Raw genomic sequence first — 72,089 nt, 5'->3', positions numbered from 1 at the left:
TGTCGTCTTGAAAGGCTTCCACCCCTTTCATTTTTCCAAACAAGACATCCATGAGTTTTTGGAAAACTCCTGAAGAGGACGCTAGGCCAAAAGGAAGTCTCACATACCTAAATGCTCCAAATGGCGTGATGAAGGTTGTTAATGGTTTAGACCTTTCAGACAAACACACCTGGTGATAAGCGGCTTTTAAGTCTATGAGCGAAAAATATTTTGACCCTGATGTAGACTGCAGTATGTCTTGAATCTTTGGCAAAGGATGACAGTTTACTATAATGTTATTATTGAGTGACCTCAGGTCTACACACAACCTAATGTCCCCTGTCTTTTTCTTCTTTGATACTACTATAGCAGAAACCCATTCAGATTCTTCCGCTTCTTCAATCACACCTTCCTCCTTTAATTTTTCGAGCACTTCCCTTAACTCATTTTTTACAGATAAGGGCACTGACCTTACTTTGTGCTTACATGGACTTGCACCCTCTTTTAGTTTGATGTCATGGCTGAACCCCTTTACGCATCCAATTACATTTTTAAACACATCTTTATGTTTCTCAAAAACATCATTCAAATCACTGTCTTCTCTCTCCACACAAATGCTATTCATCCATTCCTCTCTTAATATTACCGGTTCTTTTGCCCCTGGCACTAATACCACCCCCAGTTGGGCTAAATCTCTCCATCCTACTAGTATTCTCCCTTTCTCAGCTACATAGACCTTTGTCTCGATCACTCTCCCCTTAAAGGTCACAGTGTCAACAAAAAACCCCCACATATTTATATCTTTCTCTCCAAAAGCCTTAGGGTTTATGTCAGACTCTGTTAATTGCACACCTTTCCATTTTTCTTCGAAAAGAGTATCAGATATAGTTGTTATCGGGGCACCTGAATCAGCAGTAAATTTCAGATCAACCTCACCAATTTTTACATCACTAATCGGACCTTTTATCTTTCCATCTTCCATTTCAATGTACAATACAATATTGGCGCACATTTCCTCATAGAAATTTCCTACTGAATTTATACTAGTGCTACTACCAATTCTTTTGGTTTTACATAAGGTGGAATAATGTCCATATCTCTTACATTTAATACATTTCTTTCCTGCTGCTGGACAATTTTTAAAATCTGCTAGGTGTTCATTTGAACCACATCTAAAACAGCATAACTGCTTACCTCCCACCTTTCTTTCATTCACATTTCTTTGATACGTATTACCATCACCCTTCTTCTTCTCCTGTAAATAAAATACATTAGTATTATTTCCTGTCAAAGATAATTCTCTAGTGGACATTAGAGACCTCTCAATACCTCTAGCAATGTCTATAACCTCCTGCAAGGTTGGTCTTTTGCATGCCAACAGTCTTTCCTGTACCTTCTTAGTATAACAGTAGAATACAATCTGATCCCTTATGTATACATCTGTCATTTCCTCATACTCGCACTCTACCGCTAAAACTCTTAGACATGCAACATAGTCTTCTACAGATTCTCCTTCCTGCTGCTTCCTTTGTGCAAATTTATGCCTAGCAACCATGATATTGTTCTCCTCATCAAACTGCCTTTCCAATCTTTTCAATGCTTCTTGGTACTCATTCATAGGAATAAATGTTCCAGGCGGGTTCTCGTATTCAGGCAGGCTGTCAAAGATATCCTGACCTGCTTTACCTAATAGTCCAAATAATAAAGAACATTTCCTTTCCGCCTCAAAAGCCTTCCCATCTATGGAAACAATGTAATTTTCGAAAGCCCTCACCCACTTTTTCCATCTCATGGTGGGTTTACCGGGCTCATCCAAGAAACGAGGAGGAGCACATATATTATTACATTCCGCCATGCTCAATCTTATGCTTTTCTTTCACTGCCGGTTACTTCCACAGAAATATTCACTTTAAATTACTATTCCTTATTTCCGATTTATTTTCCTGTGGCTTACTTGTGTTATTTCTTTCTCAGTTCGTCTCCTCGTTACCATTTACCTCAGCGCGTGTGTATTCCTCAGCTTTGCATTAACATAGCCGGTGCTCAGAACTACCCTAAAAATGGCCGCACGCTCTTTACGTCGATGAAGTTCTCTCTATGCACCAATCAGTGCGCTCCCGGCATGCTTCACGCGTCTCAGCTGAGGTAACTGACTGACGCCTCAGCTGAGCGCTGTCACCGGAGCGCGCGAATATCTTTCTAGTCAGCTTCCACACAGCGTTGCTGCCTTGCAAGTATTCCTTAAACTATTTCATACGCTGCTTTTCACCTCTCGAGTCAGGTTTCATACAACGTTGCCGCCCGGCAAGATTCCTGCTGTACATACGCCGCACTTCCTTTCTTCACACGTCATGTATCTTTCAAGTTCAAATTTACGCGCTGCTGCTCCTTAATGCCATAAAATTTCCTCAGTCAGCGCTCGTTTCTCAACACATTGTACTCACTCCGTGCAGCTTCATTTTCTTTTTTTTTTTTCTTCCACCCCGCAATTTTATTTCACTGATCGAACACAATCATCAATCATCGGCCGATCCTTATCACCTCCGCCGGCCCTTGTTGTGGAAAGACCCTCGTCGCCAATTGTAGTAGACAGCACCCGGACAATAAGTGGTGTTGGAAGATTATATTTATTAGTACAACAAGGGCCCGCAGTAGCGGGATAACAACTAGCGTGGAAGATCAGCTGTCATCTGCCAAACAGAGCAGGTGACGTCATTTAAATACATTCCTAACATTCTATGGTGATGCGTCATGACGCTGACAACAGAAATAGAAAACATACTGTCATGAATGTCCCATAACAGCATAACATACAACAGCCAGGTCTGTCGCTTGCAAGCAGCCCCCTCCTTCTCCTCTAAAGAATCTGTCGCGCTCGCGCTGCTTCCGTTAAACCCTCCACGTCAGGGATCCGTGTACGGCTCGCGGGCGGCGCCCGCCTGTCACTGCGTCAGGAATGTGCTCCTCGTTACTCTATCCGTTTGTTGACATGCACGTGTTTTCGGAATAAATTGCCCTCGTCCCAGGAATACCCGTGTACCTTATTAGAGAAAAAATGTACAAAGCACCACACACACAAAAATGCGCACTAGGGGAGGCTGTTGCCTCGAGCTTTTTCCACCCGTCTCTGTTTATTGTCGTCCTTTAAAGAATTCACGTTTTCACTCATGTTATTCACTGAAGGATGGTTTTAGCCTATCCCTGGAGGCTCCAGGTTACATAGTCCACTCCTGGCTTTACCTGATTTACTGTGTCATCATAGAAAAGTCAATCTGAAGTATACTTTTGAATGTTGTATATGTGGTATCTCAAATACTGTCCATATCTATTCTAATAGACCATAGTTTCATGCGCCGCAGTATGTTGGAGGTGTCTACAATCTTTTGATGCTTGGCACATCTCTCAGAAGCACTTCAGCAAAGTTATTACCCTAAACCCAAAGTATTTACAATATTTTGGGCAGGTCTTTTTATAGTGGGTTTAAGTATATGTGTATTTTTTTTATAGTAATATGTATATGCTAAACATTTTAGCAGGTATTGTTTTTTAATTTAAGATGTATTTTAAATTTGCTCCACAGCAGATTTCAGACGACAAATGTGGTCAGGTTACAGAAGTGCAGCGTGAGCACAGTGGACAATTGTGTCCCCTTTTCATGCTCCATGGGCACTTCTTAACTAAAGAAGATGCCACAGTTCCTTGCGCAGTCCATTCTATACTATGCATGGTACATGTCCATATTTTGCACCAGGCAATGTGAAAGATGCGTTTCCTCATTTACATGTGGACATGGACCTAGGCAGATGAAGGAATTCCTTTGCCCATTCTCCAGCGCCCAATGCTTAATATTTCCAAAAGAATAAGTGCTGGTGGGAAGCCCAAAGTTGTGCTCACAAGCCTGCAGCCGGCCCTATCAAAGGCCAGGGTGCTGTATAGCAAGGTTGTGCAGTCTCGATTCCACCTGACGCTTCTTACATCCAGCACCAGACATTCCCTGCCCCTTTATCTCTCTCATACAGATTCTTTTTCCACCTCGCTTTTCTTCTTTGTCACTGGTTTTAAGTTTTTTTCTTCCACTTAGTCAATCAGAACCCAGATTTACTAATATTTGACCCTAGGCAGTGCAACAAACGCTGTTGCTCCACTGCCTTGTGCCAAAGGGAGAATAAATGTGCCATATCTAATAAGATATTATTATTATTATTATTATTATTCAAGAATTTTGTACCGCGCACGGTTACCCAGGGGCATCCCAGCGCTAATAGAGAATCAGAGCAAGCAGCCTGTATGGAGCGGAACAGAAGCTGAAATTATTCTGGGAATAGGTGAGTTTTGAGAAGTTTCCGGAACCTAAGCAAATTTGGTTCAGATCGTAATGAGAGTGGGAGAGAGTTCCAGGCGTAAGCAGTATGGATAGAAAAACTCCTGCCACCTGAACGGGCTCTCCTGATTCTCTTTATCTGAAGGAGGTGTTTGTTGTCGGAGCGTAAAGCTCTAGTGGACTTATAGGGCCGAATCATGTCCTTCAGAATAGCTGGTCCTTTCCCCTGTATGCTCTTATGAGCAATACAGAGGGCCTTAAAGGTCACTCTCTCTTTGACAGGAAGCCAATGGAGTGCCTTTAAAGCAGGTCTAGCTGACTGCCTGGCCGGAACGTTCCGCAACAGCCTCGCTGCTGCGTTCTGCACTTGTTGCAGGATCTTGAACGTTGACTCCGGTGCTCCGAAAAAGAGTGCATTACTGTAGTCCAAGCGTGAGATGATTAGACCTTGGACTAACAGCTTCCGGGAGGGTTCAGGTAAGACCAACGCAAGATATAGCACATTTATTCTCTACCTCAGCTCTGGTGTAGGTTTGGCTGCCATGCGCTATAGTATAAGGCAGTAGCGGCATAGAGTTGTGGGGCAGGGGAACGGGGGGGGACAGACGGATGGATGAGACAAATTTAAAAAAACGTACCTGCCTCATCGCCGCATCCCACCCCTCTCTTCTGCAGGCACAGGCTCCCAGAGTGCACTGTGGCCAATCCTGACACTACTTTCATGCTGCTGAAAGCAAGGTCAGGATTGGCCTGAGTGCCAATGATTTGCCCTCCCAGTTAGCCTGTGCCGGCTCTCGCCAACCCATCCACCAGCTCCGGTTGGAGAGAGTTTCAGTGTGCATGACATTTTGGTTGGCCTGAGACGGCCAGCCAGACCAACATGCTCACTGAATAGCAGTGCAACCACTCCTCCACCAGCCTGTCATCACCCAGTCCCCACCTCAAAGCCTCGGCTGTGAGAGACAAAATATAACAATAATAAACAAGGGTTTATTATCGTTTTAGTTTTCATTATTTTGGCTGCTGGCAGGTGGGGCGATGCTCCTCCGCCATAGCAGCAGAGCCGCTGCTGGTACAAGGGTGTGTGTGTTCTCTAAAGCCTAGGTTTTGTACTGTAAAAAACTATCCTGCAAAACGTTAACACTTTGCTTGCAAAGTTGGAAAAATAGGGAGAAATGAACACATTTTCCTCGTTACACCTGCCTTAAGAAGGTGTAAGATTTTGGTGCTAATAGCTGTCAAGAAATGCTATTACAAAGGAACTTGCTTCAACCAATGAGTGGTTGCATGGGAACACCTATGTACCTCCAATGGAATAACCCAACCCGCTCATGCAAAGTTGCAAAGAGAACAACTTTGTTTTACTGTGATATGAATAGTTGGGGAGAGGGGTTGGCCTAATGGCTAGGGCGCTCGACCTCGGACCTGGGGATCTGGGTTCGAGTCTCGGTAATGACGCCAAAAACCTCCTGTGATTCTGGGCAAATCACTTAATCTCCCCGTGCCTAAAATGAATGCTGTCCTCATGTAACGTAACTGGTGCTATGTAAAGCGCTCTGATACCTGATTCAGTTCGGGTCTAGTTCGCGCTATATAAAACTCTGCAAAAAAAAAATAGTTTTGATATGCAAATCCTGGTTTGCGTCGGATATAAATCCCACCCCAACAGTTTCTGATAGGTGTGCAACACAAAAAGTGATGCAAATGCAGCACAAAGCATTAGTATAGCTAGGCCCAGGTCTCCTGCTTCCAGAATCTGTAATGTGTCATGCTTAATTTGTAAAAAAAAAAAATAAGTACCAGGGCCCTTGTCAGGAGGTCACCACAGCTTGCAATACCCATTGCCGCTGCCAATGACAGTATCTACACAACTACTAACTATCACACTGCTACAAGTGTGACATTTCAGCCTGTTTAAGGCACCCAATGCTATAAGAAGGGCTTGGGCAGCAGGTATTACTTGTTTTAACCCCTTGCCCGCGGCCGGAATTCCGCTGCGGTGCTGGACATTCCGATCGCGGGCGTGGTCATGACGGCTCCCAGCCGTCATCAGCACACAAGCACAGTGATGCATGACGGACGGGAGCCATCGTCAGCACGGAAGGGGTTAATGTATATTGAATCAATAAACAACTGTTGTTCTGCTCATCTTTTAATTGTACAAACACCACCACCATGTGGCAGATTGTTATAAGTGCGTGCATTGAAAATTAAGTGCCGGCGTGACCACCGGAAACCACTGGCTCAAATTAAGCACTGGTAATGTGTGCAGCAGATGTCACCTCCCCAGATGCCTCAGAACAACTTCTTAGAACATATGGTTTCTTAGTTGTTTTTAAGCCCCTGGAACCTCTTACAATTCATTGCAATAAACCTTCTTAAAAAAAAACTTCAACCTCTCACAAAGTTTCACAAAACCTCTCTAAATATATTCTGGTGCAAAATGTAATATACCTTCCAATCCATCTTCCTGCATTGCACTTACGTAGTTCTCCAAAATCAATTTTTCAAAAAGATTATCGATTATCGATAATGATGACAGACCAAACTATGACAGATGGATTACTTTCTCTGAACTCTGTCAGCATCTCTGAAGGAGAATCAATACACATGGCGGTCAAAATAGCTAACACATTATTTAGATGAAGGGAATGTTGCATTAAAGAAATATATGAAAATATTCTTCATACTTGGTAGAAGCAGTTTCACTTTGTTCAATACATTATATTGTGTTAAGTTTTCTGGTGATAAAACAATTGGCACAACAAGTCAACCGCTCTGGCTGTTACTGGAGGGATAACTAGCCTGAGGAACAAGTGCTTGCTTTGTCTCTATGCACAAGTAATTGGTGCTCTAGGATGCTCTCATGGCCTCTGCTTTTCCGAAAAGGCTTCCACCTATTAGAAACTATAGGCCCAATACACAAAACTATTTGTGCATGTATATTGAATTCACAGGTGCAAATGGCTAATTTTATGAGCGCAGGTGCTATACCTGTGTTGCATGTGCTGTATGTACATCTTTATATTATCCTTGGGCATGGGTGGGGTGTTTTGGTCTGGCCATGTTGACTTTTCTAAAATGATGATGTGGTGGGGTGAATGTGACAGCCCAGAGTCTGTTGCTCCTGAGCTGGCACGGGCATCTCCAAAGCACTGAGAGGACTCTATCCCTGACAATGAGTAAAACGTTTTAGATCCACTTTTGTCTGCTCTGCCAGGCATTCTAACAAGGTATTTAGAAAAAGTGACCTTGTACTTGTAAATCCATTTACTTATGTTGCGCATTACCCCATGATGGAGTAATGCACATTAAGTAATTACCGCTTCAGGGGCAGAAAGTGTGTGTTACAAAAATTTGGAAATATCCGCATAGATGAGAAGTTGGGGTATTCACAGACTCTTCTCGAATACATTAAAGCCATGGAGATGATTGAAAATTGATTCCTAAAAGAGTAAATCCCTTTCCACTGTAGGGAGTGGAGGCGACACTTACAAAATAATCGGGGTGCGGGTGAAGGAATTTGTTCGGGAGACCCCCAAATTGTTGTGGTGTAGATGCAGCACCCACTCCTTCTTGCCTACAGCCTTTCTATTATCTCTTTGCCTATGATAGAGCATTGTGAGAGGTCTAAGAAATACAGGGTCTTACTACCGTGGCATCCAATTAACAGAGGCATTTATAGGTAGAATAAGTAGTCCCCCTGTAGTGCTGGTTCATGTACCCATAAATTGTGAATTGGTCCCATAATCTTTACGCTAACCCTAAATTATTGTTTTGGATGTTGGTGTTATTCCTTTTAAATAATCACACTTCTGGCCCACATGAAAACTTTTTTCATACTCATCTATATTCAAAGTATGGGGCCAATTCACAAAGTCATTTATGACTCCCTGGTAACTGGCTTGTTGCAGAAAGTCATTAGCCACACACACTCAGCTAGCCATATTCTGGACCCTATTTTCAGTAACATCAGTAGCTTTGCGGTCAACATCCAACTCCCCATCACCTGAACAGACCACCATCTCATCAATTTCAGTATCCCTTACAATCTTCTGCAAACCAATTTTCCATCTTTACAGAATACCATTAAACCTAGATCAAGGAGAACCTAGAACATTTTAAACCCTCTCGCCCTGCAAGAATGTGTCCAACATCATCAGAGCTGTCATTAGTTTTGAGAACCCTAAAGCTGTAGATTCCATTACTTCACCTTGAGTATATAACTTCTAGCGTAAAACCTCCTTGGCAAAATGGTACACCCAAGGACTCAGGGAACTCAGATGATATTGAAAATGCGTAGAACTTTCTTCGAGCTGCTCTAGTCTGGAATCTGATCAAATCACCAATAAGTCTGTGTAAACTATTTACCATAAACAAATTCATTTGAACCGGCAACAATGTTTAATTCTTATTAACTCCAATCCCAACTGGCCTACATGAAATATTCAAAATAGTTAAAGATTTATAAAACCCTGGCACATGTTCACAAACCATCCCTGCTTTGCAGGCAAGTTGATCCACTCTGGTCATATTCTTCCAGGACAAGACCAACTCCATCTATGCTGACTTCGCCCCTCACCCGCCCAGGATTCCTTGGAGTTTCTCAACAACCCAGCTATGTCAGTGACGGAGTAATCCTTAAACAAATTTGCCCAGTAAGAGTCCCCTGCAATTGCTAAAGCCTTGAGGTCAGTTTGATCAGGGTCTTCTGGTAATACCTGCCCTCATTTTATCTTCTCTTCACATATCGAACACTTCAGTATGACCGTTACTCTGTCTATTGGGGAACTTCCAACTGTGTGGAAGCATGCTAACGTCCTCCCACGCTTAAAAAAACCTTTAGCAGAATCCCTTAAACCAGCTTATTACAGGCACATTTCCCTCCTCACCTATCCAGCCAGGGTGTTTCAAACGTTGATCCATAATAACTGATCAGCTATCTCGAATCTAACCTTCTGGTAGACCCATCTCAGTCAGACCCCAGAGTGGCTCATAGCATAGAGACGGCTTTACTGAGAGCGACTGATGGCGTCTTGCACATAGTGTGCATAGTGGATAAAGGGTGGCCAGTTGGCCTGATCCAACTTGACCTCTCCAAAGCATTTGATTTTGTGTTGCATGCTATTATCCTCAAGCACCTACTGGACTCAGGTATACGCCTAGTGGCCTTGAAGTTGCTCCAATCCTTTCACCCCAGCAGATCTCAAAGGGATCAGATCCCACCATTTATCTAGAAGCCCTCTAAATTGACCTGCAGTGTCCATAAGGACTTTTCTGGGAGCCCAACTCTTTTCAATACATACATGACCCCTTTAGCAAAATTAATCAGATCCTTTGACTTTGGTATCATTTCACGTGCCAGCAATAATCAGCGGATTACGTCTATCGCTGAAAACATCAATGAAGCACACTAACTTGGGGAATTGCACAATTTAGGCTGCCCATTGGACGATGAAGATCTGCTTGAAGCTGAATGAGAACAAAACTGGGGTCAACCTAATCGGAAAAGCTGCAACTCTATGGTCTAAAAAATGGCGGCCTAGAGAGCCAGGAACACCCACCCCCCATCCATGGATCCAGCTAGAATACTGGACACATGTTTCACCATGAGAGACCAAGAGACCTGAAAATCTGCATCCTGTTATGGCATCCTTTCGATGCATTGCAAGATTTTTAAAATGGCTCTCCATATCTATCCACAAAATGGTATTGCCGGTACTTATAAGCCATTTAGATTACAGTAGCGTACATTGTGTGTGTGTTCTGGGTTATCTTCAGAAGAGATTTGACACTCCTCAAAATATCACAACACGACTAGTACTCAATCTCCTTGTTCACACATCCATGAAACCACAACTTAAAGCCTATCACTGGCTCCCTGTTTACAAACTGGCGTTTCAAACTTGTGTGCCATACTCACAAGTTATTATATAGCACTGACCTAGGCTACCTAAAGAACTGAATTTCCCCCAGAAAATCAACTCACACTGCTCGTTATGTAAATTTGTAGAGTGTGGCTAATCACTCATGAGAGGTTGTATAACGGAGCCACGCATGCCATTACCATGCATGCCTTAACAACTCAGGGGCATATCATCAAGACAATTATCGCTGCTTTAGCGACCGTTCTCGGCCGGAAAGCAGCGATAATTGTATCGCCCTATTAGCAAGGTCACACTATTGCGTGAATCCTTGCCTCAGCGCCCTTTTCCTTAACTTCCAGCTTTGCATCTCTAATGAGATGCAAAGTGGGCGTTCTTCCCCAGAATAACAGGAGAAATGTCGCTAACCGACATTTCTCCTATTATCTAGCCTCACGCTAACCTGCAGAGCAATAAGAATAGTAGCGCTAACCTTGGTTATCGCTACTTTCCGTACGCCTGCTTTTCATCTGACTTAGCCATGATATCCTATGGAAGGTGGATATCATGGCTAAGTCTGCCCTGCCCTATCAGCATGCATTCGCCAAACGCTGTGCGATTATCAATGGATTTCCAGCGATAATCGAACATTTGGAAGCTTGCGCCTTGATTTTTATCGGTGTTGAGATGAGTGTTGCTGATAGCACACTATCTCAGTGATAAAAACCAGCGTTAGCAGGTGATAATTATCCTCACACTAAGCGCGCTGAGTGATAATTATCTCCCGTCCTTGCTGATATGCCCCTCAATCTTTACCACACATGTCTTTACCACGGAAAGTTTTACCAAGCATGCCTTTACAACATAAATGTAAGTATTTTGCAGGTAAGTATAACGCCTTTCTAGGTTTTGCCTGCACATTACTTGCACTGTGCTTGTGAAATCTATTGTATTGAATATATCTTAAAAGGGGCTTACATTCCGCCTTCACTTCTTATTCACTTCTTATTTGTCTGTGGGCTTGTCCCTTTAGTTTTCCTTCGCTTTTATTGGTTGAGCGTTGTATTTCTTTTTTTTGGTTGTGTTTCTCTTATTGGTATTCCGAGGGCTAATTATTCATTCTCATCCGCTTCTCATCTGCTTTGATGGCTGGATCTACTCTCCCGATGCATTTGAAGAATGCTTTTCAAAGCAGCATACAAGGCTACATCGTTTGATTCTCGAACATTTTCTTTATTTTATTGTGCCTTTACTCAAATTTCCCAGGCTGCACACTAAACTTTCTCTAGCTGCACAGATTTCTTAGTGTACTTTAACTGATGTCGGCCCAGTGTTGAAGCTCTGATGCCCAGGATTCCTTTCAGCACAATGTATTGCCTTTCTTAAAAAACAAATCAAAACACTTGAATAGACTTTCAGTAACTTATATTGCACAACTATTCACTCAGCTGCAGCTTACAACAAAAACAGCTTATTACTAATCACATAGGTGAAACCTAATGCATTTACTGACATTAGGTTGTGAAAAAGACCTATTGGTGGAAATGCTTAGCCGACTAATACATTTGTGATCTTTGCATACTAGATTGCGAGCTTTGTTGACTCTGACGTAGTGCTGATTTTTGGTGTACATAGCGGGTCCTGCACCAACTGCTTCACACCCAGCCCATGAGATGGACGTGACAGGAGGAACCACAAGCTTGTCTATATATATATATATATATATATATATATATACATGTATATATATATTTTGCACACAATTCTTCCTGACGTGGCGCGTTGTAATTTGGGGGATTAAGTTCCCTTGAATACTGAGGGTCCCTGGGGGCCAACTAGCCCACCAGGTACCTCCAGTATGCGCCACACAGCTCAATTACAGAGAGGTGGTCCGAGGCCACGCCCCTTTTTACACCACTCTGCAAACGCGACTTATGGCGCACTGCTGGTGGGGCGATAAGGTCCACTTGTGTCCTGAGGACCTCAGGACACAAGTGGACTTCATCCCCCGAGCAGCAGTGTGCCAGGAGCTGCGTTTGCAGAGTGGTGTAAAGAGGGAGTGTGGCCTCAGGCTACCTCTCTGCAAACCAGCTATGTGGCGGTTACTGGAAGTACCTGGTGGGCTAGTTGGCCCCAAGGGACCCTCAGTATTCACGGGGACTTAATTTCCCAACTTACAATGCGCCAGGGGCGCGTTTGTAGAGTGGTGGGGAAAGGGGGCGAGGCCATTATACACCTCTCAGCAGTCCCATTGTATGGGGCTTACTGGAGGTAAGAGGTAGGCTAATTGGCACCTAAAAGACCCCAAGCAGCAAAGGGGACTTCAATCCCCATCCAAGAGCAAGCCAGGGAGAGTGTTTGCTGAGTGGTGGGCAAAGGGGGTGTGGCCTGCTATGAGAACTTAGCAGTCCTGCTGTGTGGGACTTACTGGAGGTAATAAGAGGGGTATTTGGACACCAAGGTTGTCCTTGGGGGTCAACTACCCCTCTTGATACCTCCAGTAAGTCCCACACAGTGGGATTGCTAAGACATCTTCGAAGGACATGCCCCTCTTTCTCCACCACTCTGCAAACCAGCCTCCTGGCAGACTACGGGATGGGGGGAAAAGTCCAATTTACTCCTGAGGGACTTTGGGTACCAATTAGCCCTTCTAGTACCTCCTCTAAGTCCTATGCAGCGGAATCCCTGAGCACTGATCGGAGGACCAGCACCCTTTCTCCACCACTCTGCAAAAGTGACTACTACGTAAAGAAGCATCTTTCTGCAACTCTGACTTAGAGGTAGTTTTAATCCCCCTGCCCTATTATGTACTAGGGCCTTACAAGGGAGGTCATGCCAATCACAGGGGTACTCCAATGCATAGTTTTCCCTAGTGTATGTAGGGGTTTTCACTGTATTCTAAGTGTCTTTTAGCATTGCACTGGTTCTAGGCCTGGTTAGTCAGAGTCAGTTACCACCAGTACCCGTCAACAAAATGTTGGGAGCACAGGATGACTTTGCAACAAGGCCTCTTTCTGCTCCTCTGTTGGCTCTTTGTGCACATCTTTTACTTCTTTCAGCACCTTTCTTCGTCTTTATGGACTTCTGTTGCCTCTTTCTGCATTTCTCTTGCTACTTTCTGCGCATTTCTTCCTCTTTCTGCACATGTCCTAGCTCTGTAGGCATAGTTATAAATTAGCATTTAAGAAACCTTTGAAATTCACTGAAAAAGCCATAGGTTCCTGGGACGTTATAATTAGAAATTAGTATTTAAAAAACTTTTGAAATTCACTGAAAAAACCATAGGTTTCCGGGACGGTATAGTTAGAAATAAACATTTAAAAAACCTTAGAAATTAACTGAAAAAAACCACTGGTTTCAAGGACGTTGTAGTTAGTTGGACATTTCACTTCCAGAAAACTAGAGAAATGTGTCCGTTATAGTTAGCTGAGCTAACTATAACTCGCGCCCCCACAATGCACTGCTGGTGACTTCACATATTACATCATTCATGACATGGTCAGTGACATCACTGATGACATCTCAAATGACATCACTGATGACATCATCCAGTGACTATGTGTTTCTGTAAAGTTTAAATATGTTATAAATATATATATATATATACTAAAAAAAACATAGGTTTCAGGGACGTTACAGTTAGTTGGACATTTGACTCATATAAAACCAGAGAAATTCGCCTGTTATAGTTAGTTGAGCTAACTATAACTCGCGCGCCCGCAATGCACTGCTGATGATGTCACATATTACATCACTCATGACATGGTCAGTGACATCACTGATGACATCACTCATGACATCATCCACGTGGCAATCTGACGCACATACTGATGTTCTAATATAAACTTTGATACACCCATTCTAAAATGCAGACTACTATTTTTGAAACCATACACACAAGAATGCCATATACTATATACCACTCACTATTTCCTAGGTCTACACACACATCCAGTCACTTATATATGTAGTTACTCATCAATACAGGACTATAATATGGACTCATATATCTATGCATGCAGTCACAATGCGCCACTCATCCATAATTACTCACATAATCAACGCTACGAACATAGCTAAATTCAAGGAACCACTTTATCAGCACTTGTCATACATGACTCTGACCGAGTTACAAGAGATTTCATTGAATTAACTTTCTTTTATGTATCATAATATCACATTTTTTTTATCTCTTTTTGATGTAGATTGTGTATGATTTTTAATGCAAGTGAATTTTTGGGGGAATTACTAGATGTGTAATGTGTAATTATAAAAAGTTTTTAATGTTTTTAACCCTCTGATCCAGAATAAATTTATATTTTCTTGTAAAAAACCTTTTGGGGTCTTTCAGAATTATGGTGTGTTTTGCATTGATAACTATGGGATTTGCACCTTTGTGGCACCGATTATGGATGTAGTGTGAAGTGTGAATCATTGAGTGTGACTGTAGCTTGGAATATTCCAAGGGAATTGTGATTTTTGACATTCAATTTGTTGGTACCCAGTCCCTTGGATAGTTGGGCCATTCCCTTTTCTTTTTGACATATGTGACATCATCTGCAGTGCATTGCGGGGGCGCGAGTTATAGTTAGCTCAACTAGCTATAACAGGCAAATTTCTCTAGTTTTATAGGAGTCAAATGTCCAACTAACTATAACGTCCCTGAAATCTATGTTTTTTTGGTGAATTTCAAAGGTTTTTTAAAATGCTAATTCCTAACTATAACATCTGTAAAACCTATGGTTTTTTCAGTGAATATATATATAACATCTAATATCCCTCGGTGGCCCTTATTCTTTACTGTCCTCCCAGTTTTCTTTCTCGATATTGAGTCAGGATTAAAGAGCAGCCAGAGTCTCAAAGGACTGACTGTGCCCTGTTTTTTCAATGGATGATACCTCGAATCATTTTACCCATTCAAAAATAGGGGACAGTTTAAACAGTTTTCTTTTTTATTTTAATTTGGAACATGTAAATGAACTATGCTCACCGCCTATACCCTTCCAAACTACCTTCCATGGAAGAGGCTCAAACACTGTGATTGACTTTACCCTTTATTCTAAATCACATGCCTCCCTACTTTCCTTATGGAACACCTTGGACGGTGTTTACGGAGACCATTACACCTTAACGTTTAGTATAAGAAAGCAGTTAGAGAGGTCACAAACTATGCCGAAGACTATTAATTATCAACCACAGATCTCCATGGGAAGGACAAATGGCTACACCAACAAATGGGACAAGTTGATCCCTGAAACATTCTTTAAAAATGTTCTATCTAAAAGACGAGCGGAGATTGACATCTGTCTATCTCCATCAGAAGACCCTCTAAAAATACTAGGCTCTTTTACTAAAATTCAGGAGACATTAAAATCCTTATTGACTCGTCAACCCAAAGTTGGTCTCAATAAAAATAGAGGTTGGTTTGATAGATATTGTACCTCTGCTCTTAAAACCTTGAAAAAGGCTTTACATACAACTCCGCGATCTATAGAGGCTATTAGACAGGCAAGATCTCAATATCGCGGGGCAATGAAGAATAGACAGAAAGCCTTGAAACAAAAGGCCTGGGAAGCCTTAATTTCAGCTTCAAAAAACAAAGATGCCACGGCCTTTTGGAAGGCTGTAAACGCCCCTTTCTTACGAGGTAATCAACCGGAAATGTTAGACATTGCTATCAATGGGGACACTTGGGTTGCTCATTTTAAAAATCTGTATGATTGCCCAGAGCCAGACTGTATTTCTTGTGAGGGCAGTATTGTACCATTTGTCAATCCCGGATCCTCCACTAAAAATCTCCCGTTGGATATTGTTTTTTCATGTGAAGAGGTAAGTCTGGCTATTAGAGAAAGCCCGTCCGGAAAGGCACCGGGCCCGGACTCAATACCAATAGATGTTTTTAAAGCTAAGTTAGACTTCTGGGCACCATTGTTAGCCCTAGTGATGAACTGTGCTAATTCCCATGGTTTAATACATACATGGTCAGAAGCTATAGTAGTCCCCATTTTTAAAAAAAGGGGACAGGCGTGACCCTTCCTGCTACCGTCCAATCTCTCTTATTGACGCCTTAATGAAGGTAGCGGGGCGTATTATACTAAAACGAATGCAAAATTGGATTGAGGAAGCTAATATTCTTTCGTTTCTTCAGTATGGTTTTCGGCAAGGTATGGGGACGGTTGAGCAGAGTCTTAATTTACACCTTTTAATTTCAAAATATACTGTAGCAAAAAAAGGGAACCTTTTTATTACTTTTATAGATTTAAGTTCAGCTTTTGATTGTGTTGAACACAAACAACTGTGGGCTGCCCTAGAGAGTCTTGGTCTGGATCCTCCAATTTTAAATTTTATTAGAGAATTATACAAAGATGCTGGAGCGAGGGTTCGCTTTGGACAACGGGGAGAATGTTCTTCTAGATTTTCGATCAGGAGGGGAGTAAGGCAGGGGTGCATTTTGGCACCCCTGCTTTTCTCCCTCTATATAAACAAAATTGGTGAACACCTGAACAACTTTTGCTATGATTACCCCGTGGTACAAGGCCGCCCTGTTCCCATCCTCTTATATGCGGATGACGCCGCAATTTTATCTCGGACCATCCTGGGCTTTCAAAGGGCAGTCTCTAAGTTCACTTTCTTTATGAGGGAAAAGGGACTGAAGGTTAACATCACAAAAACTTTCTCTATGTCCTGCCGCCAGGGAATTAAAAAAATACCCTGTCCTATTTTTTATAGAGAATAAAAAAATAGAGACAATTGATCAATTTCCGTATTTAGGGATTTGTTTTTATAGGAAAGCCACTTGGAAAAATGCTATTTTAGCTAGAAAATTTGCCTTTTCCAAGGCTATTGGAGCATTGCAGAACTTTGCAATTAAAATTGGTGGCAGACCTGTCAAAGAGCTGATCGTCATTTATAGAGCCAAATGTGTGACTACGGCCATCTATGGTTCAGGGGTGTGGGGGATCGATTCCGCACTCTGCATACAACAAACTGAGAATCGTTTCCTCCGATATCTCCTAGGGGTCCCGAAATCCACTCCTAATTATTTTATCCATATAGAACTTGGCCTATCATATATATCGGATCTTATAACGACGGAACCCATCCTCCTATGGCATAAGCTCTGGTTGACCCCTGAAACAACGTTTAATCGCAACACCATATCTGACTGTCTACTACTGGATGGTGTAAAGCGTATTAAATGGTTGGCTGCAGTAGAAAAAATGATGAGTGATATTGGTCACCCGGAGTTTTTTAAAAAACCCCTTACCATGGAATCAATTTCAAGGAAAGGGTTACGCAAAATGGTTATGGACCATCTAGAGATTAAAAGATGGAACACTGAGAAACTGAAAAACTCTGTGCAAGCCTACCAACATTTAACTCCCGAACGGGGTCCTCAATTATATCTTATTAGCGATACCAATTGCTTTGCTAGATTGCTTCTATCTAGATTTAGAATGGGTTCCTTTTTTCGGTTGATCACATTTCCATCTTGTAATGATTGGTCGAGGGACATTTTGCCTTGTCCCTGTGATGATGTTGCCCCCCAATAAAATTTGGACTGCACTTTATTCTGTAAATTTTATTATGTTCCCAGAAAAATCTTGCTCAGACCTATTCTTAAGGAGTGGGGTCTCCGTTCTTGTAGAGAGGCGTTTTTTAAATTACAAAGGATGGAAACCCCGAAATTAATTTATACTCTTATCAAATTTTTGAAATTATTGGTGAAATTTAGAAACTCGATGTAAAAATACAATGATTGTACATGTTCTAGAAATTGTTTTAATTTTTAGGGTTTGGAGATTCGTATAATCTTAAAATGTTAAAGTATTTATTGTATTCTTTATGTATGAACATGACTAATATCCCCTTTTGTTTTTTCATCCAAACTGAAATGGTACTGGTTTCTTGTGATTTACTGTTATATGTGTATTGTATTGTATTGTTTTTATTTTTTTATTTTAAAAGTACGCTTTTATGATATGAAAAATGTATATCGAAATAAAGCTCAATTTGAATTTGACTGTGCCCTGTTTTTGGAGTCATTGTGGGTGTCAATTTGTCTGGGGTACCAATATGACCTGAGCGATCTAGCATCCTTTTCCAATAGGACAGTTTCTTGTAAGAAGGCTACATCAATTTCGTTTTTATGCAGCCACTTCAGTATTGCTCACCTCTTTACGGGGGAGTTGAAACTCTACATTTAAAGAAACCAGGAAGAAACTAGCCTTTGCAGGAACATACAGAGTGTCCACTGGGGGACATGAGTGTATTGGACCTGGCTCCATATCAAACTTCAATCGCAGAGGGGCTCCACGAAGCAACTCGGAGTCGCCCATCACCTCCCTTAGTATAGAAGTCTTTGCTCCAAGCGACCACTGTAAAGTTTGAGCTGGGTTTGTATCGCAAAATTTGCAAATATCTCAAACAAGTGTACAACCATAACACAAAGTAGGGTAGCAGCCAGACCTTACCCGAAGACCAAACCCCTCTACCAGTAAATGAACAAGGGCACACATGGCTAACTAGAGCAAATAATATCTATATGTGACAGCCTTAAGTAAACATCTCTTTGACACCAGGAGCGTATCATCTAGTATTCATAATTAGACTGTAGATATAAATCTTGTTCAGTTCTTTTCCCGGTCACGCCCTCCAGGGCCCAATTTTCAATTTCTGATTCTGCAGCCGGCATGGCTATCTCCAGCAGCACTTGGCAGCAAGATGCATTGGAGGGTGAGCCTTTTATGAGGGAAATCGGCAGAATCTCAAGAAGTGTTGTCAGGATGCCAACACTTAGGGATCATAGTTTGGGGGGGATCAGAGGATACGTCTGATAGCCTCAGGCGTTTACTCCACTTCCAGGCCCCCAGTTGGCTGCTCTTCTCAGTTCCCTTGGTTGATTTCACCCGCGGATGCCACAGATGTGTTTCATAAATTCTCATGTGTCTCTGCCCATCACAAGATCTTTCTTTCTTCTGAGCCTGATTATATTACCTACAGTACATCTGCCCCTCAGACTAGCAGGTATCAGAGGAGCACCAGAGCTCTGAATGAAAGGGATAACAAATCCCACCTTGGTGGCTTCTGCTTCTGGCGCAGTGGTCGGGACATCCCCCGTTTCTCTGCACCAGCAATGCTTCTCAGCTCCTGTGTCTTCCATTGTATGACTTGGCTCTTCAATGGTTGTCTCAGTCATATAAAGTTTTCAATTGTAGTGCCATCTTTCAGCTGCCAACCTCAGTACGATATTTTACAGAGACGGCTCTTCAAGTGGCTTCCTCTGCTCATAATTTCAATCTCTATTCCATCCATGTTGAGCTCATGGTTAAGATAATCAGCTTCTGCCCTCAGATCTTCTCACCTTCCTGATGGGGGTGCTCCAGTGATTGTGATGCTATTGCCCAGTGTCACCCCCTCTCCTTGCTCCCATGAAGGAGTGCTCAAGTGCCCCTTGTCCTAATAAATATCTCTCAACCCAAAATGCACACAAGCATCATGGGTATCTGAGTTTCCAAAGGCTGAATCAACACATTCTTCTGCCCTCGCACTGTTTCACTCACTCAGTCAGTTAGTATGCTGCATTTACCTCAATAGGGTATTCTAGTGTCCAGATTGCACCTGTTCCGCATTTATCGCTGGAGCTGCAGGGCGGCTAAGGCTCCCTGTGTCCAGTATGGCAAGCAGGAAGATGAGAGTATCGACTTTGTTCACAGATTTAAGGCTCCATATGAAACCCATTGTCCCACTGAGAGTGAGGGTTAAAATCCTCATTGCTCACCGACTGCAAAGAGTTAGCCCTCTGAAAATTTTAAAGGACCTTCTTGTCCACAGCTCAGCTGCAAATGCAGAGATATATCAGCTGCTTGCTACAGTTTGGCCTAAACACTGGAGAACTTAAAATTGCCCACATCAAACCTATTCTACAGGCTACAACCCAACACTCCCATCTGCATATGGACTAATGTGTGATGATCCTCTCCTTGTAAAGTAGACTGAAAGAGATATGTATGAACAAAAATATGGCTACACTTAGGAGAATAATTACTTGACAACACCCAAACAGGCCTTCCCCAGGCAGAAGCACAGGATCTGCACTCATCGTTACATGGGGCACATCAAAACTACAGTGGACCGTAATTGTGTAGTGGGACTTTGCTGCAGAGACACAAATCAATTGGGATCCTTTCTTCACTGTGCTGGTGCCATTTTAACAGTCTCTCCATCTTTTCTGTCCAACTATTTTCCCTTGGCAGCTGAAGAATCCCAAGGATTCACCATCTCCCCCAATGACATATACCACAGACCACTAAATAAGCTGATCACCTCTTTCAAACTCAACTTCTACAACCAGGTGAATGACACAGGATTACACTAAAGTTGAAAGCCCATCCAACTTCTTGTCATGTGCCATTGGCCAATGCCTTTCAGCCAAAGAATTGTGGATGCGAAGAAATTACCTCAAACCAAAACATCAAAAACGGAAATACTAGCTTGTGTAAACACCCGCCTAGCCACTGCCCACTCCCTCCCCCACACACTATCTGGTCTACTGAGCCCAATTCCTAGCCTGACACTCCAAGTAAGGATTTTAGGTGTGAAATAAATATCAGCCTCCTGCTGGCACTTCAATTTCACCAGGTTACATGGGCATCAATTTACAGCTTGAGATGTCTATGCTGAATGGTCTCTTATTTAAAATTCCATCAAAAAGTGCCAATCACCACCAACCCGAGGCTCTCCCAATTGGGAAACATCCTAAACAAGCATTGGAAATGCAATAGGTCTCGCATTAGGAAAGTTTGAGCTATTGGTCTTATAAATGACATTTTTTTTATTTATGTGTTGTTTTTTAAAATAGCTAAATTAATAGTTTTGTCATTTACAATGCCAATAGTTATAACCTTCGCAAATGTGACACCTATAGCATTTGTAATGCAACATGTTTTGTATTTACGTGACTTAGATGTATTGATATTACAAATAACAATGGCTTTTAACTTTTTTAAATAATTAATACTTAAATAAAAGTGATTGTCATTTATAATGGCAATAGCTTAAACGTTTGTAAATAACTTTAGTGAAGGTTATGTTCAGTGTATTTTATTGTGACGAAAATCCAAGAACAGAAGTGAAATATTAACATCTTTTTTGACATTTGTAATAAAGCTTGAAACATTGAGAGAACATATTTGAACCAGTGATGCTGTGGTGATGCTGAGTGATGCTGTGGTTGCGCTGAGTGATGCTGTGGTTGAGCTGAGTGATGCTGTGAGAGAGTTGAGGGATGGAGACAACATAGCAGAGCGTTTAGAGGGGCCATAAAAAGAAAGGGTACAGAGAGAGAGAGGGGGTAGGGAGAAGGTAAGAGAGACGGCAGTGACGACACGAGGGAAAAGAGAGATGTCGCCATAGCACCCATCAGCCTGTGCCACCTATAGAGACCCACACACCCATATGTAAAACTGCGCCGCATTACTTAGGAACCTGCAGTAATAAACATGTATGTCTATAATGCTTGCACATATAGAGAGAGCGTTTCATACGAGACCTGGTGTTTTAAAGCACCTTAATAATTTATCAATAAAATAAGCATTGTAAAATAACAGATGTTGCTTTTACCACTCACTTTACCAACCTCAGAAGGATGACAGGCTCGGTCGGCATTGCCAGGATTTCAAATGGCGACTTTCAGATCACTATATCTGCCAGCAGGGAGTATTCAACTCGCTGTGCTATCTTGCAGACAGCAAGCCAATAAAGCGATGAGCTATACCCAGCCCAGTGGGAAAATGTGACTTTCAGCATTTTCTATGAAAAGTTTATTTCCGTCAGTCATCACCCAATCCATAATTCCGTTATTTAATTGACAGTTATTAAAAGTGCTGCACCCAGACACTTTAGGAATGTTAACCAGTCATCTTCAGTCGTTTATTGCTGTAGTCCGGCATATAAAGAAGCGACAATGTTGCCCAAGATGAATAAACCTCCCCCAGTGGAAAGATCTTTGTCCTGAGCAGGAAACAAAAAACGCACGGCCTGATGCACATAAGAGTTTTGCAGTCGTAAAATCTGTAATTTGGAAAATTACAGGCTTTATAGAGACACAGCCCTAAATCGCAATGTACGTAAGGTTCATTACAAGACGTAAATAAATGTCTTTGTGACTCACAATGCGATCTTTGACACATAATATGGATTGATAGGGAAAGGCGGCATAAACTGGGCGTCCCTACTGATTCGAAAATCTTTAATGGGTGTTGGTTCCCCCCCACCAAAACTGGGGGTGACCATTCACAAAGTGGTCCCTGTCTGCGAGCGCCACTTGCATTTTTTAATGTGAGGGTGTGGGGACAGGGGGAAGCATGCAGGGGACCCCCAAATGCGCTTCACTTCACTCCCAGGGGCAGAGCCTGAAATCCATAAAATAAAAGAGCATTTTGCGACTGTGACTGCAGGGACGGGGTATGCTCTCCCTCGCAGGCCTCCGTCCCGCCCAGCCCTTTCAGTAGGGTTCAGACTCAATCTGCTGGTGTTGCTGCTTGAGGATTCCGCTTTGCAAACCTGTTGGCAGCTGTGCAAGGCCTTATTGCACGTAGTCTTGGGCGGGGGGCCCACTCGCTGAAGTTTAAACCACCGCCGAGTGAGGCACATGAAATGAGATCTGCTGTTTTACACTGATTTTAAACTAAAAGAGGTGCCACATAATTATAGCATAATTTTTCTTTCTTTGCTGCATAAACAAGTCAACTCTGCCACATAGAAAGAAAGACAGAAAGAGAGAAAGGGGGAGGGAGAAAAAGGGGGAGGGAGAAAAAGGGGGAGGGAGAGAGAGGGGGGGAAGAGAAAGAGTTAGAGCGAGAGAGAGGGGGAAAGAGAAAGAGAAGGAGAGAGAGAGAAAGGAGAGAGGGGAGAGAAAGGCGAGAGAGAGGAGAGAGGGAGAGAGAGGGGGGAAAGAGAAAGAGCGAGAGAGAGGGAGATAGAGAGAGGGGGAAAGAGATGGAGAGAGAGAGAGAGAGGGGGAGAGAGATGGAGAGAGCGAGAGTGGAGAGAGAGAGAGAAAGGAGAGAGAGAGAGAGTGGAGAGAGAGAGAGAGGGAGAGAGAAAGGAGAGAGAGAGAGAAAGGAGAGAGAGCGAGAGTGGAGAGAGAGAGAGAGTGGAGAGAGAGAGAGAAAGGAGAGAGAGAGAGAGAGAGAGAGAGAAAGGAGAGAGAGAGAGAGGGGAGAGAGAGAGAGAGAGGGGGGGGAGAGAGAGATATGGAGAGAGAGAAAGGAGAGACAGAGAGAGCGAATGCGCCCTGGTGGGAGCTGCAGCCTTCGCACTATTTCTAAAGAATCTCGTAATGTCATTTTAATTTTCTTCCCTATCTATAGAGTTATTTTGAGTATTTCCCTCGTTTTTTCTATTCCGGTATTTTTTGCTGGGAATATCTTTCTATTCGTGGACGAAGAAAGAGCTGGCGGGGATGGGTGGGGGGAGGGCGGTGAGGAGAGATGGGGAGGGAAGTGGAGAGACCGGGAGGAAGAGGATGAGAGAGAAGCAGATAGACAGACGGAGCGGAGATGGGAGAGAGGAGGGGTGAACACGAGAGGAGACAGAGGGGTGGACGCGGGTTCAAAGGGGGGGGGGCGAGTGGACAGGCCCAGGAGGTGGACACTGGAGAGAGCGGGAAAGAAAAGGGGAGAAAGGACAGAGCGCGAGAGAAAAGATGGAACGGATAGGGGGGGGGGCTAGACCCCATAACTGAGGGTAGAGAGTGCGTAGTTACAAGCAGAGGGACGAGAAGTAGGTTAAAGGTGGGGAGAGTAAGTGGGCACAGCCATTTATAACAAAATAATAAACATTGATTAAAATAGGAGACGCGGCAGAGTATCAGCAGCCACGCCCCCATTTCACTCCTTTAGGATATCATCATCATCCTCGCAAGTAGCACTGTGGGGAGCTATGAGAGAAGGCGCTGAAGACCACTTGAACAGAATGGAGCCACTTAATCAGACAAAAAAGGATCACCCACGGAGCAAGAAATAAGAACAAAGAGGTTTTGACGACACTCCCCCATGTGGACATCACCCTGTATCAAGCAGGGTCAGGTATTAAAGATATTACGACCCTATGGGCTGGTAGCGGATCCCCACTTGCTGCCCTGGATGCATTGAACATACAAACCAAATGGTTTCCTTTTCAAAACCACAAACGCACATTTTAAATGAAACTCTTTTCACACGTCTATTAGGTTTCACTGTTATTTATTCACACTCTTCGTTTGTCTTACTTTTGCTGATCAAAATTCTGTGTTTACTCTAGTGATGTTACTGAATATTCTATCAATATATCAAATAATTGCTAATTGCGTATGCCTGTACCCAATGCATTCCGGGTCGGATGACCCTATTTCAAGGGTCTCTACCATAAAATAAAGTAATATAATAGGTAAATATTAGCACCTAAGAATTCCAATGAGTAGCATAATCCAATACAAGTGTGTCGGGTGAGCCTGAACAAAGTTAATATTAGCTAAATCTGGGCATAAAAATACAGCTGATGTTTTTGAAATGACATGCACTCCCTATGCTGAGCGCGCTCGGACGTACATACATAACTACCCAGATGGTCTCGCCACCATGATACTGCGTGAGTTTAAAACCTTACAATCTTAATCCCAATGTAAGAACGGTGAACACGTCATGGTCGGCATAGTTAGCTAGTTAGGGCTAGTTCAGCTATCTGAGGCCTAAACATCTGTTCTGAGTAGGTAGAGGCCTTGCTCTGCTACCTACTGCACAATACACTGGGCTCTGTGTTCATCGAGGGGTAGCTCTGCTGTGGGACACCCTGTAGCAGACACAAAAGCGTAACATTATTACCAATGTAGCGCGACAGTAAAACATAACATTACAAAAGCGCAAAATTAACAAAACAAGGAAGAAAGCAACAAAGGGAAAGAGTAACACAAGAACGAAGGATAGGACAAAGGATAGGATAAATGGCAGATTTAAACAAATGCCGAAGAAATGCGAGAAAAAATTAAAACCAGAATCAACAAAAAAAAAAAAGGAGAAACACGAGAGACGGCCTGCGGCCGTCAAAGTGAAAGTGGGGGAGGAGAAATGCGATAAATGGCAGATTTAAACAAATGCCGAAGAAATGCGAGAAAAAATAAAAACCAGAATCAACAAAACAAAAAAAAGGAGAAACATGAGAGACGGCCTGCGGCCGTCAAAGTGAAAGTGGGGGAGGAGAAATGCGACACGGCGGGAGGGGGCGGAGCGGGGAGAGCGGCATGAGGGTGTGAAGCAGCAGGGGCCTTTGAAGTGAAGCAAAGCTTCACTTCAAAGGTGTGGGAGGAGTGCGGCTGAGGGAACAGATGGCGATTTGATGATGTGCACGCGCATTTTAGGTCAATGCGCAAGCGCACGGGCACAGCACCAAATCGCCACAGTTAGTTAAACTTTGTCTAAAGCCCTATAGTCTCGCTTCTCTCAATGCGCATGTGCATTGATAGGTCACGAGACCTAAAAACGAAGTTCAAACAACGGCTTACCTTAAAAACGAAGTCTTAACAATGAAGATTCACATTCCACGAAGTCCTGAACCACGACTTTTCAATGAAGTCCTTTACAACGAAGAATAATACTTCCGGGAAGTATGTGAAGTACGTCACTTCTCTCCGCCCCCTACCCCTCATCTACACTTTGATTGGGGAGTGTTGGAGTGTTACGTCACTCATCTCCAAAGGAAGTAATCTCTGTGTTTTAAAGATCCTGACATGCAGACAGTTGCGTTTAAGAGTTAACAGCCCTCGAGCAATAAGCAATTACTACTAGTATAAGGCTGACTCAGTCGCTCTGTGCAGCTGGCCTGTTTACCAGAAAAGACAACAAAGGCAAGTCTTCAAGTGCGAGAAATCCGTTGTGAAGGGACAGAAATGTTTACTTCAAACGGACTCTCATCTTCAATTTTTAAACCTCGCAATAATTTGCTCTAAAACCATCAGGCAGACGTGATTAAAAGGCTCTGCATGAGGAAATCCGTCTTGAAGAATTTTGGGCTGTCACCATTGAAGTTTTTTGGAATGAAGGGCAGAAGCCGTGACCACGGGCTCTGCGGTTTAATCAGCAGCCAGCTCAGCTTTAACACGTTGTCAACAAGGATGAAATAAGCAGAGGTGTCACAAATCTTATGTGAAGGACTACAGGTGAGACTAATTTGGAGCTCGTTAGGTTTAAAAAAATATGACTATATATATTAAAATATACGAAAAATAAATTATCAAAGAAATGGATAATCGGCAATTAAAAAATATTTCGTGGAAGAATTGTTATTAAAATACTGCCATCTATTGGCCAGTCACGAGGTGATTCTTTTCGTGGTTTAGAAAGTCGTTGAAAAAAAAGTAGTGGTTTAGGATAGCTCGTTGAAAACTTGTGGTTCAGGAAGTCGTGGTTTAGGCAGTAGTTGTTTAGACATATAACCCTCCCAATAAGATGACATGAACGATATAAAGTTTAGAGCAGCTCACCTAGTAAATAGGAAGACACATAATTAAGAATGCAGCTGCAAAACCATTCTAGGTCATACTTTTCACCGCCCTCTAAGCTCTATAATGGTTACCAGAGGCCAGAAGCTTCACCTTCCATAGAAGTCTATAGCTTTTCTTGCTGTTCAAGGCTCAGGACCCACCTCCTTTAACAAAACTCCATATTACAATCCACCTACAGCGCATTATTCCAGGCTAGTTCTACTTGTTGGTGTTTCACCCGGCAACAAATCTCAAACCAGAGGACACATCCGGCTGCGCAAACGGCTCCGTGATTGAACTCACTTACTACAGGAAATAAGAGTAGGTATACAGCTCTCAACTCATGCTGTGGCTTTTCAGTTCATCAATCCATCTCCTATGAAGCTGCTCTAATGCAGTGCACAAGAGACTGTTTTATAGCAAAAAGCAGACCCAATAATCACAATTTATTAAATAAGGGGAAAAATAAAATACATTTCAAGGAATAACAAAGGAGTCGTTACTTGTGTTGTTTCCATTAAAAGAACCAACCTTTGATTTATAGCAACCAAGTTACAACACATCTGGCTTCTCTACTGCGGCTGGAGCCCTGCTAAAATATAAATGCAGTGCAATTGATTACTTTTGAAAACACAGTATTTCTTGCTTATAAAATACATCCCAGACATATTAGCTTTGGCAATGCTTGTTTATATAGCATTTTATACTGCAGTTTTTCGCTGTGTAGAACTACTAATACAAGTAATATTAGTGCACAATTTATAAATCAGATGGATGCAGGGTTAAGGCTATCATGCCAGAGTACGACACTGTAATGTGCAGCTCACATACAGATCTTGGTAATTTGACATAGTTCATTTCCTGTGTGTCACCTGGTGTATATGCAATGACGCTGGTCTACTAAAACTCTTGTCACACTCAGTACAATTATATGGTTTTTCACCAGTATGCCTCCATTGGTGTAACTGCAATGATTCTTTCAATCTGAAAGCCTTTCCACATTCTGAACAGGTGAACGGTTTCTCCCCTGTATGAATCTGTTGGTGTTTCTGAAAAGAGCCTTTTAATCTGAATGCCTTCCCACATTCTGAACATTTGTACAGTTTCTCGCTTGTGTGCATTTGTTGGTGTTTCCGGAAAGAGTCCTTTAACCTGAAAGACTTCCCACAGTCTGAACATGCAAACAGTTTTACACCTTTGTGAATTTTCAGGTGTTGCTGGAATGATCTTTGAAATCTGAACATGTTTCCACACTCAATACATGTAAATGCAGTTTCACCAGTGTGTCTCCACTGGTGATGCTGCAATGATACTTTCAATCTGAACGCTTTGCCACATTCTGAACATACATAAGGTTTTTCACCTGTGTGTATTTGTTGGTGTTGCATAAAACATGCTTTCAATCTAAAACCTTTCCCACAATCGGAACAAGAGTATGGTTTTTCACCTGTGTGAATTTGTTTATGTTGCTGAAAAGAAGTCTTTAATCTGAAAGCCTTCCCACACTCACTGCAGTGAAATGGCTTTTCACCTGTGTGTATTAATTGGTGATTATACAGTGATGACAGGTCACTCAAACCTTTCCCACACTCTGTACATTTATATGGTTTTTCTCCAGTATGTTTCCACTGGTGACGCTGCAATGTTGCTTTTAATCGGAAAGCCTGCCCACACTCTGTACAGGCAAATGGGGTCTCACCTGTGTGTATACTCTGGTGCGTGTACAAAGATGACAGTTCCCTAAAGCCTTTCCAGCACACGGTGCACTCGTATGGTCTCTCACCAGAGTGTTTCCGCTGGTGACGGCCCAATGATGTTAAGGAATTGAAACTCTTACCACATTCACTACATTTGTAGGGCTTCTCACCAGTGTGTCTTCGTTCATGTTGAGTTAGTCCTGAAAGGTGAGTGAAGCACCTGTCACACACTTTACATGAGTATGGCTTCTCTCCAGTGTGTATTCGTTGATGTGTATCAAATGACCATCGGGTCCTAAAACTCTTCCCACACTCAGAACATGTATATGGTTTCTCTCCAGTGTGAATTCGAAAGTGTTGAATCAATGCTTCTGGGAACCTAAAAGTCTTTCCACATTCTGAGCAAAGCTGTGCTTTTTCACCCACGTGTTTTTGGGTGTGTCGGGTTAGTTTGATTTTTTGACTAAATTGCATTTCGCATTCATCACATGAATATGATTTCTTACCTTTGTGTATTTGCTGATGCCTATACAGTAACGATGGGAAACAAAAACTTTTCTCACACTCAGAACATGTGTGTGGTTTATCACCTGTGTGTTTTTGCTGGTGCCTATACATTAATGATGGGTACCTGAAACATTTCCCACATTCAATGCATGCAAAAGGCTTCTCATCAGTGTGTTTTTTCTGGGCCGTACTCATTGCTGATAGGTCACTGTAACCATTTCCATACTTGGGCGCATAGTTTCTCAATAGTGTGTGCCCTTTGACTCATTTCCAGTCGATATGAAAAAAGAAACATTTGTGTACACTTTTAGTTCATTCTTGATTTGTGTTATTTGCCGATAGATTCTGCTGGCTGCCAACTGATTTGGTGAATTGGTGTCAAAGTCATTTGAGAGCACCTCAGATGGTCCCAGTGGACTCTGAATGTCAGTTTCCTTACTTGAAGTCATTGCCCTGTAGAATAGAGATAACACATATTACTTCAGGATTGTATGCTGCATACATTCTCTTTTCAGAGTAATGGTAACCATGTAGGCTCGGAAGGGACAAGTCCCAGGCAGATTCTCCGGATAACCACTGATTTGACATTTAAGTTTCATTTAGATTAAGTGCATGCAAATGCATTTGATGTGGAAATCCTGAAAATCTGGGTCTACTTTGGCTCCCTCTGCTTTAGAAAACATCATCAAACTAGAAGGACGTCATCCAGGTACCCCACTAATAGTGAAAGGAGACTTCAACGTGAAGCTGCTAGGACACTGCATCAGTAACGAAGTCACTGAGGCTCAGGAACCAGAGTGGAGTATCCCCAAACAAATCCAAATCAGCACAGGGAGAAAGGATCAAATGGGTCTAACCCTGGTCAGAATTTGGGGCAGCGTGTTCTAAATGGCCGCAACAGAGACATTCCCCCAGCCCTCTTGTTTCACTCTCAATCTGGAAGCTCACTAATAGACTACACCTTGGTATCTCTTCCCCTACTACACTCAGTTCTGTCCTTTAAAATAGGCCCAAGGCCCAAAAGAGAGAAAGACAGAGAGACACACACACACTCACGCCCCAACTACTTGAACAGCCTACACGCACACACCCATGCACGCACACACGCACACACACAAGGCACTCCACAACTCAGGCCCCACCTACCTGAACAGTTGCATCTTCTTCCACCAACCATCCTGACACTTCAGCTCTGCAGGAATCCCTACTTGCAACCATACCCACACACAGAAAGAAGCAGATCACTTTTAACTTACATTGCTCCTAATGCTTGGAACAACCTCCCTCTCCACGTCAGAGCCTCCTCCTCTCTTCTTGATTTACCCAGCATACCATGGGTAGGGCTAGGCACACACACCTATTCAGTGCCAGGATCCCTCGCAGGTGATGATGCACTTTATGAATACACTCGCCATAACATGTGACCAGAAACCAGCACTACTTGCAAACCCTGCTCATTCTTTAAAGTCGATTTTAGGAGATTATTAGACTAAATACTGAAAGATCCACAGTGCCAGAAACATCATATAGTGTACATTTTTGACTGACAAAATTGTGAATTTTAACACATACAAATAAGCATTTGATATTGAGCAGTGGGTCAAACACATAAAAAGTCAATTCCGGTGTCCACTCAACAAAATCTGATCTAATATACAAACCCCGACCTGGTTAACACAGTTGACATTCCCAGTTCAGTTTCAAGGTCACAGGTAGCTTGCTTGAAAACATATTTTGGATGTTTTAGAGTTCACATTTATCAACAGGCGGGATAGAAGAATGTTATCAGTAAGTGGTTTAATGACAACTTAAGACTCTGCTCGTGGAATATCCTTGGTCTGAAGGACAAGATCAGTGACACCGAAACACAGAGTTATTCCCACACATTCTCCATCATAGCACTCCAGGAAAATTGGGCACAAGAACCATATCAATTCTGGTATTTATTAATGCCAGGATTTACTCATGCCTCGATCCCGGCCACCTAAGACCCAAAATGTGGCGGATGGAAAGGTGGCTTAGGAGTATATTTATCAACAGCTCATAAAATGTGGAGCAACAACACAACAGAACAAGACAAACTTCAGATATTGCATCTAACTCTTGTAACTAAGGGAAAGGAACAGGGCCTCAGGCTGATAAACATCAACGTGCCACCAGCACAGAAAGATCATGGGGAGCTATACAAAAGCTGATAGAACACATCATCAAACTGGAAGGACATCATCCAGGCACCCCACTAATAGTGACAGAGGACTTCAATATGAAGCTGCTAGGACACTCCATCAGCAACTAAGTCATTGAGGCTCAGGAACCGGAGTGGAGTATCCCCTAACAAACCCAAATCAGCAGGGCGAGAGAGGATCAAATGGGCCTAACCTGGTCAGGATTTGGGGCTGAGTGTTCTAAATGACCGCACCAACAGAGACATTACCCCAGTCCTCTTGTTTCACTCTCATTCTGGAAGCTCACTAACAGACTACACCTTGGTATCTATTCCCTTACTACACTCAGTTCTCTCCTTTAAAATGGGCTCGAAGCCCGAAAGTGATAATCTACCCCAGGAGCTGGAATTTGCCATTACTTCCACGGAGAATAGGTGCACGGTAGAAATAGTAGCGTCCGTATTTTCACTCAATTTAAAAAGAATGAAATGGTCCTGTGAAACAATTAGGAGCCTGGTACAGGAGGCAGTACGCCATCTGCAAAATTTTCAACAACTCCACGCACAGCCAAAGATAAATGGGAGGCATTTGCAGACACCTACACAAATCAGTTCTCCACAAAAGTAAATCCAGCAAAGGAGCAGTACGAACACATCCTATTGAATAGTCAAAAACTATACAAGACGTGAACACAAACAACTGAAATGGAAAGTTTATAGAGCCCAAGAGCAGTCAGACGCTTCCCACTCAACGAACCATATGCGCCAGCTTGAAGGCAGCCAAACGGGACTTTAGGAAAGCAATATGGGCCATCAAGAGGCAAAATACAGAGACCTTCTGGGCAAAGCTCATCTGGGACCTTAAGCACAGCAACTCGAGTAAGTTCTGGCACACAGTGAACGCTTTGAAAAAACCCACTCACGGGAAGCTAGGTTCAGACATCCCGGAAGTCATGTACAACTCGGAGTCCGATCACCCGGGACCTGACCTCAGAGCGGATTCGAGGTGGGGCCGGACACGTGCGGCATCTTCACAATCATGCCCGATGAGGTGCAGCAGCAGATAATGAAGGGGTGGAACACTGTGGCCCCTTGTCCAAACAGCCCCCCCCAGGCAATATATAAAACAGACCCGACAAAATAGGCTGCAGCTATGGTATCACTTTTCAATCACACCTTAGCAGGAGGATCAATCCCAGCCTCCTGGAGAGGATCCACAGTTTCACCCATCTTTAAAGGAGGAAATAAACTCGAACCAGGAACCAAAGGCTGATAGCCCTGATTGATAACAAGGCAAAATACTACGCCGGGGTCCCACTTGAGCACCTAAGCGACTGGGCCAGTTAAAATCCCATCCTCCTTTTCTATCAAACAGGTTCACCAGGAAATCAGGTACCACAATAAACATGATGCCCACCCTGTCACTTATATTTGACTCCTCCAAAATCTCAACGCTCCCCCTTTATTTCTCCTACATTGATTACCAAACCGCCTTCGATAGAGTGGACTGTAACAAGCTCTGGGAAAAACTGAAAAATCTCCTCACACATCCTGAAAGCAATAGAAAACCTATACCCTAACACCTAGGTCAGAATCAGATAGGGGAACAGAGGCAACGTTTAAAGGGACACCAACAACAAGCAGTTTAAAACAGGGGTGCGTGCTGGCACCGATGCTAATCAATTTATTTCTTGCAGACCTCCTACCCAACACTCTCCTCCATCAATTGGCATGTCCCCAAACTAGGGTCGACACAGCTGTGCAATTGTCTGTATGCCAATGACCTGGTGTTACTAAGCAAAACTTGGGTTAGGATGCAGAGCCTCCTGGGAGGGTACCGAGGCCTACGCCGAAGCAAATGGGCTGAAAATAAACAGTAAAAAAACAAAATTATTATCTGTATTGCGATGTCTCTGAAGGGGTAAGGCCAGCTGGTGCCTTGGACGGAGCAGGATTGACGAAGCAACTTGCTACAAGTATCTCAGTCTCCTATTCGACAAAAACGGCTCCTTCAAATCACATAAGGAGGAAATCAAAAAAGGGATCGCTCTTGCGGCTGGCCTGGCGGCAATATTTAAGAATCTGAACGGGCACTCATTCAGCACGATTCTTGAAATCACAAGAGCAAAAGTGGCCCGAACCATGGCCTATGGCAGCAAGATACTTCGAGGCAGAGACATACCGGTCTTGGAGAAGACAACAGTCCGTATATATAGGTACATCTTCCAGCTACCCCAAAACCCCTCACCAGCCCAGATAAGGCTTGAGTTCGGGCTAACAAAGCAGCTCCATGCCAGACGTGCAGCCTTTGCCATCTTTTGCCACAAACTCAAAACCTGAGAGGAAAACTCCATCAGCCATTACATCTGGGAGGAGATCACAAAGTAACCACGCTCAACTGCTCATGAATATCTCAACAAAACTATTGACTTGCTAGGACTGGCTGAACTTTGCACGGCTGCAGTAAGCCACCATCAATCAAAAAACAGTATCAAAATCCAAGAACATATCAGCCTTGCTAGAAGACAGGGCAGCACTAGCAAACTGCTCTCACGCCTGGGTCATACTAAACAGCTACAAGACCTTGAGAACCCAGCAGTACCTGGGCGAAGCTTTAAACCCTAGGATCAAAAGCTAATTTCTGTCTTGCTGCTTGGGCAATTTACTGTCGCAAACCCACAAAGGACCCGGGTTGAGGTCAGAAGGGGACACAACCGGTCGGCTACGAAGCCTCACAAATGGAAACATGATCCACACTATCTGCCTATGAGAGACCACCCTAGACATACGGCGCAAATTACTGCACCCGCAATAGAACCTGCCGGTCTTCTCTCCTCATCCATCCAAGCCAAATTCCTGGGTACCTTGCACTACAGCACCCTTCAAAGACTCAAGATCTCTCACCCTCGGCAGGGACTGACATACTCAAAGTGCATAACACTGTCCGATGATGCAGGAGCAGGGCTCCAATGGTAGCCAGTGCACAAGGAGGCCTGGTTCAGCTGTGCTATTTTCGGGTCACAACCGGACCTGGTAATAGTATCAGATGCAAGCGGATAGGGCTGCAGGGCATGATGTGGGCAATTAATCACCGAAGGAATATGGTAAGAACTAGAGAGTTCCCTTCACATCAATTGTTTAGAGCGGTTGCAGTCAAGTCGAAGGATCGGTTCCAGTGCAACACCCTCTTAAAAATGGACAATGTGGCAGCAGTCGGGTACATCAACCAGCTTGGGGGGGGGCTCGATCCAAGCCCTTGTCAGACCTAGTAAGGAGCTTCTGGGAGTACTGCCTGGAGAATCAGATCTCAGTCACGGCAGAGGACATTCCAGGCGGTGGGCTGGCAGTCCCGGTTTCTGAGGGACCTCAGTTTCTGGAGGGTGGACCCCTTAATATTTATGCAACTGAATCTCAGTTGGAGCCACTTTTCAGTAGATCTATTCTCATCCAGGCTGAATCACCTAGTCAGAATGTTCTTCATCTGAAGACCAGATCCCTCGGCTCAAGCAACGGAAGCATTCACACAAGATTAGGGAGCAGAGAAGGATTATACATTCTCCCCCAGTTTTCAATGATAATGAGGTTGTCCGCTCATGTTCAGCGACAGCGAGCAGAGGTAGTGGTGATTACACCCCTGTGGAGATCTCAAGCATGGTCTCTATTTCAGATGGAACTTTTAGCAGGGGTGTGGAATTTTCTAAATAATCTACTTGTCCAAGGGACAAAATGCCACTGAGATCTACATGTCCTGTAAAATTCACTTGTCCCACCTACTCCCGTCCATGCATCAAACATAAGGGCTGACAGAAAAACGTTTAATATATTTTGTTTTATTGGTAAACCATTAAATGATTTGCAATAATAATGCTAAGAAAACGTTGACAAGCAATATTATCCTTTTTATCCAAACATATTGAAATTGTATAGAAATGCAAGTTACAACAATAAATGATCTTGCATAGCAGGCTGCTCTAAGACTCATATATTAGCAATACTTCAGTAATTATGATAGATGTGGCCTTATATGTCCACACACATGCTTTGTGCCTCCTGTTGTAAGCCAGAGATCAATAGCTCTGCTGGGGTCATTCTCCTCAAAGTTGGGTCCTTCTACCTTAAGAAGCATTAAGTCTTGGAAACATCTTGATTTAACCGTGTTCTTAGTGGGTTCTTAATGATATTCATTGCAGAAAACACACGTTCAGCTTCTGCTGTAGATACGCTGAATGTGAACATCATTTCCACAAGCTTTAATATATTAGTCAACGAGGAAGGTTTTGTTGCTAGCAGGGTGGAGTATGCAGGCAATACAGGAATGCCTTTGGTCTGAAAGCTTTTCATATGGGTTTTAAGTCCACAAAACTCCTCCACAATTGCCAACCTTTCGTCTGTGGTGAAAAGTACCTCAAAATGTTGTACAATTCCCTCAATATCAGAGAGTCCATATGTATAGAGTTCCTCTCTACTTTCTGGCCACAGTGTATAATCAAATGCCTGAAAACCTTGAACCGGCATGCAATTAAAATTTTCAAACCGCTTATCAATGTACTCAACCATACTGTCAATGATTTCACTGTCACTTTGGATTGTTGCTGCTGGTGGGCAGTGTCCAGATAACTTTATTTCCCAGCCATCAGTAGAAATGTCTCCAAACTTCTTTTCTTCCGGGTGGTACAGTTTTTTAAACTGCTGCATGTATTCACCCATCTCACTTTTTAGGCCTACTAGGGTCAACGCACACCTCTCTACAGCAGGTCGAACATGCAATAAAAGCAGTTCATTAGACTGAAAGAATTCTGAAAGCTGAGACACTGGCTTCAGAACATCTCTCAGACTGTAAAGGTTTTTTATAAATTTAAAACTAGTTACAACTGAGAGGTACTTTTTTGCCTTCGCAGCAGAATCATCACTACCAGCTGCAACCTGTCCCAAGTGTAGAACTACTATCTGCAGGTTTTGTTGCATGGCTGCCAAAGCCCTGGTTTTGCTTGATACCCATCTAACCTGTTTAATATCTGTGAAATGTGCAAAGTTTTCATCAATTATTCTTGACATTTCTTTGGCATTTCTTCGCCTCTTAGGACTATACCAATAAAATTTGAAAATCCATTTCAAAGTTTGCTCAAACTGACAAATAGAGGGATGAAATTTTACAGCATCCAGAATCCCAAGCTGAAGCTTGTGGGCTACACAGTGGAACGGCAGAAGAAAAGGAATGTCTTTCTTTATGAGTGCTGCAACCCCTCCCTTAGATCCCATCATAACTGCAGCACCATCGAAATTAACAGCTATTAGTGATGGGCCTGGATGTTCTGTAGACCTCATATCTACTAAATCCAAAGATAACCTTTTGATTCCTTTAACTATACCGTCCAGAACTCCTTGAGCATGTGCATGTTCAAATGGAACAAGATCTGCAAATAGAGTGTAGGGTTTCCCACCATTGACTACTCTCACTAGCACAGTTTCCTGTTCAGTGATGGCACTATCTGTGCTTCCGTCAGCAATAATGCAGATGAAGCGAGAATTTGAAACTATTTTTTGATGTCCTGTCGCAGTATATCCGCCTCTTATGAACTCTGCGGCTTTTTCGCAGTTTGCATTATTTTCTCCTATATCGACACCTGCTTTCTTCATAGCCCTACATAAGATGTCCATGTCTGAGAGTGGCTTACCTTGTTTTGCAATTAGATAAGCATTGTTATACGAGATAGTCAGTTTCTTTCTTTCTGTCTCCTTCAGTTTTTGCAGTGCTTGCACGATGAGGGGCTGCTCTGTAGAGACACTGGAATTTGAGGTACCAGCTAAGTCTAAAACTGCAAGGCGGTTTCTTTCATTTCCTGGCGGTGCCATGAAACACATGTCATATGTGCCTTACTAGTTTCATGAGCTCTGATTGGTTCAATGCGCAATTGGTCACATCCACTTAAGAATACATTTCTACCTAAACCCGAATAGCTGACTGCTATAGAAGGATATTTCTGGCAAATAGTGCAGTACATTTTTGGTCCTTCTCCCTCTGGACTTTCCTTCAGGGCTAGCCATGGCCAGGATTCCAACCAGTGTGACTGAAAAACTCTTTTTCTTTTTTCAGCATCATACTTTTTGTTCTTAGTTGTGTTAGGATTCTGTGTAGTGGTACTAGGCCCAACCTCAGTTGTTTTTTTTGAGTTTCCTTCTCCTGGGTTTTCTATATCACTGTCTTTACTTTTTTTGAATCCAAAGCTGAATAAACTTTGTTGGGACATATTTGCCTATCGACTGGACAAAGTGATGGAGTCTGAGACGATACTTAATTCAGTTTTAAACTCACTGTCCAAAAATGTTGAGCTATTTATGGCAACAGACTTTTCACATAAGAGATTGCCTTAAATATTGAATGATGCAGGTTTCCTCCTACACTTTTCCAAACTCTTTGAGAACCAAGGGTTGAAGCGGTCTTGTCTGCTGCACTGAACCTCTATGCTGCTGGTACGGTTCGTAGTGATTCTGTTTCCTGACAAGTTGTGAACGCACTGAATTCTACTCTGGTGCTACACTGGCTGCACTCTAGACCTAGAAGCCAAGAAAAGATTTACACTAAGTGAGAACAAGGATTTGAGCTCTGGAGAAGTACAAAAGGTTATTTAACTCTACCATCCATGTTACCATAAAAAGAATGAAAAACATTTATAACGTGTAAAATTGACAGCTTAAGAAAGATATGGATAAAATAAAGAAAAGAATGAACAGAAAAAAAGGAAAGGTAAAAGGAACCAAGGCAAATAGAAAAGAAAGAAAAATTATAAAAAAGGAAGGAAAGACAAAAAAAGGGAAGAAAACCAGGAAATGCAAAAAAATAAGGAAGGCAAAATGGAAAGAAAGAAAATGGAAAGAAAGAGAGTACATAGAAGTACTTGCTTCGCAAGGAAAGTATCCATGCTCCGAGCAGATGGCCTCTGCCCACAGCAACTTGCACTGTAGGTAGTGCGCATGCACGCGCTTTAAAGTGGCATTTGGTGCTTTGGTGCTTACGTGAATGATGCAGGACATTCTTTTCCTTCACCGTAAGATCAATGTGAATTTTAATATGGCCTGAATACGCTAGCATAAGATCTTGAGTGCTTTCTAATGAAAGAATGGCATGGTTTTTTTGTGCAGTTTTCTAGCGCGAACTCAACCCGAAGGTATTGGGAGGAGCGCTTTACATGAGTGCCAGTTCACATTACACAAGGACATATTTATTTGTAAAGTAGGCTAGCACTAATAAATTGGCAGCTGCACGAGAAATCAAAGGAGGTGTTATGCAGAGGGGACATGTAGGTTGTAGAGTCAGTGTAGAACTTAAAGCAACTCAAAAACATCAATTTACAGCTTCCTTTAAATGTTAACAACAGACGTGCCCGTGACATCTATTTTTCATTAGTTGGACCCAGGGATGGCTTTAGCGCTGGCGGCGTCCTGTGTGACAATGTCTGTTGGCACCCCCACTCCCCCAACGACCACCTTTGCCACGGATTCCCTCACTAACATCCTTTCACAGTGCCTCTCAACTCTTCATAATTAACATTGTCTCTCAGATTCAGTTATAGGTTTATAGAACCACTGACTCATACCAGTGTCAGAGCACTTTATACCACGCACACATTGCACAGAGACAATCATAGGTGTGTAAATCATTGTATAGAAATGTTACATCAGACAGTACTACAAGGTGTAGTGTAGGAGTGACAGGTCATTGACCCTGGTATAGGCAATATAGTTAATAGGTCTTATTAAGGAAAGGCCCAAATTCAGAATTTAAAACGCACATCATTGTTAAGGGTTCTTTTTCATGATAAGAATTGTTTTCTACCCAAATTAACCCTTTACACAAGATTAGGATAATGAAAGACAGGGCAAAAAAACATGCAGCGCTAACATATACCTTGCAGTTTGCAGCAGCTCTGGGGTGACAGTTAATAGCTCAATGTTCTATATTAGGATTTTGAATTATAAACGACAAATAACAAAAGGAGCTCTTACAGAAGCAGTAACCCACTGACATATTTACATCATATGCTGCACTTCTTATCTGCATGGTACACTTTCTTAGCAGCAGGCAGTTGAACCCTCTGCGCTGCCATAGGATGAGTCAAACTTTCCACCAGAGAAACCTCGGTCTCTTTCCAGGAAGCCCATTAATCACGAGACTTCTCTTGACGTTTAAATTGATGTCTGGAAGTTGCTGGAGACCAGGAACGAGGCAGCAAGTGCTAAAATGATCTGAAGGAACTAAATGAAGTGGCGCTCAACTGTGTCACTGCACTCTCATAAACAAGAGTCTAGCAGTTGGGCGGGACTTTATGTGTATTTAACTATTTTAATGATACAGGCTGGCCTATCTTAACTCCGCAACGCTCACAGACTATGCCAAAAGCCACGCTAATACAAGACAACGACTATCCCATCAAACTTCTAACCTACAGCAACGGAAAACCACCCAGTCAGCAATCCTTAACTTGCTCGCACGCAGTCTCCACAAGCTGCAGCTTCTTTTGTGCATTCTTTTACCTAACATTAATAAAAGGGAACATGCTTAATTCGATAGGGTAGCGCTGTTCTGCTTTCTAATTTTGGTACTATATTTTTATCCTCCCAACATCCTCCTGAAAGGGTGCTTGGCAGTGGCTTACTAACGGATTTTGTCAGAGCAATCATTAATTCACATTAAGGCTTGAGACCATTTGCAGCCTGTTAAATACTGTCTCCAGGCCGATCGATCGTCAGTCCCTGTCTAAGGCCCTTTGTCAGGCTCGGGGTCGAGTTTCATTTTATGTCGGACCCCCGTCCTGCAGCTTCTAATAAGAACTGGTGCGCCTGCTGCTGTGACAGACGGTGTAATGTTACGAGGCTTATGGCTGCAGAAAGCGCGTTTTATGCTGTCTCTGTCACGCTCCAAAGCAGCGATGAGAGCCCGCGCTTTACTGGGCTCTCTGCTTCAGCGCTATTAGAACGTGACTGAGACCGCATAAAACGCGGGGGCACAGTGCTGAAGCAGATTTCAAATTTCAGAGCGATCCTCCAGCTTAGCTGTGTCAAATATAACACTTTGGAACACTCTATGGCAGGCACACTATGGCAGTGCTTATTTTTATTCATTTTATCTTGATGTGTTTCCTTGCCGTGGCCACGAACTACAGCTTGCTGAGGCAGAGTGACGTTTCACTTCCTCAGCCAATCACTGCACAGAGCCCAGCTGCTAGCGAATCAGAGGCCTCCAAAGGCTCCCGTCAAGCTGTTCTGATTGGCTGTGAGCCCCAGGGTGCACGCAGCCAGTTTTATTAATGTGATTTAATGTCTACTAGTCCGTTGGACAAAATAGACATTAAATCTTCTTGCCCTTAGATAAAAACAGCCTGGCTCGGGCGTCGGGCGATATGATTCCCCCACCCCTGCTTTTAGTATTCTCCAATCTGTCTACTCTTGTATCCGACTCTCCTCCAAGATCCCTAAGGCAATCCCCACCTAGTCCTGGAGGGTTCTCTTTGTCTCATGTTGTGGAGGATTACCAAGGATGATGGCATGTCCCTGGTCTTTTGAGAGACGCTGCGGATCTCCTCTCCAAGGCATGTGCAAGTAATACCACTAAGAGCTATAGAATAGCTCGGTCCAGATGGTTGGATTGATGTCGTCAATGACACCTGGATCCTGTGGGGACCTGCGTTGTCCATGTCCTACAGTTTTTGGCTTCTCTAGCTTCAGAAGGCCTGGCCTACAGAACAAACACCACCTTCCACTCTACAATTTTAGCAGGTCACACTCCTAGTGACAGGTTTCCAGGGGGTGAACAACTGCTGACACGGGAACTACTAAAGGGGATAAGACTCTCTAACCGCCCATGAAGCCAAGTACTCTGTCCTTTGGGACGTGAACGTGCTGCTTAACCTGTTTATCTCTTGGCCGAGTAAGAAGTAATTGTCTAGGAAGCAATTGTCGGTGAAACTCGCTTCCCTCCTTTGTCTGATATCCTGCAGGCGGGTTAACGATGTCGGGGATTAGCACATCTTCTGTAGGGTGTTCACCCCAGAAGGGGTCACCTTTCATGTTTCCAGAAAGACTGAGACTAATTCCAGTGTGATCTCAGAAGCGGCGTTCCCGCATGTTCCCAAGTTATGCGCACTCAAATGCATTAAAACATACATGGAAGTGACGAAAGACTCTGACCACATCGAGACCGGTAAATTATGATTACCCTCACTAGGCCGCATAGAGAAGTCTTGGTACCTAAGGTACCATATACTAGGGACTCATAAGGGTGACCCAGTAACCAATCTGGTATGTACCTAAAGTACATGCAATCAATTTAGTGTGAGAACAGCTAGGCTGTGGTCCTGATTAGCAGGGCCACAGCCCGACTACAGCCGAAAAACCAGTGAACCACAGCAAAAAGTGGGGGTAACCATATGAAGCAGATACTACTCTCCCATCAATACTCGACATTTCGAGCTCACTCCTCCAGAGACGCTGCGGCCTCTAAGGGAGCTCGATCAGAGGGCATCATGCAGGCGGTATCTTGGTCCTCGGAATCTCTCTTTAAGAGCTTTTACACAACATGGCATCCTTGGTGGTGGATAAGCTTTAAAGAAAGCATAATCCTCGCCTCTGGGACCTGACATAGAATATAAAATGCCCCAGCTATTGTAAAGGAAAGTTTCAATCCCACTAAGGACACGGAGGGGCAAGGATTACCCCCCGCCCCATCCCCGGAGTCCTTGAGGGACTATCCCCCCCCCAACCCTGTCTCCAGGCTCTCAGTAAGAAGCAGCAAGAATGTGAGTAACTCAGCTTCAATTCTCAATGTGACAATGCCAATAAAGTTCATATCTAATGTCTGCTAGTGTTAGCCACACAGTTCATGTGGTTATGAATGATGCCAATAGTTTCAGGAAAATGTAATCAACATTGCTCTGTGTTTCAGGAAATGATTCAGGAGAGCAGGATTAATGGTTAATTCCAGATGCTTGAAGAAAGAGGAAGATAGGACTCCGTTGAGGGACTATGATGGCCTTGTGATATCCCGATTGGTTGACCTTGACTGAACTTCAATGAACATTTCCCTAATAATGAGGGGAATTGTAGTTTTCGGATGTTTTACATGACTGCTGTAATGCGAAGAAAAGATACTATAATACCTGCCTCCGTCTGCTTAATAGAATTGCAACTTTCTTTACAACAGTTATGACATTTTATATTATGTGAGGAGGGTTCTCACCCACCTCAACTTATACTCATATTTCTTACACCCCAATAGCAGAGAACATTGACTAGAAATTAATACCCCACTAGCAAGCACCTTCTCATTTAGCAGGGAGCAGCATACAAGCCAGCAGTAATGGAGCGGCAGGCGTATGCCCCCTCGCAGGCTGTAGTCACTAACAGGCAGCACCACAGTAGTAGGCATGACCCCTACCGAGGTAGGTACTAATGTTGCTTGCCCCTGAAATGACCTTCCATGAGAGACGTCATAACACCATTACAAGTTCAATGTCGGGACGTGTCCTCAATGGCGGCGTTAATCTGATACTTCATACAATTGAAGGTATCAATTTAAAGCCCAACTGCAAGTTCAGCAGATTCTGGGTTTTACCCTGAAAGAAAGGGACGCACCGTGTCACTATTTGTTCTCCAGTAACCAAGATTAATCTTGAACCTGAGACATTCACCTGATGATCCGTTTCTTAAGTCGCTGATTTTGCTTTTCTTGCAGAACGGACTCTTCTCATTCGAAGAGATGGCAACATCTTCTCCTGTGAGGAGCACCTGAAATAAAAAATGGACACAATGAGCTCAAAGAACATCTGTTGAATTTAATCAGCTTGAAGTGGCAAGAAATGAGGCAAGAGATCTCATGCCACTCTGGCAAACCACTCTGGGCACCTGATCCTGTCTGGATGGGCTGCAAGCAGGAGTGTGACAACAGAGGCCATGCAACACCCTCGCAAACCCCTCTGGATACTTGTCCTACACTGGAAGGGATGAAAGCAGGAGTGGGCCAACAGAGGTCACGTAACACCCTCTGGATACTTGTCCTACACTGGAAGGGTTGAAAGCAGGGGTGTGACAACAGAGGCCACGCAACACCCTCACAAACCCCTCGGGATACTTGTCCTACACTGGAAAGGTTGAAATCATAGACATCACAATCAATAACCTCTCAAATGCTCTGGGAATCTGCCCCAGCCTTAATAGACTGTCTTCAGGAGTGTGACAGAGATGTTATTCAGCGCTGTGTCAAACCACTGCTGTCCACATACACTGCAAGCAGGAGTGTGAGGGAGCTCTCATTCTGGGCTCTCAAATCCCTCCTACCCACATACCCTGTAAGCAGGAGTGTGATGGTGATCTCACTCAACGCTCTCTCAAACCGCTCCTGCCCGGATAGATTAAAGGGAAGAGGTAACACAACTCTAGATCAGATTACATCACTGCGTCCCCTGGAATTCTGTCTATTAACAATCAATCCACAACAAGTGAAATGGCAGGGTGTAGTTTTTCTTGTGGTCCTAGAAGAGGGCACTGTTACTGGGCAGAACTGAGAGCAAATAGTTTACCTCCATAGTTTGTTGGTGTGGGCCACCAGAACCAAACCCCTTACTGACTACAGTAATCTGCGAGATGCCATGCCACAAAATCCCTTCTTACACGCTTTAGCGCAGTGTGATAACAACCCACCCTCAAACGCTGTCTGCTTCAACACATACTTTTCACAATAAGATCCAGTTGCTTTCTAATAACTTTTCGTTATAAACAAATAAACCACCGGGCGTACATTTATAAAATGACAGTTATATATACAAAATGACAGTTGGCAAAACAGTACACAACTGTCCTCAAAAGGGCCTTGCATTAATCATCACAGTGAAACTCTGCTCCCCGAGTGTTTCAGAGGGGGACCGACACCAAACCCCTCTGCCTACGACAGTAATCGGTGAGATTACATAGGACGAAATCCCTTTCTACGGCCTGTAAAATCACGAGGCATCACTCCACTGTTAGAGACCCAATGGCTTCACCTTGTGCTTTCCACAATAAGTAAGTCAGGCCTACTGGCTTTGTAAAACCTTTTCATAATAAAGACCCAGATCTACGGCATTGGGCATAGCACTTCCCCGCACGCCAATCAAGGGTACAGCTTTTATCGTTGACTTGCCACCATTACCAACTCGGGGCTACTGGACTGAGCATAAGCTTTTCCACTAGGCAACCACCAGACATACAGTCATAAAACTGCAAATGTAGATTACAGCTGGTAAAGCAGAAGAGTACCCCTCCTAACAGGGCTCAGCAAGCATTCTCACTATGCACCTTTTCTATACTCAATGGTTGGTCAGAGGGGGTAACAAAAACACCAACCCGCGCCTACTGAGGTAATCTAGGCGATTCCATGTAATAAAACAATATACCTGTAGGCGGAAATTCAGAGTAATAACAGTCTACCCGTAAACAATTGACTTTAACATATACTTTGCACAATGAGTAGGTCAGATCTACGGTCTTTATCATACATTGTTATAATCAATCAGACCTACAGCCTTTATTATTGACTCTTCACCAACTCAAGCCAACTGAACTGAGGGTGCGCTTTCAACAGGGCATCCCTCTGGCATACAGTCAAGTACAAATGTATGTAAAGTTACTAAACACAATACTATCTCCCCTAAAACGGCCTACGAAGGATTATTGCAGCACATATCCTCGATCCCCACAGTTTGTTCGGGTAGATTACCTGCACCCAAACCCTCGTCAACTACAGTAATCAGTGAAATTCCATGAAAAAAAGCCCCTGGCTACTGGCTTCAGCACAGTGTAATAACAATTCCCCCTTAAAATCCTAATGTCTCTAACACGTGCCTTTCACAATAAGTGGGTCAGGCCTACTGGCTTTGCACGAATGTTTCATAATAAACAAATCAAAGGTAGGAAGTCCGGCGTGCTTTTCACAATGAACTGATGAAGCCTTTATCCTTTAGCATTGACTTTACAATTTACCCAAAACCGGCCAATTCAAATGCACATAAACTGGCACCCATCATGCATACAGATATGTAGAAACACACAGCTTGAAGAACAACATAGAACCCCCTCAATAGGGCCCAACAAGAATCATCACAGGGAAGCACCCAGGGTTTGTCAGAGTGGGTGGCCAATACCAAAACCCTTTCTTCCTTTGGTAATCTGTGAGAATACCAATCTGTAGGCTTTAATACAGCATGAGAACAAATCACACACAAATGCCTATCGACTTTAAGATGCTTTTCACAACATTTCAAGTGGAGATCAGTCAAGGACTCAGCTGGTTTTCAGCCATTCCAAGGGTCTTTGGTTGAGGCTGGTCAGTGCCACAAAGGCGTCCACTGGTGGCTTCTTTAGAGCCCTTGAACCGTAGACCTACAATGTGGAGAACCTGCAGGAGGGTTGTTATGTGCGATGGAACAAAGATTGACGTTTTCCGTATATATTCACCTTAAAACTCTGTAGATATGTCTGCGTTTGTACATCAGCCCAAGAATGTTCTATGGCATCAGACTCGCAGATTTCCACTCTCCCCTTGACGCATCAGACTCACAGATTTCCACTCTCCCCATGACGTCTACAACATGACTCTGAAAACTCAGTCAGCACCCACTGCCCGCCTACAAACATCCTCTTCCAAACCGAAGCTCTCTGCACTGTGGTGCACCCTGGAACGCACAGAGAACAACTGCACCACACCCAGACAGGAAAGGAAACAGAGTCCAGCCAACCCCACACTGACCTCCACTGCATAAAAGAAATCGAACTCTGCTTGCAGATATTCATCACCACAACTAAAACCACCTTCTACAAGAGAACCATCAATCAAGTGACCAACGAAGGGAAGGACTCTTATGCGTACAAACACTCAACAGTCCATCTTGCAAAGTCACAAACAGTCATCATATGCAATGCCCATACCTTCTTCACTGTAAGTCAGTAAAACCAGATCCCACAACAACAACACGCTTCAATGCTCTCACCTAACCCCCACCGCCCCAACCTCCATCTCACATGCGGAAACCATGAGCATCCTCAATCTTCTGAAGACCATTTTACAGGAAGAAGACATGGTTTCCGAAGATCAGATCTCCTCGCACCCTTCCTCAAACTTGTCAATATCTCCCTCAGCCGATGAACCTTCTAGAAGCCTTGAAGACAGAACACATTGTGCTGTAGAAACTAACCACGGACTATTGCGATCACAGCATAATGCTGTGCAGGACTATCAACTCGGCATCAATGGAAGCAACAACCCATGCTCAGTTACCTGAGAGTATTCAAGCATGGAGCCACGCCCTGTAAACAAGCACGGAGCCACGCCCCGTACACAAGCATTTATTTATTTATTTGAATTTGTAATGCGCAACAGCTACCCAGAGTGGGTTTCCCGGCGCAAGGGAAAGACTGAAGAAGAAAAGGACATGCAGCAGTACCATAGAACAATAACAGCAGCTCATATTTTATTGAAAAAGCATAGTTTTCAGTTTTTTCCGGAAACTAAAGAGGTTGGTTTCAGATTTCAGAGCAATTGGAAGCGCGTTCCAATATTTAGGACCGAGATGATAAAAGGCTCGAACCCCCATCCTTGCTAGTTTGAATCTTGGGACAACAAAGTCGCAATTTGCGGAGGATCTTAATATGCGACTAGGCTTGTAAGGTTGAACAAGACTCTGCAAGTAATTAGGAGCCGTGCCCTGTTTGATTTTAAAAAGATAGCATAAGGCTTTAAATTTTATACGTCTGGAGATCCTAAGCCAGTGTAAATCTCGGAGAGCCTGAGAAGTCGATGATTTCCTCGGGATGTTAAGAAGAAGTCTGGCCGACGAGTTTTGTACAACCTGAAGCTTATTGATAGTTGCTACGTCTGCACCAAGATAGAGGACATTTCCATAGTCCAGGCGAGATGTTACTAACGCCTGAACTACGGTTCTTCTGGTGGCATGGGGCAGCATCCATAGAATTTTCTGGAGCCAGCGCAAGGTGGCAAAGCAGATGGCGGCCACCTTAGTGGCCTGCTGCCTCATGGAGAGTTTGTCATCTATAAGGAAGCCGAGGTTCCGAACCACAGATGTTGGCTGGGGAAGGGGTCCCATATCACTGGGCCAATGTTGTGGGCCCCAAAGATCTTTATGCTTCCCCAGAATAACGACTTCGGTTTTGTCACCGTTTAGCTTGAGCAAATGCCTCTGCATCCACTCAGCCATACGGGACAATCCGGACTTCAGTGTCGATACATTGTTACTCTCACTACTAGAAAGGGAGAAAACCACTTGGGTATCATCGGCGTATGAAAAAATAGTCAGCCCGGCATCCTCCGCGATGGTAGCTAGGGGTCTAACATAAATGTTGAACAATAAGGGGCTGAGTATGGACCCCTGCGGGACACCATACGCCGATGAACAGATGTCAGATGTGGCTTTTGTGGAAAAGACCTGGAAAGTGCGCTCACTTAAAAAGGAGGCAATCCAGGCTAGCGCGGGACCATCCACTCCCAGGGACCGGAGAGAACTCAAAAGAATGGAGTGGGACACGGTATCGAACGCCGCGCTCAAATCCAGAAGGATGAGTGCTGATGTTTCCCCGCGATCCATACCGTGCCGCAAACTCTCCGTCACCCCCAGTAAGGTCGTCTCGATGGAATAGTGCGCGCGAAAGCCAGACTGGGAAGAGTGTAGAAATCCCGAACTTTCCACAAGATGGTTCAGCTGAGTGTTGACATGTCTTTCCAACACTTTTGAGAGAGCAGGTAACAAGGATATGGGGCGAAAATTTGCAAGGTTGGACGTATCGACTCCAGCCTTTTTTTGGAGAGGAACAGCCATTGCATGCTTCCAATCCTGAGGCATAAGGGACTCTGTTAAGGATGCATTTAAGAGTCTCATAAGGACCCGTCGGGTTCAGGATCCAGTAATTTTAAGATTTTAACAGGTACAGGATCACGAGGAGAGCCCGATCTTATACTATTCAGACAAGTGAGGAACGAAACATCATCAAATAATAGCCAATTAGTAACCTTCGCTGTTGGGAGTGATTGTTCCAGCCTTTCTGTTTGTTCTGACTGATGTTCATTAACAGTCGAGGGAGCGCTCATAGAATCGTATATGCGCTTGACCTTAGCAATAAAAAATTCCGCAATGGAATTACATTGAACTTCGTTCAAAGCTGGGGGTGTCGGCACAGTATCCACTCCTGACAGTTTTTTTAACAACGGAGAAGAGAGTACGAGGGCAATTCTGGGCTTGCGTCACAGTGTTCACGGTGTAGATAGCTTTTGCATTTCTACATTGGGAATAATATCGCTTTAAGGCCTCTTTATAGAGAATCTTCTGTGAGTCTGAATAAGAGTGCCTCCATTTCCTTTCTAGTGCCTTACATTCAGTTCGTAAGGCCTTCAAGTCAGGGGAAAACCAAGGAGCTGGGGAACGGTGTGACCTAGAGTGTTTCGGGGTTAAAGGAAGGAGGGCAGTAACAGCATTGGTAAGCCAATGGGAAACGACCGTGTTCAAATCCGTGACTGAGGTAACATTATTTTCAGGACGGGTAGTCAACAGATGTTGGTTCAACTTTGTGATATCAAGTTTATCCCACCGATGGATTAGTTCGCCCTTACCATAACCACTCATAACCAGATTCTTAGTGTAGAATAAAGAGAAGTGGACAGCAAAATGATCGGAACATTCCAGCAGGCGGGCACTCTGTGAACAATCAAACGGAAGATTGGAAAGAATGGGATCCAATTGATGTCCAGCAGAGTGAGTGGGTCCATGATTACACAACGAAAGGTTGAGAGACTCCAAATCCGTTAGAAAACGCTTGCTGGTAGTACACAAGGGATCTTCATGATGTAAATTGAGATCGCCAAGAATGGTAAAATTTGCTGCCCTCAAGAGTAGGGGAGCTATGATCTCAGAAAATGAAGATAGCCAAGTGAGAGAATTGCCAGGGGGGGGCGATAAACCAAAAGGCCCGATAAGGTGAACTGAGGATTAATTGTTAACTTGAATAAAGCAGATTCACTTCCGGGCAGGGAAAAGGGTTCGAGCTTACAAATATAAGTAGATTTAAAAATTATCGCAATACCTCCCCCTTTTCCGGAGGTTCTGTCCAACCTTACTATAACATAGTTGGTGGGAATTGCCATGGCAATGTCAGGGCCGGAGCTTTCATGAAGCCAGGTCTCAGTGAGAAACAGAGCGTCTGGCTGCTCATCAGTAAGAAAATCATAGATGTTTTGCTTATGCTTTGAAAGAGATCTACAATTAATACTCCAAAACCGAAGTATGGAGCAGGTAGGAAAATTTGTAATAGTTCTCTTCCGCCTACCTCGTGTGCGTACCTGACGCATTGTCCTGCAGTTAGACATTTTGCCAGTATGGAAATTACTTCCCTTACATTTAAAATCATGAATCGGGAGAGAGCAGGGGGCACAGTCAAGATGTAGATTGGGGCGTAAAGATTTTAAGAACTCACCAGTATATGAGTAGGCCACTGATGGAAGGGAACTGACACAGAAGTTAGATGTTAAAGTCATGGCCCTATCCCGTACTAGCCCGTTCAAGCGCGGACGAGCGCAGACGAGCAGGACTCTGGCTGGACTCCGGCGTGAGTCCGGCGTGCCCGCTGCGCGTCAACAGTGGCCGATTTAAATAGGGCTGTGTTCAGCCCGCCTAAAGACTGGAGCGCTCACCGAAATGGCGCTGTGAAGTGTCCCTGCCTCACCAAGATGGCTGAGGAAGTCAGTGGCAATATTATAAGTGACCCGCCCAAGTAGCGATGAGTTGACAAAATTAGGGTGCGAGTGAGCGCTAAGTATATAAACATTACAAAAACGGTTTTAAAAGCCAAGAAACAATTTATTAAAAAGCGCGGCTACCGCGATCTAAAAACGCTAAAAGCGTGTCAGGTTAGCTCAGTGCTGCAATTGAAGGAAGTACCTGTGTCCAGGGCCGGGCAGGCAGAAATGATCGTCTTTAATAGGGCTGTGTTCAGCCCGCCTAAAGACTGGAGCGCTCACCGAAATGGCGCTGTGAAGTGTCCCTGCCTCACCAAGATGGCTGAGGAAGTCAGTGGCAATATTAGTGGCAGCATTGAGCCACGCCCCGTAAACAAGCATGGAGCCACGTCCCATACACAAGCATGGAACCACACCCCGTAAAGGAGCATGGAGCCACGCCCCGTAAAGGAGCATGGAGCCACGCCCCGTAAAGGAGCATGGAGCCACGCCCCGTAAAGGAGCATGGAGCCACGCCCCGTAAAGGAGCATGGAACCAAGCCCCGTAAAGGAGCATGGAGCCACGCCCCGTAAAGGAGCCTGGAGCCACGCCCCGTAAACCAGCAAGGAGCCACGCCCCGTAAACCAGCAAGGAGCCACGCCCCGTAAACCAGCATGGAGCCACGCCCCGTAAACCAGCATGGAGCCACGCCCCGTAAACAAGCATGGAGCCACGCCCCGTAAACCAGCATGGAGCCACGCCCCGTAAACCAGCATGGAGCCACGCCCCGTAAACCAGCATGGAGCCACGCCCTGTAAGCAAGCATGGAGCCACGCCCCGTAAGCCCCGTAAGCAAGCATGGAGCCACGTCCTGTAAGCAAGCATGGAGCCACGCCCCATAAGCAAGCATGGATTCACGCCCCCATAAGCAAGCATGGAGCCACGCCCCGTAAACAAGCCTGGAGCCATGCCCCGTAAACAAGCCTGGAGCCACGCCCCGTAAACCAGCATGGAGCCACGCCCCGTAAACCAGCATGGAGCCACGCCCCGTAAGGAAGCATGGAGCCACGCCCCGTAAGGAAGCATGGAGCCACGCCCCATAAACAAGCATGGAGTCACGCCCCTAAACAAGAATGGAGCCACGCCCATAAACAAGCATGGAGCCATGCCTCTTACACAAGCATGGAGCCATGCCCGTAAACCAGCATAGAGCCACGCCCAGTAAACCAGCCTGGAGCCACGCCCTGCAAGCAAGCATGGAGCCACGCCCTGTAAGCAAGCCTGGATCCACGCCCTGTAAGCAAGCCTGGATCCACGCCCTGTAAGCAAGCCTGGATCCACGGACCGTAAGCAAGCCTGGAGCCACGCCCCGTAAACAAGCCTGGAGCAACGCCCCGTAAACAAGCCTGGAGCCACGCCCCGTAAACCAGCCTGGAGCCACGCCCCGTAAACCAGCCTGGAGCCACGCCCCGTAAACCAGCCTGGAGCCACGACCCGTAAACCAGCCTGGAGCCACGCCCCTTAAACCAGCCTGGAGCCACGCCCCTTAAACCAGCCTGGAGCCACGCCCCTTAAACCAGCCTGGAGCCACGCCCCTTAAACCAGCATAGAGCCATGCCCATAAACCAGCATAGAGCCACGCCCCATAAACAAGCATGGAGCCACGCCCCGTAAACAAGCATGGAGCCACGCCCCGTAAACAAGCATGGAGCCACGCCCCGTAAACAAGCATGGAGCCACGCCCCGTAAACAAGCATGGAGCCACGCCCCGTAAACAAGCATGGAGCCATGCCTCTTACACAAGCATGGAGCCACAGCCCACTGACATGAGAAGGGCCACTGCCCTGCTGCAACTAAGGAGGAAACTGAAGACATCTCTCTTGAAGAAGCTCTGAACCTCGGTGCACTAGAACTTACCTGTTGTCTGCCCTGTACTCTGCTGTCATTCAGTGGGCTCTCGCTGGTGAGCAGCTCTGGTGCTTGTGAGCTGGGTTTGCACTTCAAATGTCAGCGCACACATACATGCACACAGGGGCGGCTGGTGACATTTGAAAGTAGTGGGGCATAAACTGATTTGCATACTGCACCGTTGCGAGCGAGAGTGGGTCTCTACACTTTTAACACAAACCTACCTTCGCTTCCCCACTCATACTCGGTTTCATCTGTCATCTGCCCGCTTTACACCAATCGTATTTAGTCTAAATTCCTGCCTGTATTATTTTTTCAGCTGTGCCTTCCCCGTACAGGTTAAGTTTAAGTCCATTCTTACAATGCAGCTCTCTCTCACTATAGATGTAGTATCTTGTTCTCTGTTTGGCAAGGATATCTCTGCCATCTGACTCTAAATTACCAGTCCAGCTCTGTCCTCTCTGCATTCTCGGTCTTCCCTCACTTCCTCCTCTGCTTTCATGGTCCCTTGATCTAAACATTTTCTGCCTATCAGTGTTTCTGTTCTCTCTCATCATATTGCCAGTCAACCACGACTCTCATTTTCTGCATTCTCAGTCTTAGCATTCTCCTTACATTAGCACAACTCTTTATATTCTCACCCACCAATCCTTTTGTTTTGTTTTAGTAGAGAACATAAGCTGTGAGGCACACGGTGAACACCTTAGCCGGCAAGATTGCTCAATAAGACAAATGTGCAATGCTGTCATCTGCTGTAACATAAAAGGGACAAGACCACATCCGACAGGGCCAACTCTGCCTCCCATCCTGCCAGGGCCAGTCAATTGAGAACCTTTAAATTCAATAATAGTAAAGTATGTGTTTTACAGTGTTCAGAAAACACAGACGCCCTATATAAAGTGGCACATGAATTTAGCATGATTATTATTAAAATACTAACTATCAAAATTAAGTTAATGGATTCCTGGTCTGCTTTAATGCAGTGATTTTCCCATAGCGTATTTTCACACATTACTTTCCTTATTATGGATGTTTGCATAATTTAACTAGCCATCTGGAAATTTACAGGCCTGCGTTAACCTAATGTTCGTTTTTTTCCTGAAAATATCAACATTGTGAGTTATATGAACCGGGCGCAAACAGTTAACTTTATCAGTATAAAAAGATTTACTTTTCTGCTGTGAAAAGAGAAATGGTCATTAAAATGCTCCGTGAGGTTTTCCTCATTAAAAGGGGCGCGCTAGAATGTTCCATTCATCATTTGTTTGCTGCGCAGCTCCGTGGATATAACAGCAACTTCAAGCCGGGCCCTTGGGGGGGGGGGGGGGGGGGGGGTGATGTCGCACGGGGGGCGGGGGAGGGGGGTAATGAAATATTAAATGTAAAAAAAAAACTTACCTCAGTTACTGCAGGTCCGGGTCCACGCCACCTCTATTCCCCGACCCCTTGGCGCCTCACGGCACAAATGGAGACTGGCAGCCCTCGCAGCCAATCCTGGCGCTTGGGGCACAGGTTTCTCTTCGCCCACAGCACGCCCATTAGGCTCCTAATGGGCATGCGCAAAAAAAGTAAACGCAAGTGCGCATGCGTGGGCACGGGTAAAAAAAATCACCCTCCGTCCCCACTCATGCGCACTTGTGTCAGTCAACATGACGCCACCCCGCCCACCCCCTTCAGACTCTGAAGGGGGTGGGCGATGTGATGTCATGCTGACTGACATGATTGGAATGTCAGTTCTCCTGCCTTGGCGTCTTTCAACAGAAACGCCGAGGGAGCTGCGGGCGGCTCCCCACGCCCCAATGGACGCACCGCGCCCATTGATGCACACACATGCTAGCCAAGACCCCACCGTCGAGTGCAGCTGCGGAGCTCCCTCCATGTCTATCCTTCCATGCACTTAGCTTTCTGAAGAGAAGGAAACCTCTCCGTCAATTGGCCATTAAACAGCACTTGAGCACTAGTGAATCTCGCGGACCCCCGTGTCCTGGAGCTCGTGAGGCCCCGGGTCACCTGAAGACTGAGACACTCTCTAGGTGGCCTGTGACCTCACTGGTACTAGAGTGTGACGAGTGCGCCTATGCAACTCCTGTTTCTATTCCATTGATATAGGGATGTTTTTCTACAGCGCTCCGGCTGCAGCAATGCACACTGGCCAGGGAAAGTCGGGGGAAAAGGAAACTGTAGAAAAGATTGAACGGAAACAAACGATAAGAGACTCAATAATTAATTCAAGAAGGCAGCCCTGAGCCCGGTCCCTGTGGCTGGAGACCCCCTCCGGGCACAATGGGTCTCCGGGCACAATGAGCAGAGGGAGAGGATCTTGGGGGCAGGAGCTCGGGGCCCACACTGGGGGAGGAATGAGGAATCCCTGGAGTGAGCCCGGAGATTAGGAGGAGACCGAGGGCGCAGGAGAGGGGCCCACGACCCCTGTCCACTGAGGAGCCGCGTCCAGGGGGCCCCTCCCGGGCACTTACCCCGACCGCTCGCCCGAGGCTCCTGATGGCGCAGCTGGTCGCTGATCCCGCCCCTTCCGGGTGTCAACGCCAATCCCCGCACTCTTCCGGTGCACGCGGGGCGGGACCGGAAGTCTCTTCTTGACAGTGTCTGGTACGTATGCTGCAGAGGCAAACCTCCCCCCCCACCCCTCGGTGCAGAGGTGCTCACGGCTCATCTCGCGGATGTGACGTCTCCGCGATGTGAGTGAGGCTGGGGGAGGCGGCGGCCAAGAGCTGGGGTCTGCGCTGTCTGTCATGGGATGCATGTGAGAGCAGGGCCCCTTTTGAAATCGTGCCATTGCACAAGTTACAGGTGGGCAGCCCCTTCCATTTGGGTTCTCCTGGGCCTGGCTGCCGTGGGGCCCCCTCTCCTGGGCCTGGCTGCCGTGGGCTGAAACGGCAACAAGACTGCATCCCTTTGAGGTGCTTCAAACTGGGCAGGGCAGGGTTTATGGACATGATTATCAGGGCCGGTCCTAGGATATGTGGGGCCCTGGGCAGAATAGGAACATGTGAGGCCCCTAAGCAGAGACCACGCGGAATCGGATTGAGCCGGCTAAAGAAAGCTTTTTTTTATAATTAAAATTAAACCAAACTGCACACCCTTGACTGGGTGTTGTCAATGGTTGTTAGCTGTTTAAGCTAAATGAGCAACTACAATAAATTATTTTCCTTTCACCTTGTTGCGTTGACCAATAAGTAGCTCTTTCACACACATTTGCATAGAATCACAACTGGAATGCAGGACCATTGCTCTTTGTGCTCTGCAGAGAGGCCATATTTTGAATGATCATGTAATCTGAACACCTTTTTGACCCACAGACAGGCATAATGTGAAAGTTGTACTGCTTCATCCTCAACTCCGAAGTGCTCAACAGTAGCCTGTTATAAACACCTGGAGGCGACAGTACAAAGGGTGCATCATCCGAGAGTAATATGCTGTGAAATGAAATACAGAAACACACATGCTGAAAATAGCTAGCACTCTTGAGGAAAGCAAGATTAATTAAAGCATGTGAAATATAAACAGGAACAAAATCACTGCATTGTTTTACCCTAACATCAGGACCACTGGAATTATGTGGGAGGGTGAGTAAATTATGCGGCATGAAAATGCAAATTATGCGGCATAATCCGGCACATTTTGAAATAGTATTACTTCATTTTTTTGCCATTTTTAGGTTTTGCCTTAGCGATGCGTACGAAGTACGCATGCGCTAGCAAAACCTCTTGATTTCTATCTGGGGTGATGACCCGCCTCTGCCTATCATTGGCTAGCTCCATAAATGGAGGCTAGCCATTGGGAGGCAGAGGCTGTCAATCGCGCTTTCTCTCGAAAACGCGATTCGGGGGCGTTTCTGGTGCTTTTTTTAAGCCCCGCCCCTTTGTCCCGGGCCGCGGTGCGATTGGCTGCCGGCCCGGGACACCCCCGTGACGTCATTCCCGGGCCGCGCTGTGATTGGCTGGCCGGCCCGGGACCTGACTTGTTGTTCCTGATTTGTAGACTCCACTCGCCTAATCCATAAAAGTCACGTTGCCAAATGTGGGAAACCGATGTGAATCTTCGCTTCTCCCTAGAAACATATTTTTCAAGGAAGTGGCACCTAGGAGTAATCCGGGTTAGCGGGCAGGCACTGCAGTAACGCCTGAGCACTACCCGTGTTTTTAGCAGCCCGCACGTGATCGCCCGTTTACACCTGGTGTCCTGTTTGGTGAAAAAACACACAAGGGGGCGACTTCGCAGGTCTCCAGCGCAGGCACTTTGGCTCCCGTTTCCCCTCCCCCCAAATTGAGCGCAGTCTGCGCAGAGCGCCCCTCCCCTGACTGCTGCCGTTGGAAGAGGCGGAGTGCGGGGCCAGTGAGTCTGGGAGAGCGCACGCACAGCTCGGTCCTCCCGGCCGCCATTCCGCTGTCCCCGGCGACACCTGTTACTGCAGCAGCGGAGGGACGGAGGTGAGAGCCCGGGGCCCGCGCGCCCGCTGCACCCAGGAGCAGTGCGGGAGGGAGAGTGCTGGGAGCCGAGGTGTGCGGGAGACCCATGCCCGTTTAAAGGTACAGCAGGCGAGCGGCTGAGCCTCCCCCGCGCTGAAATGTTCAAACGAAGGGAGCTACCCCGGTGGAGAGGGGGCTTGTGTACATTCGGGGGCTGCACACTTCCCTGTTCCCGTTGAGGGTCAGAGAAGACTCCAGTGCAGGTTGCCGTCCGCGTGTCTTGGAAGCTGTCCCTATTTTGCGCTTTTGAACCGCTCCCGCGTGCACTTTTGGTTTTGCTTCCGCGGCTGGGATGCCTCCGTGTATTCCTGCCTGCTTGGGAAGCCTCTGTGTAGTGGTCTGAGATATCCATGCGTTGCTGCTTGTTTTTGTAGTCATGTGAAGATTAAGTGATTTGCCCAGAATCACAGGATGAGGACGCGACCCCGAGGCTCGAACCTTGGTTTCCCAGCTCCTGAGTCGGCAGTCAGACCACATCGTCTCCGATTAAAGCTAACGTGGGAATAATTCTAACTCGTGCAATGCATGTACTTATTTTGCCTCCTTCGAGCACTGGCTGTGGGCAGAACGCAGAACGTGTCACATGGATGTAGTGAAGCAAGGGGCGGGATTCACGCGACTCAGCTGTCGAGGGGGTGATTGGATGTCAGACGCGCCCTCTAGTGAATGCGACGCCCGCTGCTTTTCAGTCCAAACGCCGCACTTGCGGTTTGAAGGCAGGCGGCCGTGTGAGTCATCTGCAAAGTATGCCTGTTCGCTATGCAGACGTGTGTGAGAAAGGACACAAAGTGCCAATTTACAGAGACCTGGTTCAGCATGTACAACATGCAGGCGCGTGAGATGTGGCTAAGTGGAGAGCAGCGAACAAAAATAGGCGCGCGAGAGCGTCACTCAGAAGGGACAGTCAAACGCACACTACGCAGGAGCCCGGGGAGGCGCGCTGCCTTCCTACAACAAATGCACGACTCATCTTTTACTTGTCAAAAGCAACCTTGCAGGAGAGGGCGTTCCAAACGAGGTACATGCGAAGCATGTCTATACCATTATCTGCTCTTGCAATTCTTTTGTTTAAAAAAAATGTGCATGTTCATTCGCAAGGCTGCAATTGTTCCTACGCAAATCATTTGTTTTCGGATAAACAAAACTAACACATCTCTGGAGTGAATGTTGCGCGCAGAAATGAACTATACAAAGCAGCAACAATACAGAGTGCTGGATTACATTTTTCATGTGATGTGACCTCACGTTTCCATACCAAACTCGGGGGTATGGATCTATGTCACATGCTTAAGTGGTCTAAAATAATCCTGTGCAAAGATCCAGAGGGTTTAACATCACGGTCTCAGGAGTGAGCCTCAGAAGTTCACCGCTGGGAAACTATTAAATCAAAGTCATGTGACTTTGATGGGAAACTATTAAATCAAAGTCATGTGACTTTGACTCGGGTCTGTTGGCAGGTACGATTTTTGACTGCCAAAACTTGTGACACAGATGCAACCTACTTTAACAAGCATTTACAATGCAACGGTTTCGCCTTTGCAAAAGTTAGAGCTATTGGCATTGTAAATGACAAAATTTTTATTTATGTGTTGGTTTTGAAAACAGATAAATAAATGGCATTGTCATTTACATTGCCAATAGCTTAATCTCTTGCAAACCCAAACCTACCCATTATCTACACACTCCCTCTCAGACTTCTTGCTGTGTACAACCCTTTTCACACTCCTCTTTTATCTGCACAATCCCTCTCTCTCTCACTCCTACATCATCATCTCTCTCCCCAGTCGGTCACCTTTGAAGTCCTTTTTACACCTGTTGGTTACCTATGCGGTCGGTTCATCTCTAACAACAGTGTATAACTTGCACAGGGGGCTCGTAGTGTGTGGAGGGCTCTGTGTGGGTGTGTGGGGGGCTCTGTGTGGGTGGCTCTGTGTGGGTGTGTGGAGGGCTCTGTGTGGGTGTGTGGGGGGCTCTGTGTGGGTGTGTGGGGGGCTCTGTGTGGGTGTGTGGAGGGCTCTGTGTGGGTGTGTGGAGGGCTCTGTGTGGGTGTGTGGGGGGACTCTGTGTGGGGGGGCTCTGTGTGGGTGTGTGGAGGGCTCTGTCTGGGTGTGTGGGGAGGCTCGCAGTGTGTGTGAGGGCTCTGTGTGGGTGTGTGGGGGGGCTCTGTGTGGGTGTGTGTGTGGGGGGCTCTGTGGGTGTGGGTGTGTGTGGCATTTGCGAGAGATTAAGCTATTGGCATTGTAAATGACAATGCAATTTATTTATCGTTTTCAAAAAGAAAACATAAATTAAAAAAATTGTCATTTACAATGCCAATAGCTCTAACTTTTCCAAAGGCAAAACCGTTGCATTGTAAATGCTTGTTAAACTTGGTAACACTGTTTGGGAACCGGTTGCACCCCATTAGTAACAATTTAACACCCAAATTTAGCCGTGAGAAATAGGAAGTTGACTATTCCAACATACTGACTTGACAGCAGGGCTTTAAGTGGGATGAAAAAACTAGGGTGGTCTTTCAAAGGGGCATGGCTAATGTAGTTGAGGGAGTGGCTTAAAACATGTAAGCTATATAAATCTGTACTTAGCCTAGTGCGCAGCCCAACTGGTATTTTGCTGCTTCTGTCATTGCCTCCAGATAAATATTACAACAAGTAAAATGACACCTATAACATGCCAGTACTATTGGCTTTGTCAGTGATTATCAGTTGCATACGATAAATAAGCAACATCTATGGCTTCCTTGTATATAATATCGAAAATACTCCAGTTCTGACATGTTGAGACTGTGAAAGAACTATAACGAGTGTTGTTGAAGTTGCATTAAAGGCAACAGAGAGTTGTGCTGCTGCAGAGTTAAGATTTGTGTTTTCACTCTGATGGTGACTGCAAAAATGGAGAGCGGCCCGTCTCATCACCTGCTTTTCTGAACTTTCATTTGTTTTGCAGACACTAGATTAATGTTTTTGCAGAAAAAGTTAAGGCCCCTTTTCAATGTCCATATTAATTTAATACCAGGTCTAAGACTTGAGTAACCCAGCAGAATTTAAACTCTGCTCCATCCACTTTTGCATGCTGATACTGTAGTGTAGCTCCTATTTTCCCAATAGGCTCTGCGCATTGGAATAGTACCTACAGCAGTAAAGGCCTAGGCCAGACGTTAACTAGGTCTACTACTGTCGATACTAGACTTAATTTTTGGGTTTGCCAGCTAAGCTCAGAGTTCGCTAGAAACTTTCTCGAATGTTCAAGGAAGGATTAACTCCCCTGATTAGACAAGAAGGGATTTAGTTTCTGACAACCATAGAACATGACAACTTTGCTCTCCCCTAATCAAGAGTCAATCTCGAGAGTCGTGTGAGCACAAGGCAATTATTTTACTCAGTCAGTACGTGCATTCTTAGTCTCATCAGAATGTAGAGAAAAGGAAGAGACGGGCGTGTTCAATAAAAGATGTTATTTATTGATCAGTCTCTTTTCTCGTACAAGAGAAATGGATCGATATTATTGCAATACTTATAGTTAAGTAAAGTGCATACATTAGAAGCAATAGTATAAAATAATACTGTAAAAACATTGATATGGTTTCTGAGCCATATGATGTTTAAAATGATTAAAATATATTTACATACACATATACATTTGACTAAACGTACTCAACTGGTGTTTCTAAATACGCCTACCCCGTGTACCTGACCTAAGTCTAATGCGTGGGCGGGAATAGAAAGTTACAGTTTAAGTTAAGTTTGTTTTTGCCAAGTGAATAACTAAAGAATTCTCTAGGAGGGGTTATTCAGTTCTGTACCTGGAATTTAGGATGAATGAGGAATGGTATCTCTTTCTCTGCTCTCGATATTCCAGGCTGCCTGCGAGGGCTGCCCAGAAGCGCCGGTGCTGGGTCTCTCGGCTTGAGATAGCAGCGCGTCTCTCAGCGCGTCAGGAAGGCGGGGCTGCTGCCTGCGGGGTCTGCTTCTGCTCTCGGCTTCGGCAAGTATGGCTGCTCCGTCTTGTCACCACGCGTGTGTTTGCATAGGGCAAGGTCGGCAATATTTATACCTTAAAGGTGCCGAGATTGACGTAAGGATGGACATAGGTACGTCAATAAAGATGTCATACGACTTGCTCGTTAGCACATTCTTTACTAAAGTTCTCTGTGAAATCAAAACAATGGCCGCACGGATTATCCAGGTTGTCATAGGTTTGATTTGTTATGAGAACGTCGTATGCCTTATCAGGGGCTGGAGGAATGTCGCTTGTCTAATTAGATCTCAAGCGTTATGACCTAATCAGATAACACGTTCCTGTGCCGTAGTGTGACTGCGTCAGATAACGGTATCTGCATCATGGGGGTTTTCTTGCCTCATGGGCTGACTGTTAGTTAACTAGCTAGTAAGTTTAACCAGAATAGGGTCAGGAATAGGGGGATCGAATCAGAACCTATAGAAATACACGACACCCACTCCACGCTAACTATGGTCATATCTACTAATCTATGCATAGTATAACATAGTACAACATACTATAGAGTATAGTGTATACCTTACCACCCCAAAATACATAAATGCATTTCGAAATTTTCAAATATACTGAAAAATTGCAGTCATATATATTGTATGCACTTAAGCTATGAATTAAATGCAAAAGTAAACACGCATTGTTATGCATTATTGCTTGTTGGTATATGAGAAATACACATGAAATGGCTCTTAATATGGCTATACAGAAAAAAAGTCGAAACCATTTCATCACATAAAATCTATTGCGAACATACCAGCGGGCAGCTAAAGTCTATAAAGTCTATAAAGTATCTAAAATAGAAATCTTAGTTCTCTAGGAATAGTCTCTTACTTTAAGCAGAAAATCAGTGTCCCGGGAAAAAATATATAGAAAAATATTTTAGGGGCTTGCTGAAAAAAGTTGCTGTCCGTGAACTGGATTGTAATTGTTCATGTGACTTTATTTTTAAAGTTGAAGGCCGAATTCAGGGAACGCCGTGTGCGAGTTTACTCAAAAGTCTCTATTTCTGTTCCGGAGAGAACATCATATCATTCAGGCTTTCGAAAAAACTGTCAACAGCTTCATGGGAAAGTTCCACTAAGTCGGAAATAGGGGTAACCATGCATTCATGCGCATGATTGTCTCCATTGACATTCTGATTTGCATTGCTGACAGAAGGTCGTACCTGTTCGATGCTGCTTTCATCTTGAACTTCACTACTCTTCAATCGCAGTGGTGAAGATTCCAGGAATGCCGTCATCAGAATTGGCAGCCTTTGAGGGCAGCACAGTGCGTGAACCTTGGTAGGAACCAACAGTGTATCTGCATCCACTGGCGCATCCGATTGTAGCGTCAGACAGGTGTCTAACACGCATTCTTCTCCGCATAGCAGACACCTTAGTACAGGTAAAACACACCTTTGCCACATTGGTCGAAATGATAGAAACCAAGTCATGTTTAGGTCTCTAAGCCGGGATAGTCCCAGGATTTTTGATATCCGGTCCCGGTATCCAATGGCTAGGATCGTATCTTCCATTGTCGCGAGAGTTTGATCTGTGACATGGGTTGCCATAACGAAAAATAAGGACTAGGAATAGGATTCCTGCAATTAGTCCCAGGATCAAGGGAAGTCCGCCAAAAATCGAATGGACGAAGTCTGGAAAAATACCCAGTATGGCTTTGAATGGTGTTAATGCCATCGAAAATACTGTCTTAAATACCTTTGAGACCCCTGTGGTATCAGAAATATTTAAGATTTCGCTCAGAATTTCCGCGAAATGTACGGGGGAATTAGTTGATAATAATGTATGTATCTCTGCAGTCGTCCTTGCGACTTGTAGATCATACGTTTCTTTAGATGACGTGAGCCTTGTAGGCGTCTGAAGAAGCACTGTTTTCATTCTGCTTAAAGTGTCTATTCGAATAGAAGTAATTTTCAAACCGGGCCATGCCCTTGCCTCCCTGTCTGGAAAGGAGCTGGGAAACAAAGAACGTCCACAGCACTTGACCTTCGCCGTCGTAGTGACGAGATAAGGAGTCCCGGGCATAAGACTACAGCATCTGCGGTCTACAATAAGAATGTAACTCCCATTATAGAGTCTTTGAAAGAATGGTTCTATTTCAGTTGCAGGTGCGCCTTGCTGGTGACATGAAAGGTTGTATGAATTCCCTTCACAGGCTCCGTGCAAACTAATACCGTTACACAGAAGCGTGCCGCTTAGTGACATAGCACAATTGTTGCCACTAAGAAACACTTTCTGTCCTTTGTTACTGACACATGCATGTGAATAGGGCAGGTTCCATGTTGTTTTAAGGTACCCCTTTCCCAATTTCTCGTACATGCCAGCCTGTATATATTTTTGGCAGTATTGAAACCTGAAGGTTGAGATTGGAATATTTATGATTCCGTGGATTATCCATTCACTGACAGGTCGTTCTGACATTGTCAACGGTAATCTTTCTAGTTTTTCAATGCTCAAGATTGTATAATCAGCACCCTTCTGCGCCATACCGATTTGTCTATCAGTAAGGTTAAAGATTTGGAATAGTGACGTTGTGTTGATTAAACGCCAAGGCACATAGCCTGAACGTAGATTTTGTAACGTCCAGCCAAGCTGTACAATAGAACGCAATTGTGACTGACCATGTTGTAATAACAGTAAGTCTTGCGATAATATATCGATTGCTGAAGACACAATGCTGTCCAATGAAAAAATTCTGGAGGACAGAGTCATTAACCCATTGTCCACTACAGAAAGTGATTTTTCCAAATTAATACGGTCAATTTCCCGTATTCTCTCTGCTGTCTCAATTTGAGTAACCTTCCAGGCCTCATTGTATGCTGCATATACAGAGGCTGCTATGAAACGCTTTTGACGCTGTTTGCGTGGTCCCATTATGAAATCACGCAAGTCAGCACCATCAGTAAGTAAAGTTAGGTGTTGCTTAATTTCAGGCAGTGTGGAAGTTTGTAGCCATTGAAGGCATAATTTGCCCACACTGTAGGTTGTTATTATCCCTGGGTGATGTCTTTGAGGATATCTAGGGTCTGGCCTGGTCATTTTGAAACCCTGTGTTTTATTCAGGAATCTATCTTGACAGTTATTTGTATCTGTGGGCCAGATCAACCATTGTTTCCAATCAGGATGTGTTCTGTTTTGGTTAAGTATATGGTTTATGTCTATTTCTTCATCTGTTTCAGAGTTATTGCTAAACATTATTGGCTTTGGAATAGACAGGTTATTTAAATCTTTGATTTTGGCTAAGCCAAGACAGGTGGTTTGTTGAACGGTGTCATTTAAAAATATCATTTGTTCTGGGATCATGCAGGCTCTAAACAAAGCTTCTATACCCTGTACTTGCCATTCTTTTGTACCCCAAACACTTTTCAAATCAACATGTTTGTCCCAATAATCAAATCCAAAAGTATTCATTTTTTCAAAGAAAGAATCTGAATATATCAATTTTGTGTTGGTTATCATGGTTTTCATCCCTGTCTTGTTTGACAATTTGTAATAAAATGTTTCAGCATTAGTTATGTTAAAACCTGAAAAATATGAATATTTGCCATACACGGTTCTAGAGCTCCCTTTTGGAGGTGTAGCACAATGTTCCCATTGATTAAAATTTAAAACATTTCTAGGTTGTGCAGATTTATGCAAGAAATGGTTACCATAATGGTTATAGCAGTACATGCTGTCATAATTTGTAGAACCCTGCAAATAATCATGTTTTGTAAATTTAGCAGACATTACTAAGTCAGACATCATATTGTTTATATTTTCAAAGTCCCAATCATCAGCAAATGAGTTTGGTTTTGCAAAGTCACTCAAGGAGATCTTGATTTGGTGTGGATATTTCAGGATCTCGACCGGACCATAAATTTCATAGTCAGTGTTGTCCCAGGCTACCCCACCAGATATTGGAATTGCTGTGAAGTTGGCTGAAGAAAGTTCTGAAGAAAGTTCTCTTTTCTCGACGTGTGAAGATGTGTGTGGTTTGAGGACCAAGTTGATGTTCTGACTTGCTGTGTCCATTTTAGCATATTTTCCCTCAATGAAGCGTCCCAAGGTAAATACCATGATGAGCCAAAGTATGAGGATAAATGCACCAAAACCCACCCAAAATTCAATCCATGGAGAAACTAGATATGTTTCTTTCAGTTGTTTCAAAAGTTCCTTAGCTTTGTCTTTAAAGGATTTTGATGATGGCTGTGTCTTTTGTTCGCTGAAGCCTTCAGAGGAATCATCGAAGTTGATGAAGTAACCGGATGCAGTTCTGTCAATTGTTCCAATTGGTTCAGGATTTTTGTTTCTCGCATTTTCACTTGGTACTTCTGTATAGATTGGTGTGTCTCTGCTAAATGTCTTTATTTGGGTTTTCAGAGGTCTAAGTTCTATTGCATTGTTGCATAGTCCTTGTTGTTCTTCTGTAGGCGTTTCGAATGTGATGAGCCTCTTTGATAGGACCTCTGTACTGGTAGCAAACCTTGGTGTTCTGCTACTTATTGGGAGTCCACTTGGCCTACTGTTGGTTATCGGCCACATGTTGTGGTTTTACCAGGTCGATGGATACAACTCGGTTCTCCTTTTTTCCAGCAAGTGGCGGTAGTACAACTGATCTTGTCCCGTTGACAGACAATACAGGAACTGCTTTTCTGTAAGAAGGCCCAAATTCCTTCTTTACCGCGATCTTCTCCCTGACTAGATCCCCGACTTTTGGAATCCAGACAGGTCTTGCTGGGACAGGTGGTGATTCTTCAGTGGTCGTTGGCTGTTCTTTCAACTGTATGTTGCTCAGGTCTTTTCTTGTTTTGTTTAAGTCCTGCAAAATAGCCAAGCGGTCTTTGACATCAAAGCTTTTTTCTGTTACCACTGAAGTCTGACTATCAAGGTCAGAGATCAACATCCTAGTTCCGAATAATAATTCGTACGGACTGAATCCCTTCAGAGAATTTCTTGGCAAGTTATTTAGACTACGTTGGACACTTATTAGATGTTTGACCCACCCAGCTCCCGAACCTAATATCCTTTCTATTATAGATTGCTTTCTGTCTTGGTTTTTTCTTTACACCATCCCATACCCTCAGGAAGGAAGTGAGAAGATTCCCGCTGGGCTGTGCTCATTTGGCCATTCTTTCCCCCCCCAGGCTGGATTGCCTGAGAAAAGGAAAAAAAAATGGTCGAACGTAGCATGCTCTTAGCGTATATGCCATTTAGACTCGCAAATCTTGTATAACAGTCCGGACGTCAGCCGAGTGCTGTGGATCTACATTATAAGTGGGAACTAGCCTGTATATGTTAATCGCAAGCCATTCTTTTTAGTGGTGATGTTATCTGCCTTGATACGACGAGGTATTAAACTGCTTCTCTCCCCACTGCGATCTCTGTTGCAGTTTGGGCAGTTTTTTACAAACATGGTGTAGTGCAGGCTCATGCCTGGCCACCAGTACCGTGATTGTAATTCTTCCAGAGAATCTTTTAATTTAAGGTGTCTGAGACCCTCGCCCATGTGTGCGTCTGCGATTAACAAGTTTCTCCTGTCCATGTTTGGAATCACTCTATCCCCCACTCCAGGGATTCGAGCAAAAGGAATGGAGTTTGCATCTATGATGTATGTGTAATTGAGTGGATAGTTGATCGGTAACGCCGAGCAGTCGCCTTTTGATGACGTTTTTACTGCCAGCAATGTTTCGCCGTCAATGTATTTTAATGTACGCTTTTTTCGATCTACGGGAGCCGGTTTACTGGCTGCCGCTGCGGCTGTTTCAGCCAATGAATTCCCTACAACGTGAACGCCATCACGCTGATGACTCAGTGAGTGTGTCACGTGAGTCTTTGGTAGTTCTTTTTTCAAAAGAGCTACCTGTTCCCAGAGCAATCTCTGCTTTATTGGTGCATCTGTGTCATCTTTGTAACCGTTCTGAATCCATGTCTGCAAATCCTTGTTATATGCTTTGACGCAGAAATATGAATCTGACACTATAAGTGTCGGGAATTCGCGATCCGCATTATCTAGCGCCATTTTCAAAGCTATTATTTCAGTTTGTAGTTCTGAATTAGTTTCTACTGAGTGTGATTTTGTTAATAGAGGTCTTAGTTTACCTCCGTGCCACACTTCTTTTGTAATCTCACATGTGGGATTGTATGCATGTTCTCCCCAAACGGAGGGTTGAGCATGTCCGTCTGTATAGATTACACAGGCGTAATGTCGTAGAGGCAGAATGTCGATTGGCAGAGGATACGTTTTTTCATATTTTAGATTTTTTAATTCTTCTAGTTTCTTAAAAGACTGTTAACCAGGCAATACTTGATAATTCATATCCTCCGTACTGGATTTTCAGATGGGCAATTCTGGACTTTTTGAAGTTGAATTTGTAACCCTCTGCAGCGAAACCAAGTATTATGGTGTTCACTCTTTTCAAGTGAGTCTCCAAGTCATCATCTGTTAAGTAAATGTCATCGACATAAGATAATGCTTCATCATCATATAGTTGTAGTAATTCTGTTACTCTCGCTGAGAATACCCCCGGGCTATTCTTGTACCCCTGGGCTAACCGACAGAATTGTTTTTGAGTGCCATTTACTGAAAATGCAGTTAAATATCTGCTCTCTGGTGCTATGTTTTGACAAAAGAATCCATTGGAGATGTCCAAGGTTGTTTTGTATTTTTTGCGCACTATGTTATTCATTAGTGCAGCACTGTGTGAGTTTTGCACTGCAAAAGTTTTGCAACATGTGTTAAGGTGTCGGTAATCCAAAACTAGACGATATGAATTGTCTGGTTTGGAGACCGGAAACAAAGGATTGTTCATTTGTGAGGTGCAAGTTTCAATCACCCCTTGGTATTCTAGCTGATCTAGTATTTCATTTACTTGTTTTTTAGCTTCTTGCTTAATTGGGTACTGCCTTTGTGCAGTAGGTTGTGATTTTAACTGGACTTTGTGAGGAGGAGAATCCTCATCCCATCCTACATGATTTTTATATAAAGCAGGTGCTAAGGCCACTGCCCACTTTCTAGCAAGTGTATATTTTTTATGAATCGGTATTTGATTCGAGAAGGCAGGCATAATTACTTCTTCGCCATGAGGGCACTCCCTGACAAACTCCGGTGGCCAGTCTTTTTCAGCTAGAAGGATGTCATAGCCCTTGGATAGGTTATCCCAAAATAGTCCCCTTATTTTCCTAGTCTTATCTCCCTCTATACGTAATGTTATCTCGTATATTTTGTGGGGCTTGCTAACTCTGGTATCTGCAGTTTCCACTTGAAGGTATTCATTCGTGTCCACTGTCTCCAGATGATTCATAAGGACTTTGCGAGCTATGCTCACCTCTGCTGCGCTGTCTAGCATTGTCTGAGCCCATTCTCCGTTTTTCAGTTGTGTCCTCAGTATTCTCGGCATTGTTAACTACCTTGATACTGGCTACCTTCTTTTTTGGAAATTGTGATTTCTTTTTCAGTTGAGCAGGTTCCTTGTCTTTGGACTTGGCGTGCTCTTCTGATCGTCCTCTTCTTTCCGATTTCTGCGAGGAATTCTGAAAAGATTGAGAGGGACGTGTATCAATGTCTTGATATCTATCAGGTTTTTTAATATTATCCCTATTTCTAAGGTTATATCTATTCCCAGAGGGTTCACTCTGAGGTGACCTTTGTCTCGGGTTTGGAGATTTCTCTCTTCGCCTAGGAGACCTTCCTCTGGACTGGAATTTCTTTTCTTTAGGATTGGATTGTTTATTTCCATCCCAGTTCTTTTTTGGTGAATTATTATTAAAAAATATTTTTTCTGGACTTGTAGTCAGTTGCGGTTTTACTGGTATTCCACCTAGACTATCTCTGCCTAGTTCTTCATAGGATTTTTCTATGATTCTGGCAATTTCAACTGGTTGGTCTGCTATATCTGTCTCTTTTAACCTCTGGCGGATCGCCACGTTTGCTGCTTCACCTTTTATGTTGGCTAGTAATATAGCCGAGACTTGCTTGAAGTCTTTCAGTAATTTCATACCAAGAGTTAAAGCAGGTTCTGGACCGTATTCATCTTGAATTTGTTTTAGCACATCTGGTATTACCGAAATGGATGGAACACCGTGCGTTTTTGTGTAGATGGAAGCAAAGACTGTACCCCAAGTGTCACAGTCCTCAATGTGTGGTGCGATTCCCATTGGGAGACATATAGTCAGAATCCTGTGTTTTTCCAGCGGGGTGGTGTCAGGAAACACCGCCTCTATTTGGGTAATTTTCTGTGCCAACCAGAATGGTATTTGTTCCCGTTTAGCTGGAACTTTACCTAGGCAGGATTGGATGTTCTGTGGTGTAATTTTATTTGTGTTCCCCTGGTGAGGGGTCAGCTGTGGAAGTTTAATCGCTGGCTGAATTGTTGAAGTCCGCATTACATACTGAACTAATTGTCTGTGAATTTTTAGTAGTTGTTTTAGCTGTATTAACAGCTCTGCTGCAGGCATTCTTTCGATGTCTGGATGTGGTGTGTATCCGGCTAGGACCGGCCACGTTGCTCCTGGTCTTCCTAAAGGACCGAGCCTTGTAATGTGATTGTTATGTATTAGGGCGCCATCAAATAAGAGCAAATGCTCTTGGAATTTGAGTGGTACTTCCACCTCCTCGAAAGGAGTGTACGTTTCAGGAGGTTCCTCTACTTTGTAATAGTGGAAGTACTTTGTTACAGCATTTGCTGCTGGAAAATGTATCCATGTATAGTATACCTCTGTCTGCCGATATTCGTGTGCCTCAATTACGAATATGACTGTGCCACCTCTAGGTGTCAGTCCATTTTCTATAAGTTTTAAGGTTATAGATCTCCTTTTAATGACCGGAATAAGTATTATATCCGCGTCTGCTGCTTGCATGGTAGCATCAGCATCTGCTATTTCAGTAGCTAATCTAATTGCCTCTCTTTCTCCATCGCTGTCTCCCATTTTACTGACAGGATGGTATTATTTTTGTTTGCAGATCAGGTTTCTTTATGGAAACAGAGATTAGGTGCACAATATTCTGGAACTGTTTTATCCTTCAACGTTGACTAGACCAAGAACCATACATAGGAGTTCCCTCCTGCGAGGTTTTGGAGGATATTATAACCTTTCACCCACTCCAGACGTCTTTGGAGTATTTGGGAAAAGGGGTCTGAGTGAGAAAGCACGACTGAGTTACTCTAAATGTCTTACGTTAGTTTTATCGCCCTTTCCAAACGCGTTGGGCGCCATGTAGTGTAGCTCCTATTTTCCCAATAGGCTCTGCGCATTGGAATAGTACCTACAGCAGTAAAGGCCTAGGCCAGACGTTAACTAGGTCTACTACTGTCGATACTAGACTTAATTTTTGGGTTTGCCAGCTAAGCTCAGAGTTCGCTAGAAACTTTCTCGAATGTTCAAGGAAGGATTAACTCCCCTGATTAGACAAGAAGGGATTTAGTTTCTGACAACCATAGAACATGACAACTTTGCTCTCCCCTAATCAAGAGTCAATCTCGAGAGTCGTGTGAGCACAAGGCAATTATTTTACTCAGTCAGTACGTGCATTCTTAGTCTCATCAGAATGTAGAGAAAAGGAAGAGACGGGCGTGTTCAATAAAAGATGTTATTTATTGATCAGTCTCTTTTCTCGTACAAGAGAAATGGATCGATATTATTGCAATACTTATAGTTAAGTAAAGTGCATACATTAGAAGCAATAGTATAAAATAATACTGTAAAAACATTGATATGGTTTCTGAGCCATATGATGTTTAAAATGATTAAAATATATTTACATACACATATACATTTGACTAAACGTACTCAACTGGTGTTTCTAAATACGCCTACCCCGTGTACCTGACCTAAGTCTAATGCGTGGGCGGGAATAGAAAGTTACAGTTTAAGTTAAGTTTGTTTTTGCCAAGTGAATAACTAAAGAATTCTCTAGGAGGGGTTATTCAGTTCTGTACCTGGAATTTAGGATGAATGAGGAATGGTATCTCTTTCTCTGCTCTCGATATTCCAGGCTGCCTGCGAGGGCTGCCCAGAAGCGCCGGTGCTGGGTCTCTCGGCTTGAGATAGCAGCGCGTCTCTCAGTGCGTCAGGAAGGCGGGGCTGCTGCCTGCGGGGTCTGCTTCTGCTCTCGGCTTCGGCAAGTATGGCTGCTCCGTCTTGTCACCACGCGTGTGTTTGCATAGGGCAAGGTCGGCAATATTTATACCTTAAAGGTGCCGAGATTGACGTAAGGATGGACATAGGTACGTCAATAAAGATGTCATACGACTTGCTCGTTAGCACATTCTTTACTAAAGTTCTCTGTGAAATCAAAACAATGGCCGCACGGATTATCCAGGTTGTCATAGGTTTGATTTGTTATGAGAACGTCGTATGCCTTATCAGGGGCTGGAGGAATGTCGCTTGTCTAATTAGATCTCAAGCGTTATGACCTAATCAGATAACACGTTCCTGTGCCGTAGTGTGACTGCGTCAGATAACGGTATCTGCATCATGGGGGTTTTCTTGCCTCATGGGCTGACTGTTAGTTAACTAGCTAGTAAGTTTAACCAGAATAGGGTCAGGAATAGGGGGATCGAATCAGAACCTATAGAAATACACGACAATACTGCTCCTCTGCATGCACCTCTTGTCTCGATGCCATACTCACACCTATCTGCTCCACACCCACCCCCCACACTTTATTCTGTTTATCTTACCCCTGTTATTCACTCCCTGCTTCCTTTCCACTTGTCCTAGGTGAGGAGTTTCCATTGTGATGCGCCGTCATTCTTTTGCTCTGCGCCCAGCAGGATATTGTGCCTTTCATTCATATAGGGGCAGGGCGCACTTCCCAGGCAAGGGCACTTCAATTAACTTTCTAATCACTGTCATCGACATGCAGATGCAGCCATTAGGCCCACAGAGAAAGGACTGCAGGGGAGAGTGATAAAAAAGAAGAAATGTAATCTCTTAGGGGGCCCCCTGGGCCTCGGAACAGGAGTCCTTAAAGGCGCGCGGCCCCAAGGCTGCCAGCAGGCGCAGGGGCCCTGGGCAGCTGCCCATGCTGCCCATGCTGCCCATGCCCAGCGCCGGCCCTGATGATTATCTTTCCCTGCATCTCTTTCTCTTAGCCTAATCGCTGCATCCGCATGATAACAGCGGTTAAGCAGACACTTGTACTGGAGTGAGGTGTGAAGTGAGCTCTGCTGCATGAATGAAAAGCAGAGTATCCTGCAGGGCTCAGAACAAAGAGCAGAAAACGGAGAGAGGTGGTTATTCATTTTTTTTTTTACAATTCTGTTTTGTTGTTTTATTTTACAAACAAGCATGTGCATTCAAAAGTAACATGAACAGAGTCAAACATAAATAGTAAATGCAGTTGAGTATAACCGCTTACTGTTTTTATTCTCATGTAATTTACATGAAACAAAGGAATATTGAACAATTGGGCTTGTAAAACAATAGTAGAGATGATAACATTGAGTTGGTAGGAGGGAAGGAGGGATGACCCCACATCTATCCTTACCACCCTAAGGTGAGTGCAACGAAGTGTCTAAGATACACCCAAGCTATTTAACCCGTCGAACCACACTGTTCCTTGTTTTGCACATCTGAAAAGGTAGCACTACTCCCCGGCATCATGTTTCACTCATCTTAAATCCCTAATGCCTGTGTTCCTGAGTACATCTAAGGAGGTCTGGTGTTCTCTTTTGCTTTTAATAGAAGTCTTGAGGCAGAGGCACATCTAAAAGGGGTTAGACAAACAAAAGAAAGTAAGAGGTGGGGGAGTTACAGAGTACAGCAGAGAGGGGAGAGCTGAACATAAGGGGCAAAACAGCTATATAGAACAAGATGTTTAAGGAAAGGGAGATGTGTGTGTAATGGCAGAATCAATAAAAGAAGGGAAGAATGTTGGTTAGGCAAAAGGAATAGC

The 72,089-nt window shown here is 44.3% G+C and overlaps 1 protein-coding gene across 1 annotated transcript; it reads right to left on the bottom strand.

The window, feature by feature from the left end:
• Positions 1–27,352: 27,352 nt before the first annotated feature.
• On the bottom strand, positions 27,353–54,260 carry LOC144786105 (uncharacterized). The gene is made up of 3 exons (XM_078665061.1): positions 54,183–54,260; positions 42,736–42,832; positions 27,353–29,340 (listed from the first exon to the last, which is right to left on the bottom strand). Exon 3 carries the CDS (start codon positions 29,080–29,082, stop codon positions 27,538–27,540), a length of 1,545 nt encoding a protein of 514 aa, XP_078521187.1. The 5' UTR covers positions 29,083–29,340; positions 42,736–42,832; positions 54,183–54,260; the 3' UTR covers positions 27,353–27,537.
• Positions 54,261–72,089: the final 17,829 nt, after the last annotated feature.

Source organism: Lissotriton helveticus, chromosome 10 (genome assembly GCF_964261635.1).
Source record: "Lissotriton helveticus chromosome 10, aLisHel1.1, whole genome shotgun sequence".
NCBI lineage: Eukaryota > Metazoa > Chordata > Amphibia > Caudata > Salamandridae > Lissotriton > Lissotriton helveticus.
This window is presented reverse-complemented; position numbering and strand designations above follow the sequence as displayed.

Coding starts and splice junctions, on each gene's coding strand:
- LOC144786105 (XM_078665061.1), bottom strand. CDS start 29,082: ATGAGTACGGCCCAGAAAAAACACACTGATGAGAAGCCTTTTGCATGC.